Consider the following 72,089-nt stretch of genomic DNA (forward strand, 5'->3'; position numbering starts at 1 on the left):
AGACACAAAGTACAAAAGTCTCCAAAAACTACCAATCAGCAAAACATGAAGTTGACTTCAGCGATCATCAAATGTTACAGTGAGCGTACCTGATCAGATATGCAGAAACTATGAACACATGCTCAAGCATAGCTTACACAAAGATTCAAATTTAAACCTTGTCCATTTCCACATAATTTGAAAATGAAGTAAATAAATCAATTACACAAAATTATAAAAAAATACACTCCTCTGTGTTATATACTTGTTCAATGCTTGAGAAGATACCAGTCCACTTGTAGTACTACTACCTTCCAGATTCTTTATATTACTCTGTTGCACCCAGCACACAGTCTGTGTGTTCAGTTATCTCTGCAAAAACATATGGTTGACTTTTAGTCACTATTTACCACCTGACATACACAACATAGTGTACTAGGAACCAGAACAGGAAACAGTTACATACAGTTGATGCTCGAATACCCAGATACACAATGTGATCAAAAATATCCAGACACCTGGCTGAAAATGACTTACAAGTTTGTGGTGCCCTCCATCGGTAATGCTGGAATTCATTATGGTGTTGATAACAGCTTCCACTCTCATAGGCATACATTCAATCAGGTGCTGGAAGGTTTCTTGAGAAACAGCAGCCCATTCTTCATGGAGTGCTGTACTGAGGAGAGGTATCGATGTCGGTCGATGAGGCCTGGTATGAAGTTGGCATTCGAAAAAAAACCTAAAGGTGTTCTATAGGATTCAGGTCAGGACTCTGTGCAGGCCAGTCCATTACAGGGATGTTATTGTCGTGTGACCACTCTGCCACAGGCCGTGCATTATGAACAGGCGCTCGTTCGTGCTGAAAGATACCTTAATTGCTCTTCAACAGTGGGAAGCAAGAATGTACTTAAAACTTCATTGTAGGCCTGTGCTGTGAGAGTGCCATGCAAAAGAACAAGGGGTACAAACCCCTCCATGAAAACACGACCACACCATGACACCACCGCCTCCAAATTTTACTGTTGGCAGATAATGTTCACCAGGCATTAGCCATACCCACACCCTGTCATCGGATCGCGACATTGTGTATTGTGATTTGTCACTCCACAAAACTTTTTTCCACTGTTCAATTGTGCAATGTTTACACTCCTTACACCATGTGAGACGTTTGGCATTTACCGATGTGGTGTGTGGCTTATGAGCAGCTGCTCGACCATGGAATCCAAGTTTTCTCACCTCCTGCCTAATTGTCATAGTACTTGCAGTGGATCCTGAAGCAGTTTGGAATTCCTGTGTGATGGTCTGGATAGATGTCTGCCTATTACACATTATGACCCTCTTCAACTGTCGGTGGTCTCTGTCAGTCAACAGATGAGGTCGGCCAGTACACTTTCATGCTGTACATGTCCTTCCATGTTTCCACTTCACTGTCACATCAGAAACAGTGGACCTAGGGATGTTTAGGAGTGTGGAAATCTTGCATACAGAAGTATGACACAAGTGACACCCAACCACCTGACCACGTTCGAAGTCTGAGTTCTGCGGAAGGCCCATCTGCTCTCTCACAATGTCTAATGACTACTGTGGTTGCTGATATGGAGTACCTGGAAGTAGGTGGCAGCACAATACACCTAATATGAAAAACGTATGTTTTTGGGGGTGTCCAGATACTTTTGATCACATAGTCTATAGCGATTACATTCAATAGTCTCAAATTTGATTATTATTACACAAATGTGGTTTTGTAGATGGTAGCTTTCTAGCTAGATAAGTTTTGGTCAATTTTATCAATACAGGTGCCTGTGTGGTAACATGACAATTCTTAAATATCATCTCCAAGACAGAATGAAAGTTAGAATAGTTTGTAGACAGCACAATAGTTTGTGCTTTCATTGACATAAGTAATTTTCAGTTTCTTTTCATGTTTGCATATTCATTTTGACATAACACTTACTATCTCTGCTAAGCTGTCCGTAACTCACAAAACATCAAAATATTAAGTAATAAAATTTTTTGTTCAGAAGGAGGAAATGCAGTGCAAGCATATGCTTTTGGGCTAGTGTCCCCCGTATGTCAGGAAGTGTGTTTTCATAAAGTAATGAATTAACAATTAATAAATTCCTTCCTTCAGCTTCTCAGTACTGATCACCTAAGGTACGGAATACTGCATAGACACATGCCTTCGTGCAAGTATTCCCTACACTGATATGTGATAAAACTTCATATAATGAAAAATCAATATGTTCTGTGTGCAAATTATGTAAATGACAGTTATTAATCCATTCAGATGTGTCTCTAGAAGTGATAGCTTATATGCAAATTCTTTTCAGTCAACTCCTTTTCCGATCTAAGAATGTTATGTTACAGTAGCTCAACAACTATCATTTACCAAACTAATGCTCCTCTCAAATTCCATAAATGTACTGTGTAAATAGCATTCATAGTGTCTTCAGTACAAATAGTCCTTCGACATAACATGCATAAAATGTACTCATCATGTCTCATTAGCAGACTTGCATTTCAACAGCTCTGTGATCTCCCATAAATTATTCACATAAGGTTTGCAATTAAAAACCTCTCAAAACGCAACAAAAGTGAAACGTTTGTGTGCAAATGCATTTCTCGACAAGTATAAGTTTACACTGAGGCTATGTGTCTTTACAACAGCAAAATGTGAAATACCGGTGTAGTAAAGTACCATAAAACACAACAAAACTCTCCAATCATCCTGGTCCCTGACCATTAATCTTACAATATGTGAACAACACATTTATACAACAAGAAAGTAGGAATGAACATATCTGACAAGAACATTGACAAAATGACTTCACAAACTGCAGTGACTCACATCACTCAGACAATCTGTCCTGTGTGCCAGGTGGTTATAATTAAACTTTCCCTATTTCACACATTATAACACAGAAACTAATTACCATGTGAGGTCCAAACTTGGTAGCATTAATGTCCTTGAGGACATGGGGATGAGAAATAATGTAGAATCAGTTCAGTTGAAACACTTTAAATGTGCCGCTACAGTACATCATACCATTACATACTGGTACGATTAATGCTACAAAATGGGCTCAACATGGTGCCCATCAGTGCCCGGAATAGTCTGAAAGCACAGAATTGAATTCTGCACAGCAGAACAAAGCTTGTCCGTAGGTATGATGGCTACCTCTCTAGATATGCTGCACTTTAGATCGCACAATCAGCTGATAATTCGATCATTTCGAAATGTGTTTCAGAGAAGCTGGTGAACTTCATGAGTGGTGTGTGGTAGGATCTCATCTTGCATGAACACTGTTGAGTTCAATGCATCTCTTTCCTGTAGGGTGGTATGACATGCTGGTGAAGCATATCACAGTAACGCTGGCCAATCATACTGCATTTTTCTGGTCCTTGAGCGTCAACCTATTCAACAAAGAATGGGCCAATGTTGAATGTTGCTGTGAAGCCACACCATATGGTGACACGTTCACCATACAGAGGAACCTCATGCACAGTGACTGGATGAGAAGATCACCTCACCCATCAGAGAAAAATGAGCTTTGTCTGTCCATATGATGGCCCAGGGCCAGCCCTCATCAACTTCAATCCTTGCGAGAAAGTGGAGAGCGAAGTCAACATGTCATTGTGTGTCCTGTGATGGAAGCTGCTGTGCTATATGGATCTTGTATGGATATCATTTGAGAATGGTTTGAAGGACATTCCGTAAAGTGGACCACAGGATCTTCCAGCTGTCGTGGCACAGCGAGCACAATGCCTGACGATCGGGAATTGTGCACAGTGTTGTCTGCCATAGCAACAGTGATTTCATCAACCAAGTATGGTGCAACTGGTCATCAGTTCTTCCCGAAGTGACGCCCAGTTCTCCAGTTGATTTGCACTTCTTCAGATGGAGAAAGAGGACCATTCCATAATCCTTTCAGCTGGTCATATTCTCGAAGTGCAGCTGCAGCACTACTGTTGTTTTCATAATAGAGCTTCACCAATAATGCCCTGCTCCTTTTGTCCAAGCTCATGTTGACACGTCAATAAGTGCACTGCGACTGGTCAGCTGTGTGAAACTATGAATCATGATGACTGATCAGGGTACCTGGTGGCCATAGTTGGAACTGGATGGTGGTGCTGTGACGCATGGAAATTGTGCAACCCAATGTGCTACCAAGTTTGGTACTTGTACAGTAATTAACTTTCTGTGTTATAATGTGTTAAATAGGAAAAGTTTAATTATAGCCATCCATTATTACTCAATATGTCATGATTGGCTCTTCAACCTAGAATACTGCACAATTTGTGGCAAAAGTAATGAATTCATACCTCAATAAAAGAAAGCAAACACACTTTAGTATCAACATGGTGTGCCAGAGGGATCAAAATTAGGACCTCTTCTATTCCTGGTACAATTAAATGCCTTACCGGATGATACAAATGTAAAGACATATGTATGCAGATAATACTATGTATTTGAAGACCTTGTCAAAAGAATGAATTTGGTGAAAGAAAGGGTAGCATCCTGGTTCAATGCCAACGGTTTACTATTAAATATAAATAAGACACAGAATATGTGGTTCAGTCTATCAAATACTGCAAAAATAGAAAAACAAAGTGCAAAATTTTTCAGCACTTCACTTGACAATAAACTAACATGGAGCACTCATGCAGAACAAGTAACAGTTACGTTGCCAGGAAGAATTTACTTTCTGAAGAGATTGATGCCATGTGTTACTTTTAAATATGTAAATACAGTGTATTTTGCCTTTTTTAATCTATTTTAAAATACAGATTAATGCTCTGGGGAGATAGCTAAAAAATAAGTGAAATTCTTGCAATAATGGTAATAGCAGATAGCAGACTCATTGCAAGCCTTAGTTCACTAAGTCTAATATTTTAAATGTAATTGATTTATTTATTCGAGAAACTGTTGATTACATACTCAACCAACTACCAGATTTAAATGTAACAAATCAAAAGCCATGATTATAATTCAAGAACGAGTACTACTCTGCTTTTACCACAAAACAGACAAGCAAAAACAAACAATAGTTACACCTACATGACAATCAAAATATATAACAAGCTGTGTAAACATGTCACAAACATGGCAGTCAAATCATTTAAGGAAAAACTGCACAGCTTCTTACTAACAAACATGTTTTATTCTTTAGAAGAATTTTTTGAAATGCCAAATACAACAATATAAACATGTAATTTTTAATATTAATAAGTAAATGTACTGAAGAAGTCTACTGCATTTACAAATGCTAAATAACTTATAAAGAATCTGAATTTGTATCAATTCTGTATGTGTACCATAAAACAAAGATAATTCATATTTTGCTAACATTCATTATCAGAAACTGGTTGCAAAGCTCCTACAGGCATATTGGGTTTCTCTAAATTACCCTTATGTCTCTTTCCACCACATTGATGTAGTTTATTGCAAATCTCCTCTACTTTCTCAACAACATTAACATTATTATCCATATTTCTGTAATGATTGCAAACAACTTTTAAAAACTCATCATCAAAGAAAGTCAACCTTTCCTCACCTTTACTCTCCGTGGTCTCTGCTTTACTAACATCCACCTGTATTATCTGATCATCTTGTTCCACCATATCTATTATATTCACCCCCCCCCCCCCCCCCCCAATGAATCATCATCCATATTTGCATCATCCATTCCCTTTAAAATATAATTTTTAATTTCCACATAAATCATCCCATCTAACTCACAATTAGAAGTAATCTCACTTCATCATCAGTGCCATCTACATAATATTCACTTACAACATCAAAATCTCTCTCAGTATTATTCTTACAAATCACAGAAACATCACCAATCTCCTCAGTCTCAAATATCATAGAATCATTACCAATGTCCTCAGCCTCACCACTACAATTAACCCTCTCTGCTTCCCCTTTTGGCACGAGATTACCAGACTCACTAGTTTCAACATCAGAATGAATACATTCACTCACACTTCCATAGTTTCATTACTTATAAGGTTCTTTATACCATGAAGATCAAAGTTGCCATGATCATTAACACTTTCACCCCTCACATTTTTACTATTCTCTTGACTATATAAATTATTAAAAGTCACCCAGTTTACATTGATATCTTTGCCTAGTTTCTAAATTTCTTCTATTGTATTCATCAAACTTCAATGCCTCCAGAATTTTCTATCGAAACATAATCTGCCCACCTGCCGAGTCCCCCTACTATTGAATCTGTGGGGCCTCATATCGCTTTCTCTGGTCCTCTTGTGTTTTGCTGATCCAATGATATTCCCTTGCCCCAAACTGTCACGCATTTGTTGAGACTATCTTCAGTCACCCTGACCATTGCCTCTGCTGTTTTGTCCCAAGTTATGACATTTCCTATTCTCTCTCTCCCATGGTATAATGCCCTTATCTATTTCTCTGTTTCTATTCCTATCTCTATCACTCCACTGATTTCATCTCCCATGATAAACATTTCTGAAGTTATTTCCATCTGCAAGTCCCCACTGCACTCTAGCCGGAAGTCTCTTTTTCAATCAATCTGAGTAAGTTCAGCAAATGGTTTGTTTAATTAAATAAATCTCTTAAATTGTTTTTTCAAAAAATGCTTCCATGCATTTCTCCCCATCTCTATAAATTGGCCCAATCAAAAATTCACTCTTTACTCTTGCTACCATTCCCCATCCTAAAACTTCTTTAGAAATTTGATTTTTAGATCAGCAGTCATACTACTTACAATGTTCTCTCTACACTGGTGTAAAAAATCAACATGTTGAATTTTACTGTCACCTGGAAATTGCCTAAGTGAGAAGTTACCTCACAAGCCAGCGCAATTACTGCTAAAGCTTTTACCTCAAGAATTTTCCTGCAGCTGAATAAATTTCTCATTCACGTTTCTAACTACATGCATCTATATTGATAGTTACAGGGATTTTTTTTCCCCCATTGGTGATTTTGGAGTGTAACACTATTGCTCTGTTCTCACAATGGTCTTCTAACCTTTCAAATTTAAAGTCTAGGTCTGACTTCCTGTTATTTACTGCATTTTTTTTGTACATCACAATTATTTATTATGCTTTACTGTACAACTATGAGACTGTGTTTGACATGAGCAATTTCTGCATTGAGTTCTGTTTCAAGAGTAGTTTCCACAGTCTCAACTTTAGCATTAATCTGTTTCCACCCCATTTTTAAGCTTTGCAATCTCCTCTTGTTTGTGATTCTTGTATTCTCTCTCTCTCTCTCTCTCTCTCTCTCTCTCTCTCTCTCTCTCTCACACACACACACACACACACACACTCTTATTTGTATGTACACCCAAACACCCAACTACATTAATACACTATATCAAAGTTTAACCTATCCATTTCCCGTTTTAAATTTTCTAACCTGCCTACCCGATTAAGCGATGTGACATCCCATGCTCCAATCCACAGAATGCCAGTTTTCTTTCTCCTAATAACAACGTCCTCCTGAGTAGTCCCCACCCGGAGATCCAAATGGGGGACTATTTTACCTTCAGAATATTTTACTCAGCAGGATTTAACTACACAGTAGAGCTGCATGCCCTTGGAAAAAATTACGGCTACAGTTTCCCCTTGATGCCAGCCATCGCACTACCAGCACAGCAAGGCTGTTTTGGTGGATGTTGCAAGGTCAAATCAGTCAGTCATCCATATTGTTGTCCCTACAACTACCGAAAAGGCTGCTGCCCCTCTTCAGGAACAGCACTTCTGTCTGACCTGTCAACAGATACGCCCCCATTGTGGTTGCACCCATGGTACAGCTATCTGTATCACTGAGGCACACAAGCCACCTCACCACGGCAAGGTCCATGGTTGGGGGGGGGGGGGGGGGGGGGGGGGAGGCAGTAAAGTATACGGTTGGATATATTGGAAAAATTCAGAAATGCACAATATTTCTAAATAAGTTCACATTACTGATGGAACGAAACATATAAGCAAATAACATACACATTTAAAAATGTATTACTAATGTAACAATACCAGAGAACTACACACTCATTACTAAAGTAAAACAGTAAAGGTGAGACACTTCTGTACTAAAATGCTCAGGTTTACATAAAAAGTATAGAAACATGGATAGGAGAAGTAATGTGGAAATTCAAAAGTACACATAAAAAAAAAACAACACAGAAATAATACAAAAGTATCATTACATTTAAATTCATTAGTAAAGAAAGACATTAAAGGTGACAAGAGGAACATAACTTCTGATTAGGTGAATACAGGGTTATAAATACAAAATCAAATAGGGGTAATGCAGAGATAGGTTTAATAGTGAATAACAAAATAAGAATACAGGTAAGCTACTATAAACAGCATACTGAATGTATTATTGTAGCCAAGATAGACATGAAGTCCACACCAACCACAGCAGTACAAGTTTATATGCCAACTATCTCTGCAGATGAGGAGGAGATTGAGGAAATGTATGATGAGATAATAGAAATTATTCAGATAGTTAAGGAAGGTGAAAATTTAATCGTCATGGAGGACTGGAATTCGACAGTCAGAAAAGGAAGAGAGGAAAAAGTAGTAGGTGAATGTGGACTGGGGGAAAGGAATGAAAGAGGAAGCTGTATTGTAGAATTTTGCACAGAGCATAATTTAATCACAGCTAACACTTTGTTTAAGAATCATGAAAGAAGGTTGTAAACGTGGAAGAGACATGGAGATACCGGAAGGTTTCAGATTAATTCAATAATGGTAAGACAGATTTTGGAACCAGGTTTTAAACTGTGCAACATTTTCAGGGGCAGATGTGGATTCTGACCACAATTTAATGCTTATGATCTGCAGATTAAAGCTGAAGTAATTACGAAATGAAAGGAGTTTAAGGAGATGGGACCTAGATAAACTGAAAGAACCAGAGGTTGTAGAGAGTTTTAGAGGGAGTGTTAGGGAATGACTGACAAACGGAATGGAATACAGTAGAAGAAGAATGGGTAGCTTTGTGAGATAAATGAGTGAAGGTAACAGAGGATCAGTTAGGTAACACAAGAGATATTGAATTTAATCAATGAAAGCAGAAAATATTAAAATGCAGTAAATGAGTCAGGCAAAAGGGAATATAAACGTCTACAAAATGAGATCGACAGGAAGTACAAAATGGCTAAGCAGGAAAGGCCAGAGGGCAAATGTAAGGATGTGGAAGTATAAATCACTAATGATACGATAGATGCTATATATAGGAAAATTAAAGAGACCTTTGGAGAATAGAGAACCATATGTATGAAAATCAAGAGCTCGGACAGAAAACCAGTCCTAAGCAAAGTTGGAAGGAGTATACAGAGCGTCTATACAAGGGACATGTACTTGAGGGCAAGATTATGGAAATGGAAGAGGACATAGAGAAAGATGAGGAGGGAGATATGATACTGAGTGAAGAATTTGACAAAGCATTGAAAGACTTACTTCGAAACAAGGCCCCAGTAGTAGACAACATTCCACTACAGGTACTGAAAGCCTTCTGTAAACCAGACATGACAAAACTCTTCCATTTGGTGAGCAAGATGTATGAGACAGGCGAAATACCTGCAGACTTCAAGAAGCACATAGTAATTCCAATTCCAAAGAAAGAAGGCGCTGACAGGTGTGAAAATTACCAAACTCTCGGTTTAATAAGTCATGGTTGCAAATCGTTTAGAGAGAGAAGAATGGAAAAACTGGTAGAAGCCGACCTCAGAGAAGATCAGTTTGGCTTCTGGAGAAATGTAGGAATGTGTGAGGCAGTACTGAGCCTACGACTTCTCATAGAAGAGGGGTTAAGGAAAGGCAAACCTATGTTTATAGCATTTGTAGATTTAGAGAGAGCTGTTGACGATGTTGACTGGAATACTCTCGTTCTAATTCTAAAGGTGGCAGGTGTAAATTACAGGGAGTGAAAGGCTATTTACAACTGCACAGAAACCAGATGACAATAGTAAGGTTGAGGGATGTGAAATGGAAGCAGTCGTTGAGAAAGGAGTGAGACAGGATTGCAGCCTATCCTCAATTTTATTCAATCTGTATATTGAGCAAGCAGTAAAGGAAACAAAATAAATATTTAGAGTGGGATTAAAGTCCAGCGAGAAAAAATAAAAACCTTGACGATTGCTGATGACATTGTAATTCTGCCAGAGACTGCAAAAGGCCTTGGAAGAGGGGTCGACAGAAGCGTCCGATCCAACGCGTCGGCTTCGACCCGTGACGTATGGGTGTTGTCGTGTGTGACGTCATGACGGCGCGGAGTTTTGGGCTGAGTGTGGCTGTCTCCAGTTCTGTTTTATCTTATTTTATTTACTTTTCTGATCTGTTCGTTCTATCTCGTGAGATTTTTTAAAAATTTAAAAACACTTATTACTTATTTTAATTGTCTGTTTCCCCGAATTTCTGTTTTAGTTTATTATATTTATCTTTCAGATCTGTTCGTTCTATCCCGTGAGATTTTTTTTTTTTTTTTTTTTTTTTTTTTTTTTTAACAAGACAAAAAACACTGATCAGCTACTGAAGCATCTTTATCTTCTATGGGTTGCAGGGGTTACGACCCCTGGGGAGGTGGGTGGGTATTCATGCATGGCTGTCTTCACTTACACGTTGTAGCTACGCAAGGCGTCTAAATTTGTTTATATTTAGTTTGCCCCCCACCCAAAACACCCCATTTCCCGCGCTTGTCCCGTTAGTGTGGAAAGTGTGTGTGTTTGTTTTTGTTTCCGCCATATTTGTGACTTCATGGGTCAAAGCAGACGGGTGGGATCGGACGCTTCCGTATTTCCATTGTACGGAATGGACAGTGTTTTGAAAGGAGGATATAAGATGAGCGTCGACAAAAGCAAAACAAGGGTAACGGAATGTACTCGAATTAAATCAGGTGATGCTGAGTGAATTACGAGGGTGGTTTGAAAAGTTCTCGAAACGTAATAGAAAAAGTACATACATCACTGAAACTTATTTTATTTTTCATTGTAGTCTCCTTGTATATTAATGCACTTGATACAACGATGTTCCAGTGCCTTGATCCCATCTCGACAATGAGTTTTCTCTGGGCCTGCAAAATAATAGTTCTTCGTTTGAAATGAATCTTCGTCCACCAAGAAAAATTTCCAGTTTTGGGAAGATATGGAAGTCTGACGGAGCCATATCAGGTGAATAAGGCAGGTGTGGCAACAATTCATACCTCATTCGTGTAATTTTGCCTTGGCGACAGCACATGTTCTTGATCCAGCGTCAAGAGTCGCGGCACTCATCTTCCTGATAATTTTTTCATTTCTAATTCTTCAGTTAAAATGTGATATACCCTTTCAGATGATATCTGGCAAGTGTGAGCAATTTCACGCACTTCCAATTGGCGATCCTCCATGACCATTTTGTGCACTTTTGCAACGATTTCTGGAGTAGTGACACATCTTGGCTGACCACTGTGTGGATCATCATCTACACTCTCCCGACCAAACGTAAACTCATTTGTCCTCTTGGCAACAGTGTATTCTGGAAATTGGCATGAATGTCCTTTGCTTTTACACTTTTCTTTACGAAACACTTAATCACTGTTCGAATCTCGATTTTTCCTATCTTCGCAAATCACTACATGGGAACAACAACAGAACCGAATCACCGCCACAGCTCTCTTCCAACAGCACTGACGTGTCATTTGTTTACCTGCAATAGTCGAATGAATATCACGTGAACACCTCGTTGCGCTAGCGCTGACCTGTCGTGGTGATTCCGAGAACTTTCAAACGACCCTCGTGGATTAGGAAATGAGATGCTTAAAGTATTTGATGAGTTTTGCCATTTGTGCAAAAGTAGGAGGATATAAAATGTAGACTGGCAAAGGCAAGAAAAGAGTTTCTGAAGAAGAGCAATTTGTTAACATCGAGCATCGATTTAAGTGTCAGGAAGTCCTTTCTGAAAGTATATGTATGGAGTGCAGCCATGTATGGAAGTGAAACGAGGCCGATAAATAGTTCAGACAAGAAGAGAATAGAGGCTTTCGAAATGTGGTACTACAGAAGAATGCTGAAGATTAGATGGATAGATCATGTGACTAATAAGGAGGTACTGAATAGAATTAGGAAGAAGAGGAATTTGTGGCACAACTTGACCAGAAGAAGGGATCGGTTGCTGGTGGGACATGTTTTGAGGCATCAAGGGATCATCAGTTTAGTACTGAGGGAAGTGTGGAGGGTAAATATCGTAGAGGGAGACCAAGAGATGAATACAGTATCAAAATTTTGAATGATGTAGGTTGTGGTAGTTACTCGGAGATGAAGAGGCTTGCAGAGGATGGAGCAGCATGGACAAACAAGACCACAACAATCATTTTAGCAATGTATCATCTCATCTCCATTTTTGACTTGCCCAGCATCATCAAGTGCTTCTCTACACACAACATATTATCTACAGGGTAAATAAAGCAACAGAAATTCTACAACTATCCTGTTTGAATCTGTAACTTCAGTTTCGTTAAAACCAAGGAAAGTTGAACAAGCACTTACATTAACACTTCCTACTGCCTCGGTGTCACGAATCTGATTCTGTGTTGCCTCACTGTTTACGTCGATTTCACTTTCATTATCGCCGATGTTGTTTAAATTCGCAACATTGTTGCTGTTCCTGATTTTCTACTGGCACACTGTCTTGGTTAGTATTGTTCGCCATATCTTTAAACAAACACAGTTCTAAGCACTTGGAATGAAAATTTCAGTCCTCACACTAAAATTCTAGTCTTTACACGTAATTTTTAGCAGACAGAAAAATACTGAACAGCCAAAGTACTTATCGCAATTATCCGCGACGATGTAGTTCCATACTACAAACGTCATTTCCTTCATTGTGTCCACTTTTTAACTGTCGCCTCTATAATCTGATTTATTCTAAATTAATATATATGGCCCATTTCAGATCTCCACCCCAGGGCTTTCTTTTAAATTGTCCATTGCATCAGCGTTCATTATTGCAAGAATCAACCTGGAACTCAAAATTCTGTTAGCAAACCTCATTAGCAGCGCAGCTCCCAGCCCCACCTCCATCTCAATGGTAACATACTAGTGGCAGGGCGTAACAGTTCATCACCAAGTACTCATCTTCGCTTGTCCGCGATCTCCAGTGCTGCAGTAACTACAAAAGAATTTGCGAGTATCTGCTCAACCAAAACGTGCTGCAACTTCCTAAGGTCTTGGCAGTGTAACTAATGATTTGGTAGCGCCAAGAGAAATTTCAAGACGTTCTGGTCGATACGATGTCTTTCTTTCATAATTACGTATTTATTACGTGAAACTGACAAAACTGGTTCAGAAAAATCTGTCAGAAAGCTGAGACCCTGCCAGCTCATTCGCCACTGTTCATATATATACATCCAAAAATCACTGCTTACGTCATGTATTAATAGAAACAGAAAATTTATGGATTACAAGAAAGAACTTGATGGTATATACCGACTGGCCTCATCCAGCTGCACATTAATTTGTTCAAAATGGCTCTAAGCAATATGGGACTTCACATCTGTGGTCATCAGTCCCCTAGACTTAGAACTAGTTAAACCTGACTAACCTAAGGACATCACACACATCCATGCCCGAGGCAGGATTCCAACCTGCGACCATAGCACCAGCGTGGTTCCGGACTGAGGCGCCGAGAACCGCTCGGTCACAGCGGCCGGCCATTAATTTGTTCTTCTCACATAGTAACATACAGTTTTACACTGCTTTTGGCTTTTAGAATTGAAATTCATAAAATATGTTCGATAACAATGCTTTTTCAGGTCATCATGGTCATCGAGGTCATTAATTGGAAAATGTTCCTAAATTTGCAAATGAAAACGTAACTTCACTTCTCCAAGAAAATATTCTGTATTTACAAAATCAGAATTATGTATGTTTTACGTTGATGAATCGATTAGTCATGCAGCAGAGATGTATGTATACTTGCTAAAAGACCTGTAGAAAAACGTCTGCATTCGGTACTCAGTAACGAATGTTTTGGCTGACTCGAAGTTCCGAATCGTTACTCATAAATTTGCTTCGTTACTCGCAGCTATCGATACGATCTCTGTAGCGGAAACCAACAAAGAACATGCGTATATTGGAATGCGACAACACGAATGCGATACGAAACGTACGGCGTTGCCACTATATTCAGCATGCGGGATGGAACTCGTTACCATAATTTGCGTCCGTGTCGGCTTGCTTGGTTGTAGTCTGCCGTTTTCGGAAGATTTAACGATGCACGCGCATTGGCAGTTTAGAGAATATGATTTGAGTTGTACAAGCTTTGCTGTCGTGTATATTTAGTTTCATTTAAAATATTCTTTTTGGAATTTCAATATTCTGTGTCATTATTTATGGTGAAGTGTAGATCTATGATTGAGATGGTTGTCATTAGTTATAACATATTTTAGATCTTACTTCATCCGTGTTTGCAGATTAATCTCCGATGCTCTCCAGGCGGCTTTAAACGCAAACACAGCGTTCTTAAATTTTTTACCTGCAGATGTTTCAGTTTAGTGGTTATTATTTGTGTTTTGATCTCGTCTAGTATAAAAAAGTTGTGGTCTTCAAATGCTATACTTTTTCGCTCATGTCGATATTATTTTAATTGCTAATGCCACAAAACACCGCTCAATAGTCCTGCTATGATCGATCACACTGGCGGCAATGGAAAATAGGCGACAGTCGTCACAAAATTCCATTTGTTCCAGGAGTGAACTTCGGGCCAAGCTTCCAAGACAGAGTGCAGAAGCAATACTTAGCATTCTTGACCCTTTTGTCGACCTATGACCATTGTGTCAATCATGACGATTGTTTAATAGTTCTGTATTGCTGTTTTGAAGTGCAAAAAGTGGAACTTTTTTTTTTACCGAGGTTACCGATGGCTTGGCAAAGTTTGATCGTTGCCATGCCTTATATTAAGTGAAAGGTGATTCTATATCAAATGTGAAAAAATATCTTATAAAAAATATCGATCATCATACGAGACTGTACTTACAATTTCACCAGATCCACTAGGGCCCACCAGATTCCAAGATTTTCGCGAATTTTCTTCTGAAATGCCAATTTCGTCTACATAAAAATCTCAAGTTTCTTCATTAAAACCTCAGCCTCAACAACAACAAAACCATTGCCACATTTATCATTTGTTTATTATGTTGATTATTTGCAAAAACACTTCCCAACAGAAGAAAAATTCGTGTACACGTAACTTGCCAGACCGGAATCGATATGTACCGCTTTGAGCACCTTCTTCCAAGTTACTGAAGTCTGGTTTAAAATATGTTCATAGATATAATTAAAATATTTTTGATATAATAGTGATCCTGCTTTGAAATGAAGCACATTTGTCTTTGTGACTGTAGGCTTTCCCGGCGTATACTGCTGATGAAGGTTTCTCGGGTCTCCAGCCGGGTGGTAGAGTTGATATATTAACGCTACCACCTGGCTGGAGACTCCAGAAACCTTCAACTATTTTTTTGTTTTTAGCTTACATAGTTGATTGAAGAACTGAGAACATTAATCTCATTTCGCTTATCTGTTATTTAAAATACACATGTAGCATTTTGCATTTGTAATAATTTGTGTTTAACTTCCGCATTAAATGATTAAAACTGACTGTTTTTTTGTTTTTATTTCATTACTAAACCCACTTCAAACTGATTCATGTATAAAAAATACATTAAAGTACTACGATATAATCGTATGAATGCGATTGGTTCCACAGGAGTTTCACGGTATTATCGGTAACGTAAGTAACGAGTACTGTTGCTTTTAGTAGCGGATCAATACGGATAGACTTTTCTTCGTTACTTTCACAGCTCTGCTTGCTGAAGTCGGAACGAAGTCAATGACAGAATATGATTCAGTATAATAAATTGGGTTGTTATAGACCAGATACACGAAATAAGATTGTTACAAAATTTATATAAGCCTATAACTGTGGCAGCCTGATACGTGAGGTCAACGCTTCATGTCATACTTATCCTAACGATCATATACTGATATGTTTCAATTATCACTCCTTCTCCCTTTATTATCACTCCTCCTCCCTTATAGAAGGCCTTGAAATGTCGACAATTCCTGTCTGACGAGAATTTGCAGCAGGCAGTTAAAGGACTTCTTCATACGGCTGGAGACGGTATTATACGAAACGGGTATCTTCAACCTGATGTCTGATTGGCATACCGATTAAGGACTGATCGGTCTTCGAATGGAAACCTTTTGATCGCCGTTAATACAGAATGATTGAAAACTCCTGTCACATGCTTCTAGGAGTTGTGGGGAGGGGGGCAGGGGACTTAGCACATGAAGTTTTGCTAAGGAACCGATGTCTCGAAATGTAAAATCAGTTTGAGGATCGGATCGCTTTCATACAGCGCGCTTCACGATACTCATACAGCGGATACAAGGAGCTGTGACCTGTCTGCTAGAGGAGTAGATGGCATGGGCAATATTTCGAGTGCTTGTCCTTGGGTTCTTTTTTAAGCGATGAAGGCTGTCCTCTTCAATGTAGAGATTGCAGCAAGTCCGTGGAGCACCACAGCAACCCTCCTAGTTTCGAATGTATCAATTTGTAGCAGCAGTTGTTGTAGCTGGATGAAAGGGTTTTGTGAGCTCATAATTACGACAGGGACTGACGATCCCCCCCCCCCCCCCTCCCACCCTTTTGAGCTTGTGTGCATATCATGTCAGATCACCGAAGTTAAGCGCTGTCGCCATGGTCTAGCACTTGGATGGGTGACAATCCGGTCTGCCGAGCGCTGTTGGCAAGTGGGGTGCACTCAGCCCCCCTTGTGAGGCAAACTGAGAATCTACTTGACTGAGAAGTAGCGGCTCCGATCTCGTAAACTGACATACGGCCGGGAGAGCGGTGTGCTGACCACGTACCCCTTCCTATCGGCATCCTGCAACGCCTGTGGGCTGAGGATAACAAGGCGCAAGGTGGCCGGTCGGTACCTTTGGGCCTTCATGGCCTGCTCGGGAGGAGTTGCTGTTCTTTTTTTCTTTCTTTTTCTTTTTTTCTTTTTTTTAGCATCTCATGAAATGAGAGATTTGAAAGTGACTCGATCTTCAAGCTTATTTTGTACCCTAACGGTACATTTCCGGACATGGGTTTCTTATCAGAACTTAAACTTCCAAGTCCTTTTACAAGCCATAGAAACTAGCAATAGGAATTTAGAATCACCCTGTATACCATGATGGCTTTATACACGTAGGAGTTCCTCCTCATTTCAGTGTTAATGTTCGTAGGCATCTAAATAATGGATTCCGTGACACATGTATAGGTAGCAGTGGACCAAAAACCCACAAAAACGACCTAGACTTCTTTTGTGGGGTAATTTTTAAGCTCTTGTATACAGAACACCAGTACGAGACGTACAGAGCCTGTGTGGTGATTGTGGAAGACTGTGAAACAATATACAATTCTCTAAGAAAACATCAGCACATCAGGTATTAAATGCGACGTCGGGTTGATGCATGTACCGGGTGATCAAAAAGTCAGTATAAATTTGAAAACTTAATAAACCACGGAATAATGTAGGTAGAGAGGTAAAAATTGACACACATGCTTAGAATGACATGAGGTTTTATTAGAACAAAAAAAAAGTATTGCTAGACGCGTGAAAGATCTCTTGCGCGCGTCGTTTGGTGATGATCGTGTGCTCAGCCACCACTTTCGTCATGCTTGGCCTCCCAGGTCCCCAGACCTCAGTCCGTGCGATTATTGGCTTTGGGGTTACCTGAAGTCGCAAGTGTATCGTGATCGACCGACATCTCTAGGGATGCTGAAAGACAACATCCGACGTCAATGCCTCACCATACCTCCGGACATGCTTTACAGTGCTGTTCACAACATTATTCCTCGACTACAGCTATTGTTGAGGAATGATGTTGGACATATTGAGCATTTCCTGTAAAGAACATCATCTTTGCTTTGTCTTACTTTGTTACGCTAATTATTGCTATTCTGATCAGATGAAGCGCCATCTGTCGGACATTTTTTGAACGCTTGTATGTTTTTGGTTCTAATAGAACCCCATGTCATTTCAAGCATGTGTTTCAATTTGTACCTCTCTACCTACATTTTTGCGTGATTTATTGAGTTTTCAAATTTATACTGACTTTTTGATCACCCGGTATATTTGCTAACGGAGTGCGTTTTGAACATTTCACACTGTGCTGATACGTTTTTTTCCCTGTGTGTTTCCGATGGTTAATGTGTTCGAGTGTTGTATAAACTTAGCTACAACATGGGAATAAAGCATTTCTGGAGCCATATCCATAGTGATACTTTCGCCGGTGGCCACTTTCGCCAACTTCCAACACCTGCAGCCGAGGACGAGGGAACAGTCGCACCTCACTCAGCGGCCGGGAGAGACGCTTTCAAAAACTGAGAACGTGTCAAAAAAGCATGCACTCCCTACAGTCTCTGCGATGGAGAGCAGACACAAAGCTCCAAGAATTGCACAGGGATGCGCGTGAAACTAAAGAAATGTGGAAGAGGTCAGACTGCTTTTTTTTAAAAAAAAGTATTGTGGACATTAAGGGGGCTGGTTATACGAGGGTAATCCCAAAAGTAAGGTCTCCTATTTTTTATAACTACATAGACGTGTTTATTTCTACAATGGTTTACATCATTTTATTGCTTGAACATTTAGCTATTTTTCGACATAATCAGCATTTCTGTAGATGCATTTTTGTAGACGCTGTGGCAGTTTTTGTATGCCCATGTCATACCAGCTCGCCGCCATGCTGTTTCGAAAGATATAAACCTCTTCTTTCACCTCGTCGTCAGAGCTGAATCACTGGGACCACAATTAACGCTGACAGGTACTGTGAGGCTCTTGAAAAAACTCAAATGGGCAATTCAGAACCGGAGAAGAGGAATGTCGAGCAAGGGCGTACACATTCTTCATTACAATGCTCGCCCACACATCGCTCGGCAAACCGTTGCTCTCCTGCAAACAGTTTCAGTGGAACATAATCACCCACACACCTTATAGCCCTGACTTGGCGCCCAGTGACTATCACCTGTCCCCTAGGTTAAAAGAACATTTGGCCGGAAAGCGATTCAGCTCCGAAGACGATGTGAAAGAAGAGGTTCATAACTTTCTGAACAGCATGGTGGCGAGTTGGTATGACATGGGCATACAAAAATGCATCGACAGAAATGGTGATTATGTCGAAAAATAGCCAAATGTTCAAACTGTAAACTGATGTAAACCATTGTAGAAATAAACAGGTCTATGTACTAATAAAAAATGGGAGACCTTACTTTTGGGATTACCCTCGTAAGTCCCGAAAGTCAGCATATTTTTAGACGAAGCACAAATATGAGACTGTCCAGGCCTCACACAGAGATAGCCGTTACAAAGTAGTGTTGTGTGGCTGCTTTTCACAGCCACTAAGAAATGCAGAAAAATCATCGGAACAATGTGCGACCAGTGCTGGAACCTCGTGACAGTAGAAACGTGAGAAAGACGCAAATTCTCCAATGACACACCAACCCAAGCAAGAAACAAAGGTTCCACCCTGCACTAGGTGGCGCAGTCGTAAAAAGACGACAAGCCATTGGGCGGCATTGCGAGTTTAGTCCACCAATGACATGGCCGTGAAGCGAAAAAATTCTTTAGCAGAGTAATGGAAATGAGGTGACAGTTGTTGAGGCAGTGCAGAAGCAAGACATGGAGACTCTTGCATCCATCAGCTACTTTGAATCTGATTCTTACTGCCACCCTAATGTTCATCGTTACTTTGAGACTCTTCTCGAGTTCCATGTTAAGTGGACGAAACAGAATTTCCTTGCCCGACATCCGCCTCCCGAGACCGCGATAAAGCTGCTGCGACCACGAAACCCCAGGCGACCTGTCAACGTGGAGAGCGGTGCAGGCCCTCGCTACACGGTGGGTGCCGCACCGTACAGACCCGGCGCCTGTCGTCGACATCAGCACAAGACGAACGACTCGGAGAATGGTGAGGTGATTGATTCCCCCTTCCCATTAACAACTGAGTCGTATCCACGCCCAGTCAAATCGGCCTTGAGATTTGTAATTTTATGTGGAAAAAATACTGTAATAAAAGCTTATATTTCATATTTTAATCATCTAAGCAATCTGTTCCATTCGCCTATCAATTCCTTAATCTCATAACCTCCTGCTGCTTGATTTCACTTCGTTATTGATGTAAATTATTGGCTCCCAACGTGGCGCAATCTCATTAGGAATTTGCGTACTGTGTCATATCACAGGATTTAGAATGGATTAAGTACGAGTTTGACACCCAGCGTGGAGCAATATAATTACAAGAATAAAAATGGCTTTAAAAAGGCTGGCAGCAGCGTAATAGGCCGCTCTACTCCTACAGAATAGTTAAAAAACAGAATGAAAATATAACATACAATAAAAACAGGCGATAAAACAGTAACTTAAAAAAACTGTAAAATGGCGGAAAGTTGTGGGAGTTAAAATATAAAAACACGGGGTTGATGATGTGAATGAAGACACACAGTAAGTAGACAAGCACAATTAAAAATCATAGCGACAGTCTAGTCTCTGTTCGCAAGAGTTAGAAAACACACCTAGTGACAGTAAGATGTCTGTTTGCAACACTGAAAGGGGATGCACAACACTGAATACTCACTTAAAACTGCGCTAAAGAGGAGACACGACGGCAGATGGGGAGGGGGGGGGGGGGAGAGGACCTGGACTGATGAGGGGGAGAAAGGGGGGAGGAGAGCAAAATAAAAGAGGGGGAAGTCGATGCAGGGAGAGGACACATAAAAGGGGGGGGGGGCAGGCCAGACACAGGAAGGTGTGGGGAAGGCAAGAGGAGGGGAAAGCAAAAGGACTCGGGGGAGAGAATGGAGTCAAAGAGAAGGTAGGTGGGGAAAAACAGGATAGAAGGGGGGAGGGAGGGAGCCAGGGAAAAGGACAAGGGGAGGGAGGGGAAGGTGAGTATCAGAGTTGATAAGAGGGATAAATGGAGGGAGAGAGGGCGTCATCTGGGGGGGGGGGTATCTTGCAATTTATTTTTCTTTATTGTAATTTCATTCGCCTAAGGCGCAGTCCACTGCTCTTCAGCCAATTTGCTTTATAAAAATACAGAAGGGTGATTACATAAAAAGGGGGATAAAAAGAGGCACACAAAAAAACATGGTAAGTGGAGATGATGGGAGTTAAAATTTACACTAAGATGGGATCATGCACTAGGGGATAGTTAAAAAGTCGACATAAAGTTAAAAGAAACAGCTGGCAAATCAAAGTGCACTTTAAAAAAACTGGAGGCAAACACGAGTTATAAGTCGGTCACAGGATAAAAATCACACAGAGCACGGCGCTTAAAAAAAACCACTGGAAACGATGGAGCACTCATGAAGAATTAAAACCGCTGGTAGGGACCTGCGGAGGGACTGGAGGCTGGAGAGGAGGGAAAAAGAGGGGAGAAAGGTGCAGTGGGGGGCTGGGGGGGGGGGGGGAAGAGGAAAAAATGGGGGTAGGAGGCACACCAAGAGGCAGGAGATGGGCAGGGTGGGAGATGAAGAAGGAAGACAAGGCAGGGGGGAGTGCAGAGACCCTGAAGGGGAGCACAGGAGAGGGAGGGAGTGTAGGAGGGGGGAAGCCGCTCAGGAGGTGGGAGGGGGAGGAGAGGGAGCCCTGAGGAGGAGGGTGAAGTTCATCATCCAGGAGGGGTGGGTGCTGGAAGTTGCGTTGTGAAAGGAGATGGAGGATGTGGAGATGGGGAGAGGGTGGGATATTTTGCAAAATTACACAGTGTATAAATGAAGCCCCTATACTGAACCACCATATGACAACAAAACCTTTAAGACGTAATAGATACCCCTTGATACAAGACGAACATACAATTTTGACAAGGTTGTCAAGTAACGTCAAAAGGACATAGGTTTTATAATACCGCACAGCAAAATAAGCTTTCACCTAAACATGTGTGCTACTAACAGCTGAGTGAAGTGGCTGGTGGCCGTTCTCACTTAAGAGAACTAGTTGGCGCTAGGTAGTGTACGCTTTGTGGCGCTGCCGTCATGGCTGATATGTCATTGCAAATAGCAATAATATGATCAATTGCAGAATTTATACCTTTTTTTGAAAACAGTAAATTTTGTTGAAGACTCAAGGCCGCTTGAATAGAAGGCACAATGAGAACAGAGACAACTTTGAGGTAACATGCTTTTTCATTAATCATTTTTATTTAAAACGTGAGACTAAGACCTGTGTCATGATTCTTCTCCAACCGAGAGCTGAATTTAGGTACCAAGCTCTGGCTGTATCACTCTGTTGTCCTACCCTCAGTAACATATGGTTCCCCTGCGTGGGCCACGATCAGTAAATCCCGGATGCTGACGCTCCAGCGCCTACAGAATATAGTTCTTGGGTGGAGTCTTCCCCTCCGCTCACCAGGATAGTCACTCGGCATGAGGAGACACATACGGCCCTTCTCAAGGCGACCATTCGCCGTAAGGCTTGCCAACTATACAGCAAAGTGGACGCCCTCCGTGAGACGGTCGCTGGACTACAAAAATCGGCACCTGGGCGCTGGCACCGACACCCCGTCTCGCTCACCATCCTGGAGGACTCGGGTTCGGGCTATGACTGGAGGAGAATATTAGTGTTTAACGTCCCGTCGACAACGAGGTCATTAGAGACGGAGCGCAAGCTCGGGTGAGGGAAGGATGGGGAAGGAAATCGGCCGTGCCCTTTCAAAGGAACCATCCCGGCATTTGCCAGAAGCGATTTAGGGAAATCACGGAAAACCTAAATCAGGATGGCCGGAGACGGGATTGAACCGTCGTCCTCCCGAATGCGAGTCCAGTGTGCTAACCACGGCTATGACTGACGATAGGCCCAATGCGACCAGGTTTTTCTGTCCGTTTCGTACACTCACTAGCAGTGGCCTGTTCTCGTCTAGCCACTTTTTTCCTCCACCTTCGAGTTGGCGCATTACTTCACCCCTGCTCTGTTCTTCGACCGTCGGAGGGTGGCACGGAACTTAAAGTTCCACGGCCACACCTTAAAAATGCTCGGATGTTATTCAGCCGTTGCTTCGGGTCTCCCCTCACTTGTCCACCGAGACAGTTGGACCGGATCTGAACCGGTGACGCTGTGTAATAGTAAACTGCCAAAAAAGAAAACAAAAACCGTGTCTTGAGATAAAAAGTGCGGAATGAACCATAAAGCGTACAACTGTGTCGCTGCCATCATGGATGCTACGTCATTACAAATAGCAATAATATTATCAGTTACAAAATTTATACATTTTTTTGTGAAATAATATATAATTTATTTTTGTTTTATTTTTTAGATTTATGGCCACGTGAATTAATGACAGCACGAGAGCATAGAAAACTTTAACGTGACATGCTTTTTCATTACTCATGTTTATGTAAAACGTCAGACTAAAACCTGTATCATCAGATAAAAAATACAGAATGAACCGTAAAGCGTACAGATGTGGCTCTGCCGTCATGGCTGATATGTCATTATAAACAGCAACAATATCATCAATCAAAAACTTTGTACAATTTTTCGTGAACAGTAAATCATTTTTTTTAATAAGAGATGAGGCCTGCTTGAATTAATGGTACCGTGAGAACAGAGACAACTTTGAAGTGACATGATTTTTGATTCAGCACATTTATGCGAAAATGAAACTAAAACCTGTATTATGAGATAAACAATACAAAATGAGCCATAAAACGTACAGATGACCAGTAACTAACCGAAAGATGAATGAAAATGCCAGATTTTTGTACGTAATGTCCATGTCATCCACGGAGAAGGACATAAGGAGGCTGGACACACTGACGTAAACACGTCGGCTCGGATTTCATGGAACGCACGGAGAAAGCTGGCTGCAGCCTCCACGGATCAGATGTCCAGCGCCCAGTTTGCAGGGGCTGGGAAGAACAAGGGAATGCTCTACCGCTCTGGCCAGAAACGCGAGGAGGCTGTGTGCCGGCGCGGAGGACCCGGTGGGGAAGCTAACCAGCTTACCATTTATTCTGAAACTGACAGACTGCGACGTGCATTAAATCGGGTTCAGAGCCAACAGTTTCAGCACGGTGCCAATAAAGAGTGACAGCCAGCAACATTTCGCTCATCGTGATAATCGGACATGACTTATTTCAGTGTTCACGCTAAAGAGTTATCGACACTACATAAGCAAGACTACTTAATAATTTCTAGAAATATACTGTCGTAAAAGCACAATGAAGGACCGATTTGGTTTGATGAGCAGTGTGATAGGGACATCAAATGGATAGCATTGTACGATACGATGCAATGAAAGCGTGCAAAATCAAAAATTCGAGAAACGGGACATGTACTGTACGAGGCCAGTGAAAGGAGACACGGTTATAAACATGAAGGTGATCGGTGATTTGAATGTGTATTTTGCATGTCGGCCTTTGCATTCCTACGGCGCCAGGCTACGCTCGTATAACGAGCGACAGGAGTATTTTGTTGCTTTGATTCACAGGGTCGTGCAGAACGATGGAACAATACCAGCAAAATTGTGCACAGTTGTTAGGCATGCACCTCGTGCATGGAGAAATGCATAGCAATGACCTTGCGAAAGGGCAGCTCACATTGGCGCCCGCAGAAATTTATCCAAAAGCCGACAGAATCCTAAAATTACACTTTTTAAGTAACTGATTCGGGTAATTTGAGACTGTATTGAGTTCTAAGAGCTTAATTTGACAGGATGTACATGAAACGTATTGTATCTCAAGCGCCTGGCAGCTGACTCAATATGTTTTTGAAGATTACTTTTATACCTAAAAGGCAAGCATACTAGTAATCACATGTTTTAAAATGTGATTGAAGCCTACGAGTTACAAAATAAAGCTCGAAAATATTTGCAAAATATTTGTATTCATTCGTGAGTAGTGGCAGACTGATACTGAAAATTAAAAATCAGAATTATATAACAACGTGAGATCCATTGAAGAAATCTCATTGGACATTAACAAAAATAAGCAACAGAAATAGCACCTTTTGATACTTCTTTGACAAGGGGAGGGTTTCAGGCGCGACCAAGCGATTTGGTTCATATGTGGCAGACTTGTTGTGTACAACCTAAAACCGTTGATTCTAAGATATTTTTGCTCAAGAACCCCGCTTCTTTGAGAAAACTACCGCCTTCAACCAAGAATTGACGGGACCGATAGCATTTTTCATTGAGTATTTATCATCAGCTTATAGAGGGCCCGCAAACGCATATTTTTCTAGAAATCAGGAAACAAATTTTGTCTACTGCCGCACATGTATATATTTGTGTTTAACAGGCCATGTCCTGACTAACTCATCATCACAGCCGAAACCGCTAAGGATAGAAACTTGAAATTTGGAGAGATGTTGACCTTATACTGTAGGTGTCGTTTAAGAAGAGATTTTTGGAAACAGAGGATGAAAGGTTTTTTGAAAATATGTCGCTACTTAGGCAATTTTGAAGCTAGACCTACGAAAATTGGTATTTGGTTTTTCGGTCAGAAATAAAGGAATACTTGTTTCAGCATTTTTAAGAAATTTAAGCCCAATGGGCTGAAATAATGGGTGAAAGTCTTTTTGAAAATAAATCATTATTGAAGGACTACTAAAGTATTTTTAAAGCTACATCTATGAAAACTGGCGTTTGAGTTCTCGGTTTTTCCACTATTTTTGATAATTGAATTCCTGTGGGGGTGAAACAGTGGATGATTTTTTTAATGGAAATATTTCATTGTGTAAGCATTTTTGAAACTAAATCTATGAAAATTTGTATTGGGCTTCTCTGCAAGAAATAAAAAAAATACGTTTCACTGTTTTCGGGAATTCAACCCCTAAGTCGGAGAAATAGGGGGTGAAATGTTTCGTGAAAATTTCTCACTATGAAAGCATTTTTAAAGCTAAATCGTTGAAAATTGGTCTTCGGCTTCTCGGTTGGAGATGAAAAAATATCTGTTTGACTGTTCTTAGAAATTCTACACCTGAAATAGGGCCAGACTCATTCACTGACTCATCATGGCCTATCCCAAATTGCCAAGGATACAAACTTGAAATTGAGACGTAGATCTTATACTGTAGATATCGTTTAAAAAAAGAATTGTTCGAAATTCCATTCGTAAGGTGATGAACAGGAAATGAAAGGTTTCTTGAAAAGGAACTGCTGAAGCATTTTTAAAGTTACATCCATGAAAATTGGTATATGACTTCTCGTTTAGAAAAAAAATACGTTTTTCAATGTTTTTGGAAATTCAACCCCCTTAGGGAGTCAAATAGGCGATAAAAAGTTGTATGAAATTATTTAATTAAGAAAGCATTTTCAAATCTAAATCAATGAAAATTTTTTTTTGGTTTCTCTGTCAGAAATAAAAAATGTGTTTCACTGTTTTTGGAAATTCAGCACCTATGAGGGTGAAACAGAGGGTGAGAACTTTCAAGAAAGAAATTTCGTTATATTAAAAAAATTTACAGAACTAAATCTATGAAAATTAGCATTTTACTTCTCGGTTAGATACAAAGAAATATGTGTTAGGGAATGAAAGTTTCTATGGACATATCACCACAAGAACACAAAGTCATGATTAACAAACACCTTGGACTTCAGCTACCAGAATCGTCTTTTGGTTGGAAGTACATCCGGAAAAGATCATGACTCTGTGGCCTTAATTAGAGTGAAAAATTTAGAAAGAACAACATAAAATTTTTGATTAAAGAAAACCAGAAACACACTGTGCAGACCATACAGTCTAGGCGAGCGAAGCAGCTGGCGCTAAGCTAATGCGCCCGTAACATGAGTTGTTCAACGAAAGCGCCGCTGGTGTAGCGACCTAGGCATCCGGCTGCGAAGCGGAGAAATTGCGCTCGACTTCCAACTGCGTTCTGCAGATTTTTTAAAAAATTCTGTTTTCTCTCGTTTCGAAATTGATGGGCATGGGAGGGTTAATAAAGTAAGTAAAGCAACACAGTAATAACTAGGTATGCCGATAAATTTCTCAAACGACTGTCCTTGTTGCTTTACAGTGACTCTTTCACTCACTCTTGTTACATGTCCTGAGTTTCCTTCGAACAGCTAATTGGATGATACTTGTCATATAAACAATTGAAGTAAATATGTATACTCGCGGTATCAGTAACATTTAAAGAAGGCTGTCCTCGCGCAATTACATTGTTCTTTGTTTACGTTTAAAACTACATCTACATCAGCACAGATACTTTGCAAGCCACCGTACGATGCGTGGCGGAGGGTACCCTGTACCACTACAATTCCTTTCGGAGATTACTTTTGATGCATATCACGCATACGTCAACATTGTCTGAAAAATCGCTGCTGTAAGTTAATCACGAACAGTCCTGTGAATCGTTATTGATTCCGCTCAGTTGGGCAATTCTGGCTTCGTTTCCAGAAATAGACCGTGATTTTGAAGCCTGGAAATAAAGTTTTTAACTTGGCGACAAAACTAATAATTGCCTGGCATAAAGATGCACAGTTTAGTGGTATTTCTTCTTCTGTGCAAGTCGGTTTACCCTCGTCGTCATCGATAATCACGATACCATAAGTGAAGGTCTCAGTTTGTCCATCCCAGGAATCCAATATCAGACAAAACTTGTTACCGGCAACGTTTAGTTTTAAAAGTTTCTCAAATTAATCATTAGTTTCTTATAAGCACAGAAATATTCAAGCAAAAATTTTCCAGACGCTGTGGTGTAACATTGCGCCGTGTGCTAATGATGTTATTTTATGTACTCTACCAACTGTGACAAGGATTAGTTCTGCTGCCCTGTAAGATAACGTTTGCCGAATGCTCGTCTTCACAATAATCTTATTCGTAGTTGTCTTCATAACATGGGGCTTAAAATTTAAATTCTTTGCTAATCCAAGTCGTGTGCGAAATTTACTTGCCTATTTTGTTATAATCCCTTATCGATTTAATTACCTTATTAACCCTCGTAGTCCTACCAGCTTCGATGCGGAAAAAAATACTATTGAAAATAGAAACAACTGCAGAATGCAGCAGGGTATTTAAGTCAGTTTCTCTGCTTCACAGCCACATGCCTTGGTCGCTACGCCAGTGACGCTTTTGTTGAACAACGCATGCCTTAGAAGTTGAAAAAGTTTCTTTCCTCGATTTCCCGGAAAATATGCGTTTGCGGACTCCATTTATGTTGATGGGAAATGCTCCATTTTCAATTATCTATCGACTGCGCGTCTTGAACTTTAGTGGTAGTTTTCTCAAAAACAGGGGGTTTTGAGCCAAAATATCTTAAAGTCTTTTATTGTAAGTTGTGGTCAAGCGACTTCCCAAAATATGAATCGAATCGGTTGGCCGTGTGTGAGGCCTTTCCCTTGTAAGTGGAAGGACAGGAAATAAACACAAAAGAACACTGATTGAATGACTGAACTTGGATATCATAATTTCTTCCTGACAAAACTTTCATCTGATCAAGCAGATGAATTTATTTCGTTTGTTCCATGACTTGTATTTTTTATTTCGTTTGCCACAATAAAAGTTCAACAGGATGTGTTTTGAAAGCTACATATTTTTGGGTTATTTGGGTGAAATGTAACCCAGAGCCAGAATTCGAGAAGACGGACATGACAAATCTTCGAAAATAACTCTCAAATTGACTAGTAGAGCCAACTTAACAACCGAGGCCTGAAGCAATGCAATCTTCGACTACCCAGTTTAATACAAACGTTATCGTGCAGTCATCTCAGATGGACTGCACAGTTGATAACACGGTGACTACATGTTGGTCTGTGTTGAAGAGATTGGGGACTATACAGTATCTCGGCAACGTCCTCTAAAGGTCCGCTTCCGCCGTGACTGAAAAACAGCGCCGAAATCGACGCCGCGCCTAGGAGACGCGCTGACAACTCAGGAAACCCAAGTTACGTAGTGCTTGCTAAAACAATGCTTTCGTTTCACTCGGTATTGCTAAATCTAGGGTTCAGAGACAACCATTTCTAGAAAAAGATGGAACTTCAACAACAAATAAAGAGTCTGTATTCCAGGAGGGGGTAAGTGCCCCCTCTTGCTCCCCTAGTGAAACGAATTCGGGACTCGTAATGTGTGAGTCGCAGCAATAGCTGCCGTCAGCTGTTCGCTGGAAGTGTTTAAAAGTGGTTTCAAGGGATCGGGAGTCAGCGATCATTTTCAGCAATCAGCCAACTTAACACTCGAAATATCAGAGCATTTACCGCAGCTTGGAGAGCGGAAGAACTACAACCTCGTCTCTAGGTGCTGTCCGCAAGCCTATAACGAATGTCTCCGTGTACGCACAGACGTAACGGACAATGAGAGGTGAGTACACACGCTTTGCTGAGGCGACATAGGCGTGGACGTAGCCCGTTTACAAGTACGGAATGCTGATAGTTCATATGACACATCATATGAACTGTCAGACATACGTTTTTTTACACGTAGATTCAAGTGAGATGAACTTATTAGGCACAACAACTAACAACTCCCGTAATACAGGTTGAACATAAAGCACACTGGGCTAAAAATAACTATTAGTGCAGAAGCTCAATAATGATAGGTATACAGACTGAGCATAAAGAAAAATGTCAAATCAAAACACCATCAACCGTGTAAGTTCCAGTTTTATTTTGCTACCAATTTCAGCATTACACTGCGCCATCTCCAGGTCCCTTGACCGACGTATGGGAAGATCCCACCTCTTGTGCAATCGAAATACGGACTGGCATACAGTCACTTGTATCGTAGACTTGTTTTAACAAAACTAACCCTTCCAACATCAGTTGCAAACTCTTCACAACCTACGACTGACTCAATGCAGACCACCTCAGTTTAAAAAATGGCTCTGAGCACTATGGGACTCAACTGCTGAGGTCATTAGTCCCCTAGAACTTAGAACTAGTTAAACCTAACTAACCTAAGGACATCACAAACATCCATGCCCGAGGCAGGATTCGAACCTGCGACCGTAGCGGTCTTGCGGTTCCAGACTGTAGCGCCTTTAACCGCACGGCCACTTCGGCCGGCCACCTCAGTTTAAAACGTTGCTATGCGGTCATCTCAAATGACACGTCAATCAAGAAGCCAGAAGATGGCGTAGTGTAACGTTGAAACCGGTAGCAATATAAAATACAACTGGAATTTTAAATGGCTGAAGGGATTTGACATTTTTTAGTGAACAGCCGAGGTCCCGCAACCGTTCTGTATAAAGATATTCTTCCAAAGACTTGAGCATAAGAACTTTCCCCGATTGCAAATATTTATTTCTAAGAAACTATGCTTCAGTGAAAAACACAAAGGATAATTTTTTCGAAACGTCATAATTGTCTCCCATTATTATGTAGAAGTTTGAAATTTCGCTCAAAGATGACTACAGCCTTCGCGTCGTCACATGCAAAAAAGAGTAAGATTTCACCGGCTCGTGTGAGGTATAAGGTAAGTTAATGAGTGGTATGAGCCAACATCAATTCGGCTTCAGAACTGTATGATCGATAGATGATGCCATCAACCAGGCCCTATACATAGTTAATACTACAACACAGAAATACCCCATGGCAATAATGATTTGACATCGCCGGGACATTCGATAATCTCTGGTGGCCCGCAATGTTTCAGAGGTTAAGACATCTGGAGGTACCGCAGGTACTGTACTACAGTTTCCTAGACTACTGTGAAGACCGAGTAGTCGATTGGCAGATGGACAGCCGGAATGTAATTAAAAGAATTACCAGAGGCTGTCCTCAATGGTCGATCTGCGGCCCCATCTTCTGGGACATAACAATCGAGCCCCTCCTACAACTTGTGGATGAGGATGGCAGGTCAGACGGAATTGACACCTATGCAGATGACCTATTAGTTGTAGTCACTGCAAACAACAGAGACCAGTTAACAGAGAAAGCCAGTGGAATACTACAAACAATTACACAATAAACTCAGGATAGCCGAAAACAAAACAACATACACATTGCTGAAAGGATTACTCCATAGGAATCCTTCTGTTAAAATTGGGGACACAAATATCAAACAGGCACATGTTACGCGCTATCTTCGGGTACACAAAGATGAAAAATTGAATTTCCACGAACACATAAGGCTAACAACAGACAAAGCAGAAGAAATACTACACAAACTGCTGAGGCTAAATTCGAAAGAGTACAGATGACTTCTACCAGTCATACGGACATACCACTGTGCGCTCTTCGAATCGGTACTGAGCTTCGCAGCTAGCACGTGGGCAAAAAGCCTGAACCTGGTCATCAACAAAGCATCGGTCAGACGAGGGCAGAGAAGTGTCCTACTCAGGCTATCTGGAGCCTGCGGCACCATCTCAGTGGATGCACTGTGTGTGGTGCTCGGAGTATGCCCCATAGATATCACGATGAAATACTGAGCTTCAAGGCACTGGTTGAAGGTGGGCAGACTAGATAAGGTACACACAATAACTGGTGTGCCGATAGAGACGACACGTCACGTTAGAAGTTGGCGTTTGGATACATGGCAAGGTAAGTGATGTAAGTGATAAGGGACGTAGACTGCACGACTTCCTCCCTGACATAAGGGAGCGGCTGAGAATGAAAGATATCGATCCCAGCCGCGGTAAGGTACATTTCTTAACCGGACATGGACCTTATCCCGCGCACTTAAACCGCGTAAGTCTGAGGCAGACATCTACATGCGCATAGGGGGAAGAAGGTTCCCCAGAACACACTGTCTTTTTCTGCAGGCAGTACGCCAACAACAGACATACACTACACTTAGACTAGACAGAAACAGACATAGATGTATACACAGCAATAAGAGACAATGGCCACAATTAAACGATTGACAAACAGTATTTGAAAAACAACACATGAAGAGTGCATGCGGACACGATATAACAGAGATGCCTATGTGCAACGTTACAATAATCTGAAGAGGGTGGATAGCGATACACACAGTGAAAGCGAAAACGGTGACAATGAGGAGGAACAGGAGGAGGAAGACGAGATGTGACAGTAAATAAGCATAAGGTGCTGGAGATCAAACCAAGAAAACACCAAATGCTGTACACAGATGGGCACCTAAAGTTAATACATAGGATTAGTAATAAATAGGATTAGCAATATTGTTTCTCTACTAACAACCATTTATGTGTGTGTGTGTGTGTGTGACTGGCGGTCAACGGCTCGAAGAAACCATTCCGAGGTATTCGCCCTCAGTCACATTCGTTGAAGGTACCAACAACTGTCTCCTCTATCCTATCATCTTTTTATATGCTTCTTAAAAGAGAAGGAAGTATATTTATATTTCAACCTTAAGTTATTCATATTTTGAAAAGTATTATTCTTTGTAAGTGTTGTAGATAAAACAGAAGAGAAGAAAACCGCGAAAAGATGAAAAACGAAAATTGTAAGATTTACGACCCGTTTTAAAACACCAGGTCTATAATTTGGCAATAAATAAATATCACTTTGAAACTAAATCCACCAGAATTCTGCCCAACTCCATCATGGACGTTTCGCATTATGGACAGGCCATCACATCCCGTCTTTCCCATACATCACTCCTTCTTTTGACGCCTTTGCGGTGGAGGTCAGAATCACGATGACCAGCGTGGAAATCACACGGTTTTCTTATGGGTCGTCGAGTAAAACATTTCACACTCAACGCCGCTCACAGTCGACAGCAAAAGGTCTTAGGCGCGGCATGAAGGACATTGGGGTACGACCCCTTTCCTTGGGACGTTGATTCCCACATATTTCGCTGTGGAACACGACAGCAACATGAGCAACAGGACGACGTTCTTGACAACATTTGGCGCTGCTAACGCCCGTAGGATTCAGTCCTCTAAGGACATTGTGGACCAGAAACCCCACTGAACGCAGTGTAGCTGCAGATTTTTGCTCTGGTGTTCAGGGTGGAACCAATAGGGACCGTTCAAAAGTATTCGGCGCGGTATTGGACGCGGTCTGAGACAGCGAAGGGTGCCCGTGTTTTTATGCCCTCCTAGTTCGCGCCCTCCTGTGTCGTGATCACGGAGGGCTGCGAATTGATACATGGTAGAATAAAACGACAAAGGGTCCCGCTAAGATTCCCGTCCCCCCCCCCCTCCCCCTCGCCCCACCCCCACAGTTCGGCAACACCCTTGATGCCACCCACCCGCGTTTGTTGAACACTGAGCCGTGGTAAAATTTGCTGTTTTGAAGAGCGCGCCGCAGCGCGTAGTGTGGAGCAGTCGCCCTCAGTATTTGGCGGTGGCCCCGCTGTGGCAATCGCAGCTTTGGTGTCTCCCTCTGGTGGGAAAGGGGGAAGGTTGCCTGTTCACGTGCATTTAAGGGGCGTTATGGGCTCGGCAGGGGGTCAGTCTGTCAAGCGGCGAGTCTGGTCAGCTAGTCAGCCGGGTCAGTGTGGGGCAGAGTGTATGTCTGTCGTCCGGAGTGCTAGTATGTGTTAAGCCGCCAGGCTGCTCGAGTTGTTCAGGCAATGGTCATTGTCGGTTGGATCGATCGGTTGGTCGGTCGCACACTGGGACACAAGATGACTTGTCCGTCTTGAGCGTCGGCGCATGTGAGGTCGCCACGTCAGTCCAGTGGCCCGCGCCGTATAGGGAGGGGTAGTGGCTTCGCGGCCGACACGAGAGCAGCAGGAGTCAACCCACGACATCGGTCTGGCCGGAGCGAGCTGCGACGCCGTGAGACGGGAGATCGGCGCGCCTTCCTGCGTCCGTTGAAGTGGCTGGCAACGGACGGTTCGGGAGAGCATTCTGGGGGTGCTGCGCCAGGTCTTCGCCAGGCATCGCAGTTTATTAGAAGTTAAGTGATTCGTGATATGTTGTTTTATTTACTTGTTAAATTCTACTTGTTTTCTTGGTCAGTCTCTCGTTCCCAGCTTGCTCGTCTGTCTCCCATCCGCATTTGTTAGGCAGTTAGTGTCTGTCTGTCTGTCTGTGGGTCTGCCGTACGTTAATAGTCCGTCGGATTCGGTGTTAACGAATTTATTGCTTAAGGTGTACAGGTCAAATTCCTAAAATATGTTTTTATCTCGCCTATCATCTTGAGAGGTGGCATACGTGTAATGTAGAGCATGTTTGTACATTTTATGTAGGACTGCATTTCATGGGTTTTTATTTAAATGGTCATTTTAGTATATAAAGTTGCCACCCTTCCAGCGTAAGAGTTTTCTTTTAAGAACAAGTTGCCCTTTCGGAGGCAAATAATTTTTAATGTGATGTTTTGTACCATTTCCATCCCTCCTACGGGGTGCATAGTTTATGTGTTTGTGTGAGTTGTTAAAATGTTTGGTTTAAAGTAATCTGGTGTGTTGCAGATTTGCACCAGTGTACTCTTTCAGAGGTCGTTGTGAGCGGTCGTGACTACGGCCTTGTTAAAAGGGAGCGGCAAGGTTCTCAGCCCGAAAGCTCATATTGTCAAAAAAGGAAAATTGTTATTTCTGCCTCTGAATAAATAATTGTAACTTGATATTTAAAGGATGCTTTCTGATTACAATTTTTAAATCTGTTTACAAAAATAGAAAGGCTTTTTATTAATAAAATATCCATTTGTTGAAATTTAATTTGTTTCCATCAGTTACTCCTCGGCAACTTGTTCCACGCTCACATAGTGTGATTAATTGTGTCATTGTTCTTGATGAATCGCTAGTAAAGAAAGTAAATTCTTTAACCCTTCCGTGAGCCGTGGGAAACGTGCTTCCCACTACAATGAACTCGCTCCTAGCCCCGTGGGATTCACAGTTCCCACTTCTGTACGGTGCTACCACCTAGTGAACAGTATAGGGTACTACTTCCAATTGGAAGTTCCCGCCGTTTTTGCTGTAACTTCGCGCAGAGGCATTGTATAGCTGACTTGTGAGTGTTGCTCTGTAGAGGAGCCTTTCAGTGCTGTTTGCGTGACATTTTGTGATTTTTTCCTCAAAGCTATAGTATAAGGTAAATACTTTTGATTTACCCAAATTTATGAAGGAAAAAGTAAAATTGGAACGAGGAGAATTCCAGTTTGAAACAAAAGGAGCCATTTCTGCAGTAAAATGGATGGATAACCGTCCAGTCACTTTCCTATCCTCAATTCATGACCCATGAGAAACAGTGAAAAGGAAAAATAAGGATGGTACTAGTACAGAGACGTCTTGTCCTGAAGTTGTGGCAGAATACAACAAAATAATGGGTGGTGTCGTAAAGTTTGATCAATTACGAGAAAGGTACGCTATTGGCAGACATTCTGTAAAATGGGGGCACAGAATATTTGGTTTCCTGATGGACGTTGCTGCAGTGAACAGTTTTATCCTGTGGAAAATAAGTAAAAGAGAAAGTGGACATCACGATCAGCTCACATACAGGATCACTATAGCCAGACAATTGATCGCTGGCTTCTCATCCCAAAAAAGGAATGGACAAAAACCTGTCCTTCTGGCAAAAAGGGGTAAAGTACCTGAAGATTTTCGTCATGTGGCTGTAGGGGAGCATCAACCCATTTTAGGAGAACCCTACTGGACGTGCCGTCATTGTAGTACCAATGCTGCGGAAAAGAGCACTCGCTGTGTTTGTACATATTGTCAAATACCACTCTGCATGTTTCAGAAAATTTCATGGCAAGTAATTGTGAACAATCATTGTAACAAGAGAAGTAAATTTATCAAATAAATATGACATATATTGAAAAAGTTATTTTTGTCATTTAACTCCAAGGAAGGGCAGTGGGAAGAATACTTCCCACCTTGTTGTGTGACCTCACTTTCACAGCTGGAGCAAATTTGATATTCTGTATGACAAATATACCTATCTGTTAACTACTATCTGCTCTCCATTCATTAAAAAAACTGCTCAATAATTTTGCCCACGAAAGGGTTAAGAAAAGATTTTGAAAGTAAATTCACGGTTCAAGCACCTTAAAAAGTACCTACACAGAGAGAGACTGCAATGGAGTCGTAGGTGCTTTCAGACAGGCAACTCTTTGACACCCCTCCGATTCTGCGTGCCTACTAGTGGGCGCCAGACCAGCAGGACTCTTGTTACAGTTTGCCTCTGTACAGGCACATTTTCAAAGTACTCAACCAAAGTGAGTGGATGGCATCGCGGGCGTTGCCAACTGGGGGGGTCTTAGAGGGGCCCTTTGTTGTTATACTCACGGATGTGTGAATATGGCGCCCCTCTCTGATCACGTCACAGGAGTGTGTGAAACAGGAGCGCTGAATAAGCATAAGCACACTTCACTGCTTCAGATCACGTTCAGATTTCGTAGAACCGTTTTGAACTGTCCCTATTGGATGCACCGTGCTTATCACGGAAAAAAAACTGTGGTCCCACAGCACTCCAAAGGGTTGGCTGGCCCACGACGTCCTTAGAGAATCATTGAATCGTCCGTGGGGAGTCGTCAGTGCCATAGGCTGTCTAGGACGTCGTCCTGACGCTCATCACACTGCGGACTGCCGTGTTTGACCGCGAAATGAGTGGGAATAGATGCCCCAATTAAAGAAGTGGTTCCACTGACGCCCATTATGCCATTCACCGAGGCCTTTCCACGTCGACTGTAGCGGCTGTGGGTCTGAAATGTTTTCCTCGGCCACCCACAACAAAACTGAGTGATTTTTATGCTAGGCATCGTGGTTATGAAATCCATAGCAGAGAAGTCAAAAGAAGGGGTTAATTGTGGGTAACAGGGGGTGTGCCGACCTTCACATCGTGTGACGTATCCACGGAGGCGTTGGGCAGAATGGCGGTGAAATTTAGTGCCCATGTGACGTCATTAACCTACATTACACCTCACATGAAATTTTGAGATCTGGCCTTTTTTTCACGTGTGTCGACACCTTCCTGTTTGAAGCATCACCAAGTCTGAAACTGACCTGGTAGGGATCCACGCCTTTGCACAGTTACAATGTATGTCTGTAATCACCTTTTTGGCAAATTTTAAACTTCTTCATGAGGCTGGGAGATAATTACGGCGTTTCGAATAAGTGAACTTTAATTGTGTTCCGCGGTGTGGATTCAGCTATGCGGTTTTATTTGCAAATGGTAGCTTTACTCATGAATTTTTTATGGAAACACTTTCACACGTCAATACTGTTTTCTGCAAATGGTACCTTAACTTCTGAAGTTTTACGGATGCACTTCTACTTGCTCTCTGACAGCATCTGACTCTTCTCTCTCTTCCTTGTTACAGAGTAATTAAGAGTACTGAAATCACGATGGCGTCTACGCAGTAGAAAGCGGAATTTATTTCGTTTCATGGTTCCGACAGAGACATTCAAACATTCACCACACGTAATTCTGCTTGACATTTTTGTGGAGTTACGCTAAGGATAAGGTGTTCAGTTCACCAATTCATGACGTACAAACACTTATGGCACGAATACGAGATGCTGTAGATGTGGTGATGGAAGACATGTCGGTAAGGACGTTCTATCGGCAACTAACGGCACACATGTGGAAATGTATCTATAAAAAGTTTTATCAGTTAAGCTACCATTTGCATCAAACCTCATAGCTGTAGGTATGATAGTTCATTAGACACAAATTATTGCAATCAGGGAAGGACTTCACGCTAACCATATATTATTAATCAGCAATAGGACATTTCTTCTTGAATTCTTTTTAGTTTACACAGAATTCGTTCTAACAGAACTTGGGAGCAGCAAAAGAAGTAGCTGAAGGGACAGGTAGAACTTAAGTTACTCTCCCCTCCAAACTTACCACCTTTTTTGGCTTGATATCTCCACCGTTGCTTCTCGATAGAGTTCTCAGGTGGCAGATACCGGTAAAAATCAGAACCATACTTGCTTGGGAACCCTCTCCGTGATCGTAGACAGCCTAAAGTTCCAGCAATAGCGAAGGAACAGCAACAACTCCACTGAGTAAGATGAGGTAGCTGTTTAAGCGTCTACAACCTAGATTTTTTCCGGTCTGTTTCAGTGCCCCACCTGTGCCTGCTCTCTCGGCAGAGGCCTACACTCAGTCGCAAAAGTATTCGGACATCACGTAACGGCGCATAATTTTGCAGTTTGTCGATCAACAAATACAGATTTTGCACTTTTTAATGTATTTGGGACTCTGGGTACGATGTCGCAACATGAAACACGCGTCAAATACGAAGAATTGTTGTTGGACATGTGTCTGTTACGTAATATTTCCTGAAAACGGCATGGGAAGGTGCAACAAAAGTATTCGGACAAAGGCGGACAACGTGAGAGAATAGTTCATTCCGAGACGCACAGAGGGTGAAGCGACTGCAGTGTGTCCGACATTTCCCCGAGACGATAGCGATGATTAGTAAACACGTATCGCGAGCCTGTGCAGGTCGACGATGGGACGCAGAGGGAAGTGTTCTACGTTCGAGCAAAGGCAACTTGTCGTTTATCATCACGCGAATGGGAAAACCTGCAAGGAAATTGCCGCAATAGTGAACATGAGGAAAAGTACAAGTTCACGACATTATTAAATGGTTCGAGAAAGAAGACCTATTGGAATTCCGTTGCAGTACAGGACGGCAACGGACATTTTCACAGAGAGATGAACGTGTGATTGTGCGAAAGGTACAACAGAATCCGAAAATATCTGCCACACGAATTGCAAGTGAGGTGGAGGGAGACCTTGGTATAAAAGTTCATCCAGAAACCGTGCGGAGAGTACTACGACGATCGCAGTACCATGGTCGAGTGGCACGGCAAAAGCCATTCATAAATCCAGTGAACCAGAAGAAACGTATGCAGTTTGCGAGGGAATACGCTGAATACGATCAGGCTTGGTGGAATCGGGTGATATTTTGCGACGAGGTGGGAGCGTCATGGTGTGGGGATGCATGTCCGGCAATGGTGTGGGTGATTTAGTGTTCATTGAGGATACGATGAACAAGGAAGCGTATTTGAATATACTGCGAGGACATTTGAAGCAGAGTGCACGACGTCTAGGTATTGCGAAGAACTTTCATTTTTATCAGGATAATGATCCCAACCATACCGCGCATATTGTACAAGTGTGGTTGCTGTTCAATTGCTCTAAAGTATTGCACCCCCCTCCCCAATCACCAGACCTTAACCCAATCGAACATTTGTGGGATAAATTGTAACGGACCCTCCGCGCGGACAACATATACACGAAGGAGACCATGAAAGAGAAACTGCGCCAAGAATGGGCAAATATAGGCCCATATTTCACGAACAAACTCGTGGAAAGTGTGCCTAGTAGATTGGAGGAGGTATTGAAAATGAAAGGTGGACCCACAAGGTATTGACATTTTCGTCGTACAACTTATGAACATTTATTGGGCAGTGTCCGAATACTTTTGTAGCAGCAGGGTGTGCAGGATGTTTCATTTTTGTTGTTAATTTTTCTGTTATTTACATTTTGGAAACGAAATAATACAATAATTCTTTTGTAATTAATGTTGTTACGCATATATATTGCTGATAAATATGTTTGGGTTTCATAGTCAGTGTTTCTCGAGTACTCACTGTGAAACTTACCACTGTCCGAATACTTTTGCGACCGAGTGTATCTCGCCACCACCTCGGCTTGGCCCTGCAACTACGGATATAAATAGAAATTCGCGAAAGGAGGAAAAGCTGCTTCTCATATGGAAGTACCACGAAGTTAAGAAACTTCAGAGGCAATGAATTTTCGGCACAGTAATTGTTCTGTACATCTGAATGTTCACTCCATAGATCAGGCCACGGTCAATTGGAGCATGTAGTAGTGCTTGCGGCTCCGAGCAGTACCGCTGCTTTTCCCCCTCCCCCCTCCCACCTTTCCGCCATTGTAGTGGCTGTAGCAGCACGTGTGTGACGCTGAAGTATCCGTTCAGAATTTTATGAAATGGGACACTGTTAATCTGTCTTGCGAGTTTTCAGCATGAGCAGAAATGGCTCAATGGGAAGATTGGTATTTGTTGGTAAAGCGTGATGGGAAAGCACTGTGCTTAATACGCCACTCTACTGTAAGTATCAAAGCATCGACAGTGCGCCGTCACTACGAAAATAAACATTCGCCAACACACAAGGGTATTAATGAATCGGGCAGAATCGAACTGATTACTAAATTAAACTCAGAATTGCCACATTCTGAACAGATAAACCTTGTTTGTACTGTTCACTCTAAAAGAAGAACAAAAATATATCCTTTTGTAATTGAACTCATATCTGTAGAATCCTGGGCTAATTTCTCTTTAGGTATCGTTGTTAAACTAAATTATGAGACTGTGTGGTGAGATATTAAAGTTAATTGTTGCTGTTGTTGTTGTCCCATAGACATCTGAGCTCAACTGCACATCGGAAAGCGCAGTTCCAGCAAGCTACATTGTTGCACTGAAAACCACAAAAATTGGAAGACCTTTTACAGAGGGACAGTTTGTAAAAGAGTGCTTTGTGGAGTGTTCGGAGGTAACATGCCCGTCTGTAGTGGCCCAGTTTCAGGCGTTAAGCTTGTCTGAACATACAATTTCTCGAAGAGTGCATGAAATTGGTGCGGAATTGAAGGAGGAGATCCGCAATAAATGACATAAATTGGTACAGTACTCGATTGCCCTCGATGAGAGCAATGAGAATCGCAGCATAGCTCAACTTGCAATTTGGTAAGGGGTGTCGAAAAAGATTTCAATGTTACCGAGGAACTGTTGGATGTTATTTCTTTCAAAAGTACGACAACTGGGGAAGATACACTACGTTATCAAAAGTATCCGGAGACCTGGCTGAAAATGACTTACAAGTTCGTGGCGCCTTCCATCGGTAATGCTGGAATTCAATATGGTGTTGGCCCACCCTTAGCCTTGATGACAGCTTCCATTCTCGCAGGCATACGTTGAATCAGGTGCTGGAATGTTTCTTGGGGAATGGCAGCCCATTCTTCACAGAGTGCTGTACTGAGGAGAGATATCGATGTCGGCTAGAAGGTGCCTGAAACATCAATGCAGGCCTGTGCTACAATAGTGCCACGCAAAACAACACGGGGTGCAAACCCCCTCCATGAAAAACTCGACCACACCATAATACCACCGTCTCCGAATTTTACTGTTGGCACGACACACGCTCGTATATGACGTTCACTGGGCATCGGATCGCCACATTGGGTACCTGATTCGCCACACAACGGTTTTTCCCTATTCAATCGTCCAGCGTTTACGTTCCATACACCAAGCAAGGCGTCGTTTGGCATTTAATGGCGTGATGTGTGGATTATGGGCAGCTGCTTGACCATGAAATCCAAGTTTTCTCGCCTTCTGCCTAACTGTCATAGTACTTGCAGTGGATCCTGAAGCAGTTTGGAATTCCTGTGTGATGGTCTGGATAGATGTCTGCCTATTACACATTATGACCCTCTTAAAATGTGGGTGGTCTCTGTCAGTCAACAGACGAGGTCGGCCTGTACGCTTTTGTGTTGTACGTGTCCCTTCACGTTTCCACTTCACTACAACATCGGAAACAGTGGGCCTAGGGATGTTTAGGAGTGTGGAAATGTCGTGTACAGACGTATGACACAAGTGACACCCAATCACTTGATCACGTTCGAAGTCCGTGAGTTCCTCGCAGCGTCCCATTTTGCTCTCTCACAACGTCTAATGACTACTGACGTCACTGATATGGAATACCTGGTAGTAGGTGACAGCACGGTGCACCTAAAATGAAAAACATATGTTTTTGGGGGTGTTCGGATACTTTTGACCACATAGTGTATTTTCCTGTCTATAGAGGAGGGTTTGAAACATGTACAATTGTTACTCGAGCGCCTGTACAGCATTGCAAACTGATGGGGCCCCTGCAATGTTGTCGGAAGAGGTCGGTAATGTAGGGCGTAAGAAAAAAAACTCTGTGTGACTGCATTGAAAGTTTCAAATAGCAGCTTTTGCTTTTTAGAAGTCAGTTTCACGGAGGAAATTTAGACAATTTTTCCTCTTTGAAGTCGTTGAAATCAGTTACTTATGAACACATCAGTGAGTACACAAATGCGTTACGGCCATTGCACAAAGAGTTTGAAGATAGATTTGAAGAAATAAAACGAGTAAAACCTGCACTCAAAGTTTTTATGACGCCTCTTTCAGTGCACCCAGAGGATGGCCCATCAAGTCTGCAAGTTGAGTTGATAAAACTACAGTGCCATTCAATTTTAACAGACCGCTATTACCATTACAATGGGTGATTTGATTTCATTTTGTAAAGGTGTTGATCAACAAGAAATCGCGAGGATTCATGCCCTTGTCCTGAAATATGTTTGGAACAACATTCGTTTGCGAACAAATGTTTTCAGCTACGAATAAGAAACAGGGTCAAGTTTGATGCTTCGTTGAAAGTTACACTTGGAATTGCAACTGCCAACACGCTCGTTCCAAATATCGGAAAATTAGTGGCTTCAGCGCAATGCCAAAGATAAACAAATAATGTTGTAAATTAGTGCAAAATAAGGAGCGCAATAAAATTATTCTGTCTGTACAAACACTTGCCATTATTATTATTGTTATTATTATTATTCGTTTTAATACCTGTACTCTGCCAGACGTGCACTGATTTGCGATGTCCCATTCACCAAACAACGAGACGACTCTCGCCTCCCTAAGAGCTGCCACAGCACGTTCCTCTCCTAGCACTGCCACAACAGTGCTACCTCTGCCTCCCTCGCTTTCCTCCACCCCACCGGCGTTAAGGCAGAGCACCGGTGCTTCTGCTGGTGGCGGCGGGTGCTCGAGAAGCGCCTGAGTTGTCGTCGTTTTATATCAGTAAGGCAACGGCCTTGCCGCAGTGGATACACGGGTTCCCGTGAGATCGCCGAAGTTAAGCGCTGTCGGGCGTGATCGGCACATGGATGGGTGACCAATCAGGCCGCCATGCGCTGTTGTCATTTTTCGGGGTACACTCAGCCTCGTGATGCCAATTGAGGAGCTACTCGACCGATTAGTAGCGGCTTCGGCCAAGAATACCATCATAACGACCGGGACCGGGAGAGCGGTGTACTGACCACACGCCCCTCCTATCCGCATCCTCAGCTGAGGATGACGCGGCGGTCGGATGGTCCCAGTAGGCCACTCGTGGCCCGAAAACTGAATGATTTCTTAGTATTAGTTATTCCTATCACTGAATCACCTGCACAATGGCGACACTGCAAAATGGAGGCCTTTAACGTATATTGGAAACAACAAAGGACGGGACGTAGAACCTTGTGACACACTTTGTCTGACTGCTTTACATTCAAAGTGTCTGCAGTTATGTGAATGTGACACACACAGCTTCTGCACTGCTGGTACCCAGGCTTTGAGCAAAGTGTATGTCTTTAGGAAAAGCAGTGAGAATCTGTGTGGAAGCAGTCGTGAGCTCAAGAGCGGACTGTGCCTGCTGGTAGCACTCGGGGCCTTGACAGGACTTTGTGCCACAGCCCAGCCCTGTCGACGCGCCGTCCGAGCCTTCTACCGCCAACGCTGAATTGGTGGTGGGACTTGGCGCCACTGCACACTCCGCCGTCTGACTCCCGCCACAGGGCAGCGTGTCATACCCCGCTCGCATCCACTTTCACGTGCCGCCGCAGTGATGCGGGTGGAACGAGGGGCTGTGCGGACTCCATGTCGCCGAGGAAAGTAGAGCGCTGCTGACATCAATGGCTGAGACCTCTGACGGCTGCCGGCCTACCACGGGCCTGCTGTCGGCATTGCAGGACACCATCTCACCAGCCAGGGCGGAAGCTGCCGCCCATACGTCAGCGGCGGCCAGGAACAACAGAGAGATTTGTGGACAACATGGTTGTGGAGATGAAGCAGCGATTAGTAGGATTAATCAATTATTCAAAAACAGTCTTCATCGCATTTATTATTATTACAGCGCCAGCCGGTATCAACCCAACGTAGGGGTCATCTTCTGGGCGTTTACACCATTGGTCGACTGCTGGTGGTGTCATTTCTACTATAGTTTCCTGCCGTTATGTAGACAGGAGTGACACCACCAGCAGTCGACCAATGGTGTCTACATAACTGCAGGAAACTATAGTAGACAGGAATGACACCACCAGCAGTCGACCAATGGTGTAAACGCCCAGAAGATGACTCCTAAGTCGGGTTGAAACCGGTTGGCGGTATAATAATAATAAATGCGATTAAGACTGTATTTGAATAATTGACAACAGAGAGAGGTGTGGTTCTCTCACTACTTCATGTATCGAAGTCAATGAAAGTCATCCTCAACCGTCAACCATGTCTTCACCGGGGCCACCAGCCCACACCACTCACCACCGCAGCCGTGCCAGCATCGCCACGATCAGCAGGGGAGGGTGTGCTACCTCCGACGTCTCAGTCGCAGACTACGGTGCCATCATTTGGAGTTGAGTTGATAAAACTACAGTGCGATTCAATTTTAAAAGACCGCTATTATCATTTTTGTTGTTGCACGGTGGTAGTCAGTGTGTCGACATTTAGAGGGCGTGATTGCATGAGGGTTACGTTTATAAAACCTGAGGAAACTGTGGGCTTATCTCATACTAAGGGGAGTGGTTAGCACCTGTGCGTCGTACAGAGGCAATTCCCTTCGGCATTCTGCCCCTTGCGCTGAGTCTGTAGCAGTTGTTTACTTAACGTGTAATGGTTCTTGGCACATGGCCAAGCAATGTAGAGAATCCAGATGGCTCAAGATTAAGGCAGAAGAAGTAGGTTGGTAGAGCGCTCCGTGACTACCTGTTCTATCTGGGTTATTAGTACTCTGTTTTGAACTATTGACTCTCAGTCGTAAAAATAAGTAAGGAGGAGGCAGTGGCAAAATCAGAGATACATAGTGTCACCAGTGAGGATGTTATATACACTATTGGCCATTAAAATTGCTACACCACGAAGATGACGTGCTTCAGACGCTAAATTTAACCGACAGGAAGAAGAGGCTGTGATATACAAATGATTAGTTTTTCAGGGCATTCACACAAGGTTGGCGCCGGTGGCGACACCTACAACACCTGACATGAGGAAAGTTTCCAACCCATTTCTCATACACAAACAGCAGTTGACCGGCGTTGCCTGGTGAAACGTTGTTGTGATGCCTCGTGTAAGGAGGAGAAATCCGTACCATCACGTTTCCGATTTTGATAAACGTCGGATTGTAGCCTATCGCGATTGCAGTTTATCGTATCGCGACATTGCTGCTCGCGTTGGTCGAGATCCAATCACCGTTAGCAGAATATGGAATCGGTGGGTTCAGGAGGGTAATACGGAACGCCGTGCAGGATCCCAACGGCCTTGTATCACTAGCAGTCGAGATGACAGGCATCTTATCCACATGGCTGTAACGGATCGTGCAGCCACGTCTCGATCCCGAGTCAACAGATGGGGACGTTTGCAGGACCAAAACCATCTGCACGAACAGTTCGACGATGTTTGCAGCAGCATGGACTATCAGCTCGGAGACCATAGCTGCGGTTACCCTTGCCGCTGCATCACAGACAGGAGCGCCTGCGATGGTGTACTCAACGACGAACCTGGGTGCACGAATGCCAAAGCGTCATATTTTCGGATGAATACAGGTTCTGTTTACAGCATCACGATGGTCGTATCCATGTTTGGCGACATCGCGGTGAACGCACGTTGGAAGCGTGTATTCATCATCGCCATACTGGCGTATCATCCGGCGTGATTGTGTGGGGTGCCATTGGTTACACGTCTCGGTCACCTCTTCTTCGTATTGACGGCACTTTGAACAGTGGACGTTACATTTCAGATGTGTTACGACCCGTGGCTCTACCCTTCATTCGATCCCTGCGAAACCCTACATTTCAGCAGGATAATGCACGACCGAATGTTGCAGGTCCTGTACGGGCCTTTCTGGATAGAGAAAATGTTCGACTGCTGCCCTGGCCAGCACATTCTCCAGATCTGTCACCAATTGACAACGTCTGCTCAATGGCGGCCGAGCAACTGGCTCGTCACAATACGCCAGTGACTACTCTTGACGAACTGTGGTACCGTGTTGAAGCTGCGTGGGCAGCTGTCCCTGTACACGCCATCCAAGCTCTGACTCAATTCCCAGGCGTATCAAGGTCGCTATTACGGCCAGAGGTGGTTGTTCTGGGTACTGTTTTCTCAGGACCTATGCACCCAAATTGCGTGAAAATATGATCACATGTCAGTTCTAGTATAATATATTTGTCCAATGAATACCCGTTTATCATCTGCATTTCTTCTTGGTGTAACAATTTTAATGGCCAGTACTGTCGCAGTTGGCCAATGAGGTGACTCAATTAAGGGTGGATAAAATGGCCGCAGACAATAAACTGTCGGTGAACTACCGTACTTAACGGGCTGTACGACGCTCTTTTTCATTCGAAAAACTGCCTCCAAAATTCAGTTGCGTCTTATAATTGAACATAATAGAGAAAGGTCCACTGTTTGATGTAAAATTTCCACAAGTCTGAAAAATTGCCATATTCGATGCTGCGGGAAACCTGTCTCTATTTCGCAACATTGGAGTTAACCGGCAGCAGCAGTGCACCGATGCGACGAACTCGAGCTATGGGGATTCACACTGTATCGCTCCCGCCCCTGCATTACAATTCCAGAACACTGTCTAGATTATGATGCGTCACTGCAGTCTACGCTGCTAATGAGGTTGAATTGAAAGTGATATATGTTGTCGGTAACAATATGGTACTTTTGTTAGTAGCTAGTTTCGTAATAGGAAAAAATAAAAGGTATTCATATGGTCCGCGCTATAAATTGAAAGTAATAGCATTTGCAAAAGAACATGGAAACAGAGCATCTGAGCGGCATTTCAGTCCTCCACACACACACACACACACACACACACACACACACACACACACACACACACACAAAAAAAAAAAAAAAAAAAAAAAAAAAAAAAATCGTGATTAGCGGGCTAGTAAAGAAGAAATGAGAAAAATGAGGAAGGCTAAATGTACAAATAGAATATTGACTGCAAAATGGCCAAAGGTAGAAAATGACGCTTTGAAATGGATTGAAGGGCACCGTGAAAATGACACTGGAATTAGTACAAAATTAATGATTGAAATACATACTCAGAAGCAAGCGCTACTGTGGAGTTTGAGGGCGGAGTTGGTCGGTGCTACATGTTTATGAAGCGTCATTGATTTAGCATGCGAACCAAAACTAAAATATCTCAGAAAATGCCACAAGAGTATGAAGAGAAAATATTATCCTTCCATCGCTTTATAATTCGCCATCGAAAGAAAACAAGTGTGGAACTAAGCCAAAAAGCGAATATAGACGAAATTCCTCTGACATTTGATGTGCCGGTAACAGAACCGTTGCCAGGAAAGGTGATAAAACAGTAACCACAAAAAAACAGGTGGACAAGAAAAAAATGCACTACATTTTTGTTCTTTAACGTTGTCCTGGGGGTACTAAACTTAATCCAATGATCATTTGCAAGCGCTAAACAATGCCGAAACCTTCTGAAATACCGCCAGATGTTGTTGTGCACGTACATGATAAGGGTTAGATGGACGAGGCCCGTATGAAATTATGGACTACAGAGCGTACAAGAGAAGAAAAGGTGCTTTATTGATCAAGAGTTGCTTCTTGTGCTAGATCAGTTACTTCACAATTCTAACTTCTTGATGCCTCGGCAAATAAACCATTTAAAGTGTGTATGGGAGAGGAATGGAACAAATGGATGATGGATGAAACCCAACATGAATTCACACAGAAGGGAGATTTAAAACGACCTACAATCAAACAAGTGCGTCAGCGGATAAAACAGTCGTGGTCTAGAATGGAAGAAGATATTATAGTTAAATGTTTCAAGAAGTGTGGCATAAGCAACGCTCTCGATTACAGTGAAGCCCATCGTATATATGAAGAGCACAATGATGACGACGAAGTTGAAGAAGAAGAAAAAGTAGAAGAAAGCTCAGATGACGATTTTCAGGGATTTTAAGGGTCAGTTCGGTTTTATAAACTAAAAATTGCTTTTACTCTGGCTTTGCAATCTAATAATAAAAATGGTGAAAACGTTTCTTTTTAAAAAGATGCTTAAATATTAAGGTGCGTTTTGTAGTCCGTAGCATCTTATAGTTCGTAAAATACAGGATCAGGAAATAGTGGTGTTAAGGTCACAGACTCTACGAGTGGATTCAGCGGTTGCTAACTCTGTTTCTCCCTTCTCTGGCAGGGCGTCTGGCGATGTTTTGGCATTTACGAAGGCTATCAGGTCACTGGGAAACGTAAGGGGTTAGTCTGATGTACATTGTTACAGATAGCAAGACTATAGTTAACAGGGAAAGCAAAGTCGTTTGTGAGCTGCACAGAGGAGTTATTCTCATTGTCAGACATTTGACCGGCGTAGACAAGGGCTAGAACAAAGGTATAGGAAGTAGAACAGTACACAGTTTTTCTGTGAGCAGTTGAGCATTGTTTCAAAGAGGCATAATGTGCTGTTGAGTATTTCACAGATAGGTTTAGAAAACTATATGTACAGACTTATGACTTAATGCAGAGCAAGAAGGTGAAGAAAGTATTATTACAAGAGGCTGAGCAACGTGGGTTTGATACTTTTCTGGCATTAGAGACGTCTAGAATGGCGCACGCCCTCATGGGCTCAGCATTCGTTTGCTGAGTACTGGTGTGGTGACCCCAGGGTTCCTGAGCTGGGGACTGGCGACTGCCGCCAGACCCCTGTCACCGTAAGCTCTGGGCACGCTTCAGCGACCACTGTGCGGCACGGTAGTGGACTGGACGTTGTGGGTCACAGCGAATGGGGATTTTGGCTTGACTGCCGGATAGCGAGGATGGTAAAAACCTCCATAAAAAAAACCCTAAGCCAGTCCCCCAGACTCAAGGGTTACACAGAATTTGCTGCTGATCAGAATGTGTTTATGATTGTGAAACGAAATGAGGGCAGGTATGAAAAGCGCTTTTTTATATTCAGAAAGGTTTGGAGGGCATCATAAGTGCATTGAAACCCATCAAGCGGTTGCGTACTGACATACTGTTGGTTGAAAATACTATTTCAAAACAAGTGACAAACCTCTGGAAATTTAAATTCCTTGGAGAATACGCCATCGAAGTGGAGCTCCACAACACCTTGAACTACAGCAAAGGTATTGTGTGTTGTAGAGATCTGGCAGACATTTCCAAGTGGTAAAGATGAGTGGGCTCAAGAAGGGATCGTTGATGTGCAGATTATATTGAAAAGGATCGATGGGGATGTGGTAAAATCTGACTCCTTCAGTAGCACAAAACACCTGGAGCATATCAAGGCAGCTTTCCTGCGCCTAAGTGTACAGTACTACGTCACTAGCTCAATGCGCTGTTTTAAATGCCAGCGCTTTGGGACACCACCTTAGGACGTAATGGTGAAGCTACTTGTGACAAATGTGGCAAGGCTAGCCATGACGGAATTGGTTGCTCCTCGCCTCTGAAGTGTGTAGACTGACCTGGGGATCGCGTTGTCTGAAGTAGGGACTGCAGTGTCTTTCTTGAAGAAAGAAAGATATGGGAAATTAAAACATCAAAACGCATCCTGTATGGTGAGGCAGCCTTCCACATTCACTACATCTTTTGCTTCGGCCCTTAACAAGCGTAGTCCGACAGCCACTGCTTCTACACAAATTGAGATTGCTAGCGTCAGCACTAGCACCTTCGACTGCCAGTGAACTTGTAAAGCTGCAGTTTTTTCAGAGCCCACAGCCTCTCCGAGAACATTAGAGAAAGCCGCAGCTACCACCATTGCTGGGCCCCTAGTACCTCCAGAGGCAGAGTCTTGTGAAAAATCCAGCCCTGCTTCTGCCACTGCTGCTATACGACTCTGTTTACCAGAAATCCTCCGGATGGCTTTCCACACTTTTGTAGAACAAGTGGAATGGTTGATGGAGTGCCGGAACGTTTGAATGTTTCCCATGACCTTTTCTTGTTCTCCTTAATTATCCATCCCGATGTGGTGTTTCACAAGTCTAATCAGGAAACATCGCGTTTCTTTACCTCTTGAGCGACGCCAGGTAAGAAATGTTAATATATATATTTATTTATTTGTAGTATGTTAAATGGAGACTTGTTATTTAAAAAGATTTTGTTTCTTTTCTTTCATGTCGAGCTGGCAGCAAGATGATCCAGTGGGGACTCCAGACGCGGCGGACGACGAGAGCTAACCACATTGCAGCGTAGTCGACGGCCGGCGGCTGGAACAACCGTTGAAACACCATGCTGACCATTATTAAAATATGTTTTGTGTTCAGTGTTGAATGGGGAGTGATAAAGTTTGTAATTGGATGTCAACTGATTATCAACTGCTAAATAACCTTCGAGTTGGAAGTTAGTCAGTTGACTCTGTTGTTTCGACATACATCGTAAATATTACTTATGTGTGAAATTTGCAAATTTTATTAAAATTCTGACTTATTGAAGAGATTCTGGCAGAATTTTATCAGGAGTGTCGACGACCTTCAATAATTAACTAGTTTAAAGTTTTATTAATGAGAAGTCGACACGTATTGACATTTTGAAAATAATAGATACTGTGAAGTGTATTAAAATTCTGTTTTAAAACTTTATCTGCGATTGTGGTCAAGAAGATCGGTTTGAAAGTGGAATATTTCGTTAAGTGAGAACAAGATTGATTCCTTAGTGACATTAATTAATTATTTAAGGAAAAATTAGGAACATTTTAATTTATTCTGGCAAAGATATCAAGGAGTGTCAGACCGCACAACGAACATATAGAAACTCTGTGACTTTGTCGAACTGTCAAAAAATTTTTACGATAAAACTTTTCTACAACAGGGACTGGCGAATTTTGCTGCGTGTATCCTTATCTTCTTGGTTGAATCTGCTACAGCTTAATGTTTTTCTTCATGGAAGTAACTGGGAGAAGAACTTATAATTTGATCTGCGGCGAACCGTCGATATTGGGTACACGGTTAGGCTGTAGTGAAGCCTGTTGGTTTGCAGATTGCCTTTCTTTCCCCTGCTGCAGACATCGTTGCTGAGTTGCTGCGACAGGATCGCCGGTTCAGCGCACCGACTCGAAAGGCTGTGAGGATGTATGCTGTCTGGTGGCATTTAAACTGTCGAAGAGCCGCACGCCTGTCCTTCATTGCTGAACGGCACTCAACTGTTCACCAAGGTACAGATCGCCTCCTAAGACGATCTGAAGATGTTGGGATGGATGCGTCACTGGCATGACAGATCACATATGTGATGTGGTCCACACGTGGCTGGACACTGTCATGGTGTTCAAACACAGCCACCTGGCTGAACAGCGCCCAGATAGCCCTACCGATCACCTATTTCGGCCGCTTCTGTTCAAGCAATCCTCCATACAGCAAGTGGATCCACAGTGGAAAGTGGTCTCAGGGATGAAGGTCATCAGCTGCTTCCCAGTGTGCTGAGTCTTCAAGGGCTGGAGAGAAGAAAGAGAGGTCAAGGGTAACCCAGTAGAAGCCAAGAAATGAGTGGTACTGCCTGTATTGAGAAGACACAGCTCCTGAGACATAATAAAGTTTTCCAACACTCGATCCCTGGGGCAAGTATAGTCTGCACCCCATAGAACATTATGAGCACTGAAATCAGTTAGTAAGAGAAACAGCCAGGAAGTCATTCAATAAGGCCTGCAAGAGTCTCAGTGTCTATTGCATCTGTGGAGCAAAGTACAGGGAGCAGATACTGATCTTCTGACTTGTGTGAACTACTATGGCTACTGCTTGAAGGTCAGTAAACAAGGGGAGGCCAGAGGAGTGGTGTGTGTTATTGACACACACAGGAACACCTCCCTTGGCTTTTTCCCCATCAGGTCATCCTTATGGTGAAAGATACACCCTGGTAGCACAGGGGCATCAGTGGCTTTTAAATGTATTCCTGTAAACACAGTCCTGAACACATTCATGTTCCACCATAGCACGGGAGCCGTTTACCGTAGGGGTTACATCTTCACTTTGTCTTTCTGCTGGGGTGGGGAGCCCACAATGGGGGGAGGGTCAACCTTGGGGGAAGATGGTAGCCATGGGCTGACTTCGAATTCCATGGGCTCTTAAGCAGAACCAGCAGAACCGTCGCACAGGTCACATGCAAGGACAATGCTACCAGCTACAGAGGGGTAAAAGAGACAGTGTCGACTACAGATGGTTTAATGTAACTAATAGGAAATTTCAAAATCAAAATGAAACGTCTCCAAAATATCACGAAAATATGACCTGAGAAAGCTGAAAGATGCTACCTTACAGCAGACAGTGAAGACAGCCCTAAACAAGAAATGGAGAGACAGTGGGGATGGCATCAATGAAAAACTCACACACTTACAAGAAGCAGTACAAGAAGTCAAAGAAGAGTATTTGAGACCGGCCCTTAGAAAGAAGAAAACTTGGGTGAAATTCTGGACTTCATGGAAGAACGGAGGAAGAAAAAAAGTAATTTTGTGGAATACAAAGCGATACAGAATACTATCAGAAAGAAATTCAGATAAGCCACAGAGAAGGAAAAAACTGAGTTATGCGCAGGAATTGAGCTTTATCAGGGTAGGTATGATGATTTTGTGTGCATTGGTGTGTCGGAGAGGCAACAGGAATATATCGCAAATCAAACAGTGGGAAGGTAGTAGATGACAGTGGCAACCTCATAATCAATAAGGAAGAAAAAGAGAGAGAGTGGGAGGAATATCTAGAGCAATTATTCAAAGATGACCAGAGAATGCAAGAGCCAGAGATATTAGACACAGAGGGATCAGATATCCTAGTAAGTGAAGTGGAAGCGGCCATACATAAAATGAAGGAAGGGAAAACAGCTGGGCCAGATGGCATACAGGCCGAAATCCTCAAGCGACTCAATAAAGAAAAAATAAAAATGATCACAGAAATATTCAACCACATTTACTCATCGGGCAAAATCCTTCCAAAACGGCTTACATCAGAATTCATTACTCTACCTAAGAAACCGAATGCCAAAACATGTGGAGACTACCGTACCATCAGTTTAATGAGCCAACTGCTAAAACTGTTCTTAAAGTGACCCATAAGCGGATATACAATATTTGTGAAGACAAAGTAGCGCCCAACCAGTTCGGGTTTCTACATGCAGTTGGCACAAGAGAAGCAGTATTTAGTGTACAAATATTGTTCCAAAGATTTAGGGACAGCAATTGTGGTGTATTTTCTTGCTCGTTCATTATCAGAAGGTATTTGATCGTGTGAAGCATGAACAAATGACAGAAGTACTAAAGGAAACAGGAATTGATGGGAAAGATGTAAGAATAATAGGCAATTTATACTGGAACCAATCTGCAGTCATGAGAATAGATTAAGATCAATCAAAACAAGTGAGAATACGACGTGGCGTCAGGCAAGGCTGTATAATATCACAGACGCTCTTTAACCTGTTTTCAGAACACATATTCAAAGAAGCTTCACTTGACGCGAAAGAAGGAATCTCAGTGAATGGTGTCACACTCAACCATTTTCGTTATGGTGTTTGCGGATATAATGGGAGGGCTGCAGAAGCTGATAACAAATTTTCTGAGACAAGCAAGAAGTACGACTTGGAGATCAACATAAAGGAAACATAATTTATGATCATCAGCAGGAAGAACATTCGAGGTGTGAATCTGTACATCAATGGCACAAGCATAGAGCGAGTTTCACAGTCCCTGTAGCTGGGCACCATAATTAACGAAGCCTGGTACAACTCGCAGGAGATAAAGTGTGGCATCGGAAAGGCGAGGAGTGTTTTCAACTCGATGGGCTCAGCCTTCAAGAGTCTCGATCTTGCCATGAACACAAAACTGCGGCTGCTCAGGTGCTGTGTGTTCTCACTTCTCTTATACAGTGTGGAAACATGGACCCTTACAAAGGTAATCACTGCCAGACTCCAAGCCTTTGAACTCTGGCTATACAGAAGAATGTTGAGAATATCATGGACTCAAAAAGTGACAAACGCCGAGGTTCTACGTAGAGTTAACAAAAGCCCAGAGGTGATCACCATCATCAAGTGTCGCAAACTACAATACCTTGCCCACCTAATGAGGAATGAAAAAAGATATGAGCTGCTTCAAAGTATCCTACAAGAAAAAATCAAGGGAAAGAGACCTCCGGGACGAGGAAGAATTTCCTGGCTCGACAACCTTAGGTCTTGGTTTAATATTAGCTCTGAAGAACAGTTTCGCATTGAAACTGATAAAGACAGAGTAGCCATGTTGATCGCCAACGTCCGAAGGGGACAGGTGCGGTAAGAAGAAGAAGAATAGTACGGATGGTGTGGACGAATGGCAGTGATATAGGGGAAATGCGAGAGGTGATAAGCGGTATCCGCTAAACTCAAGAGGGAATCCCAAAGCTTCCATTGGGAGTTTGTAGTAAAGATGAATGCAGTAAAAGCGAATGCATAGACGGAATGTGCTCTAGTGGGTGTGGTAGATGGTAGGGAACATAAACTTTTGGTAGGCAGAGTGGCACATGTGTCAGTGGGCTCAAGAGAGCCACAATTTGTGTGGAGTAGGGGTAGTGATATATAATCACTAGGGTCAGTGGTAATGACATACTCAGAAAACACACATACGCAGACATAACACTGGACAACTCATGATGCCATCCCACCACAAAGAAACATGCTGCATTGAGGTCCATGCTACACAGAGTACACTCTCTTGATCTAGAAGGAAACACCCTCAAAAATGAGATAGATACAATAAAGAGCATTGTGGTAAGCAATGACTACACAACCAAAACAGTTGTCTGTGTATGCCAATTGTTTCCTGCATATGTCAGATTTTGCAAACCATAGCTATTTCAGTAATTTTAAAGATCTGTTCTAAAGATATTTCCTGCATATATCAGTTGTTTCCTGCATATGTCAATTGTTTAATAATTATATCTTTAACACCATGAAAAATTCATCTTTGACCACACAATATACAAAAACATCTGTGAAGTTTTTACAAACATGTGCTTACGAATGTGCCTCTTGAATGAAGTGATATGCTTGAAAACGATGGAGGAAAAAAACTTATACTATTACTAAAACGTTAAAAACGCTTTTCTGGGATTATTTGGTAAGTTTACACTATTTGTCTTTTCCACTGTTTCACACATATTTTCCGCGTCTGACTTGCGAAGTTCGTAACCTAACATCAGACCTTTTCGTGACAGGAATATGCATTTCATCTCATTCAACAGAACAAATAAATCATGTATTAAGACGAATTACACCTGAAGATGGACCCACAGGGTCCAAAATGCATCGTGTACTAAATAATTGTGACTGAAGACGTTTCGTTTTATTCATACCTCGAGTATATTGAGCACAGTCACGTTTGAAACGGTAAAATATGGATAAAATTAGAATGAATTTTTCGTTTGAGAGAACCAGCTTATGGAGATATTGTCTCTTGTAAGCGACTGCTATAGCATGATCTTAGGGCAAGACTTTCGGCACAACATAACCCTGACTCTTAAGATTAGGCGAGTAGAGGCCCATGCATCAGGAAACTCTTCAAGGATAAAATGGAGGGAAGACCTTGCCAGAAGGAGGTGATGAAACAGAACCATAATTTCAGCGAGTGAGTGTGCACGGGATACACTCAGTATACAAGGACGAGGTAATCGTTGCTAGTTGCTATAAGCAAGCAAAGACACAGTCAAAAAGGGGGGGGGGGGGACTGGGGGAAGGGGTGTCTGGACTACCTGCTATCAGCTAAATGAAATTACACACAACCTAGTCGGTCGCTGTTTAGTGAGATTGAAAAGTATTTTGATTTACAATCAGACGTCGAAAAAGGGTTACACATTAGCGACAGTTATCAAGGCCTTCGATAGATTTAAACTCTTCAAGACCAACTACTGTACATTCTTGGCCTTATTTGAGATCAGTTGTTGGTTTGAACTTTGATGAGGTATACTGAAACTTAGTGGGAAGACATTCCAGCTAGGGGAAACTGTTGTCAGTGTTGATCTGCTATGAGGAGTGTCTAGTATACGATATGATCCACTTAAACTACGAGCAATGACATTAAAGTTTGATTCGCAAGATTTTGTGTTGGGAGGCACAGGGAAGTTGCTATGGATGGATATTGAGCATGGCTTACCTGTCGATATGTCATGGGTAGTAGAACCACTGGAAGGTAGTGAAGTATGGGATGCAGAGTGTTGCTGTATGAAATACAGTATTGTATACATACACGAGAGAGATACAAATAAAGTAGTACCTACCAACGTGGACTATTTTGGCGCTGAGGGGGTTAAGTTATTGAATGGAACATTATTGACTACACTGGAGAGTCCAGATGAGAAAGATTGCCACACAGACAGTGTAGGCTGTAATGGGGCATAGGATGCTGCTAGGACTGCATTTCATGAGAAATTGCAGGGTGGAAAAGACACAGGTGGAGGATCTGTTTCTAGAATTTTAGGACCAATGTTTTCTACAAGAGCCATTGCCTGCTCCACCAGTAACGCAGTGTGAATCAGAGCCTGCACAGAACACCACAGGCGCTGCTACCTGTTCTGGCAGACTATAAATCAACATTTAGATGATGGAATAACAGAAGAGGGAATAGCCCCCCGGCGGGGGGGGGGGGGGGGGGATGCGGGGGGGGAGAAGGGTATTGTAACCATGCCGAAGAAGTCCATAGATGGCTCAGAGAAATATCACTTGTATTGTGATTATCGCCACTTGAATAATAAGACTGCAATAGATGCCTACCCAGTTCTGAACACCACACAGACGACAGAAAATCATGTAGGGCAAAAGCAGTACTTCTCAACAATGGATTTAAGGAGTGGGTACCATTAGTTAGAAGTGGCTCTAGTATATCTTGATGACATAATCGTCTTTTCAACGTCCGAGGGAGCATCCCATTTAACATTCAACGCAGGAAATGACGCGTTGTACTGGAGGAAGTTAACTATTTGTGCCACATCAGTAGTTAAGATGGTGTAGGAACTGATACTAGGTTAGTTCAAGCAGTGCAAGGTTTTTTGGTACCAGGCACAACCAAGGAATGGCAATCTTTTCTGGGCCTCACAAATTATAAGAAGTTGGTGAAGGGGTCTGCAGTTAGTGCAAAGCCACTTGCGCAAATGTTGCAAAAGGGAGTTAAGTCTGAATGGTCGGAGGAATATCGGTGAACAGGTGTTGAATTAAAAAAGGTGTTAATGTCAAGTTGGGTGTCAGTGTTTCAAAAGGAGTTCATATTATCATGTGATGCGGCAAATCGTGCCATTGCACATGTTTTAAGTCAGGAAGTAGGTGGTCAGGAACAGCTGCTGCCTTTACGTCAAGACATGTGAACAGAGCAGAGAAGAATTACTCCACAAAGGAGAAAGAGATTTTTAACTTCATATACAGATTAACATACTCCTAGTGTTACCTGTATGGCAGAAAATTCAAAGTAGTGGCAGACCATGTTACTGTGAAGTGGTTACTCAGTTTCAAGGACACACCCCATACATTGACGAGGTGGGCACTGAAACTCAGTGAATTTGAATGTTAAGTAATCTACATACCAGTGGAAAGACACAGTAATGTGGTCGGGTTGAATAGGAAGGTAGCAGTAGTACAAGCGCTGGGTCAGGACCTTGAGAAATGGAAAGGAGCACAGAGCGCCGAAGAAGAGTGTAGACAGAATAGCAAGGAAAGGGGTTTTAGCATGCATGACAGATTATTATGTAGATAAAGTAATATGTTTGTATTGCTGTAGGTTTTATCATTAGTGTTTTGAGATGAGCTGTTAGGGGAGAGGAAGCTTTTGAGGGGGAGGTAGGTGACCCTGATCCCTGTCCCAAGGTTGCTGTACAGGAGAAGGCTTGGAAAAGAAGAATGATGGTTTCTGCTGAGCTGTACCTCTTCACCGGGGGTGGAGTGGGGGTGCTGGAAGATCATCACTTGGTGTTATCCAGTCACAGGTGGTCACTGGGTTTAGTGCTTAATGTGCGGGAGTTGCAGAACGATATTAGGCGGCTGGAGGATGTGGTTCCAGGGATAAAACAGTTAGCAGTTAGTAGTGGGAGGCTGGGAGAGGTCTCAAAGGAGCACAGCAAATTGCTTGGTGAATATTCACGACTAAGGGAGTAGATACAGGAAATGATCGGGTTGGTATCGGACGAATCCAGATGAGTGAAGAGGGTGTGGGCAGACGCTGATGGTAGGACCTTGAAAACCATATTCTGGACAGCAGGTGCAAGCAATGTAACCAAATGAATGAAATGGCAGAAGTCACAAGATGGTTAGCGGAGGCAAATAAAGTAACTATGGGGCGGCATTCTACACAGACTGCGAACCTGGAGAAGAGCATGTTAAATAACATTCACATGCGTCAGCAATTGACTGAAGAGTCATGATCACGTCAGGGCCTCAGCTAGCACTCTGAACTCACATCTGGACATCTGGAAGTAGCAACAGTTGGGAAGTTTGTGAAGCTGTGAGAGGAAGACGGGGTGCTACTCTTAGTGGAAGACGCAGATTGGCATGTGGTGATGATCGAGGATGAGCTCCAGCAATATCAGAGTGGGATAGTCACCATAAGCCTGACTTGCATGATTACAGCGAGTAGAAGCACATGCCTCATAAAACTCTTCAAGGATAAAATGGAGAGACGGCATTGCCAGAAGGAAGTAATGAAACAGAACCATACTTTCAGGGAGTGGGTGTACATGGGATATACTCAGTGTACAACGACGAGGTGGTGGTTGTTAGGTACTATAAGCAAGCAAGGACACAGCCAAAAGGGGGTGGGGGAGGATCGGGGGGAGGGGGTTGTCTGGGCTACCTGTTATCACTTAAATGAAATTACACACAACCTAATCGCCATTCAGTGAGACTGAAAAATATTTTGATTTACAGTCAGGCGACGGAAAAGGGTTATACACTAGCGAAAGTTATCAAGGCCTTCGATAGATTTAAACTATTCAAGACCAACTACTGTACATTTTTGGCCTTGTTTGAGCTCAGTTGTTGGTTTGTTAATCAGTTCCATTCTCACTTGCTGTCATGTAATCTGGAAGCTATAGTAGCAGATATCGCCAGGTATGGAGATGAGTGTGGTACAACAGTTTATCAGATGTTTATTAACAAACATACCTGTAGTTATAATGTTGAAGTAACAGATACTGGCTTCTCAGACCACATGGCAATTAAGCTTCAAATAAAAAACACGATTAGAAATAAACTCACCAGTGTAGAATATATAGAAACAAGATCTGTTAAAGACAATAACCTTATGATTTTAAATAACCTCTTACAGAGGGTTAAATGGAACATAGAACCAAACTAAACTGTAGATACTATATTTGATTCATTTTTCACAGAATATAAATACTGCTTTGGTGCTGCCTTCCCCCTAGAAAAATAAAAATTACTCCAAATCTAAGAAACAGACAACTGCAGGAATTAAGAAAATACAGGCACTCATGTTTTTCATTTATTCTGAAAACACAGAAATCTCAGCAGGCTTACAAACCGAAATGCTGCACTAAAGCCACATTTTAGGTGCTACAGAAATATATATAGAAAGCTTACATATGCAGCAAAAAAGCTGAACGATGACTTAATTATCAGAAAAGACAGCAATAAAACCAAATCCACAAGGAAGGACATCAGTTATACCATAGGTAAATCCAAAGTGACAAACAAAACTCCCACTATAAAAAAGAAATGAAAAGTTGGTGAGCTCCTCAAAACATTGCTAATATATTTAAGGACTACTATATAAACATTGCTCAAAATCTTACCAAGAACTTGAGAAACTTAAAAATAACAAACATAAAAGTTCCCATAAATGAAAGAACAATCTTTTTGTTACACATTCATTGATAAGAAACACAGCTAATAAGCTGAAAAATAAGATGTGTTATGGATGTGGTGGCATTCCCAATAGGTCATAAAACATAGGTTCAGTCAAAATAATAACTGAACTGACAGATATTATTAATATCTCCTTTAAAATTGTTATTCCTGAATCGTTATGCTGCGTCATTTGTTGTTGCAATTATTTTTTCTTGTATGTCAGCTGCACCTTGTCCTTTGATAAAGAGAATTATATCATCTACAGAAAGTACTGATCCAGCTCTTGTTAGACGGTTTGGAAAGTCATTAATAAAACCAAGAGAGCAGGGGCCTAAAACAGAACTTTGTGGTACACCACAGTTAATTTTCTTACATGTTGAGCAATATTTTCTACCATTATGGTTTATTTCAACACTTTGATACATGTCACACAGATATGATTTAAACCAACTGTACAGTTAATGAGGTCAAATGCGTTGGATAAATCTAAAAATATTCCACAGTTTAATTCATCATTATCTACTGCAGTTAAAACCTGTTCTAGGAAGTGATACACAACTGTGTCAGTAGACCTGTTCTTCCTGAAACCATTCTGTGCAATGGCAAGAATTTTACATTTGTTCAGGAAACTCAAGAGTCTCTCACACATTATCCTCTCAATAACTTTAGCAAAACCCGATAGTCGTGACAACGCTCTGCAATTTTGTACGTTATGGGTATAGTATTTTTTATAAAGTGGCTTTGTTATTGATCTCTGCAGGCTTACAAACCGAAATGCAACACTAAAGACACATTTGAGATGCTACAGAACAGGGTGTTCTCTGTAGAGAGTCATGTAAAAAACACTTCAAGGAATGAAAAATTTTGACCCTCCCTGGTTTATTCAGTTATGAATCTATATATTTTCTTAACTCACATCAAGAATTCTCTCCTCTAAACGGTGATGTACATAACTGTAAAACCAGAAACAGGCAGGATTTTCATAGAGACATTGATTCAAAAGCCCTGTATCAAAATAGTGTGAGGTACCTTCCAAGAATAATATTCAGTGCATTGCCTAATAAATAAAAAGCTACAAAACTTACACAAAAATTTAAAAAAGATGTAATAAACTATTGTTAAGTTATTATAATGTTGATGACTTTCTTTGTCATCAAAGCAGATAGGTCTTATCATTTGATGTGTTCCTATGAACTATTATTGTTTAACCTTATAAACAAATTTCTCCAAATCTGTAAAGTGTAATTTAAAAAAAAAATGTTATTTCATTTAATTCCTAGAAATATAAATTGGTCTCCCTCTCTTTCTATACGACAATTCCTATATCATACGTATGATAAAATGGATGATAATAAATTGAATTCCAAAACTGTAGCTCATAATATTTGTGTATCTCATATTGTTTTATAAATAAAACTGGTTGTTATAGTTTCAAGTTGACTGTTGAAATAATAATTCAGAAAGAAGTTCTTGATTGCTTAAGGAAATTGAAGAATTTTCATGTGATGTTTAACACCAAATTAAGAAACCTGGAAAGTTTTCATGTGCTGAAGGAATTCTGACATGATTTCAGATAAGCAGAAAATAATAAATACAAGATTGTAGTAGGGGAAAGATAGTTATTGCCAAAAGAGGGTTGAAATATTTTAAATTTATGTTATACAGTCCAACATTAAAAATCTTGTGCTCTCCGATAGTGAACCTTATATTAGAATTTTAATTCGTTTGGCGATAAAGTGAAGTTATTAAACTGTCAAATAAAGAGATATTTAATTGAGCATTTAGTTAATTATAGTTGAGAATATATGCTACACTTTTTTTAAAGAAAAGCTTCTCATGCTGACTTTTATAGGCCAAATACTATTGATATAAAGGCCTACAAAGCAAATTATGTACATAAAATTAAAAAGAATAAGTGAAACATGTAAGCCTTTTTAAGGTCCTCTTTGAGAAATTGGAGCAACCCCCCCCCCCCCTCCCCCCCGCTTTTGACCCTTTGACAATATTCTGACTACATCCTTGCACCAAGGGAAATTCATGGGATCAAGCCATTTAGAATTGTGGGGTAGTGGACTGTTAATCTATGGGACTATGTGTGACATTATGGGAACCACGTTTCTCTTCCCAGCTAGTATGACAGGAGTTTTTTGTTCAGTACAACACAGCCTCATCTGTAATGGCCAGAGAAGCTGTAGAGATGATGCCAAAACAAAACCTTACTTTCCTTAACGACGACTGGGAACCGAACCTGGATCGTTCATTAAGTCAGGTGATAGCAACATAGGAGCGGCGAATCACTGCAGAGCAATTATTGCAGCGTTTGGAACAGTACTGAAGTGGTAGGCGTCAGGTGACCGTGGCTTTGAGTGCCGCTGTTCTTCGCGCCTTGACGACTGATTTTGCTCTGCCTAGCTGTTATGTGTTTGAAACGATCAGCCACGTAAGAACCCCATCCAAGGGAAATTCAATTTCCCATAGTCTGGATCCCCTGAGCTAGGAATGAAAGACAGATCAGTTTTTTTACTTCCGTGTATAATCACAAAATGTTATGTCTTCAGACTACCGGTTTCGGTAAGCAATGACCATTTTCAGATCTCCAGCAAAACATGGAAAAGAGCGGAAGTACAACTGGTGGTTTGTGTATAGCTTAAAACAATAAAACAGACCACAGTGACAAGTATTACTGACATACATGTGAGAATTATGCGCTTTAGATATGACGAGGCATACCTGTTTTAAAATGATGTCCTAATACAATGGAGCCATAGTGGCATCGCCAAAAGATAAACACAGAATCAGCTCAGCATCGTCACACATGAATGGAGTATCCCATATACTAGAGTAATTTTGTTAGTAGCGCTACTGTCCAAAACAAGCTGCCCTGTAGTAGCCACAAAATATCTGTCTCTTCAGCCAGATGTAGCCGCTATATATATAGCCTTTGTCTTTACTTAGTATACATATTTACTTCGTTTACTAACGCTGAAGGAATTACTTTCGTGTTTTCTTGTCCTTTCTGTGTTTGTTGTTGTTGTTGTGGTCTTCAGTCCTGAGACTGGTTTGATGCAGCTCTCCATGCTACTCTATCCTGTGCAAGCTTCTTCATCTCCCAGTACCTACTGCAACCTATATCCTTCTGAATCTGTTTAGTGTATTCATCTGTTGGTCTCCCTCTACGATTTTTACCCTCCACGCTGCCCTCAAATACTAAATTGGTGATCCCTCGATGTCTCAGAACATGTCCTACCAACCGATCCCTTCTTCTAGTCAAGTTGTACCACAAGCTCCTCTTCTCCCCAATTCAATTCAATACCTCATCATTAATTATGTGATCAACCCATCTAATCTTCAGCATTCTTCTGTAGCAGCACATTTCGAAAGCGTCTATTCTCATCTTGTCTAAGCTATTTATCGCCCACGTTTCACTTCCATACATGGCTACAATCCATACAAATACTTTGAGAAACGACTTCCTGACACTTAAATCAATACTCGATATTAACAAATTTCTCTTCTTAAGAAACGCTTTCCTTGCCATTGCCAGTCCACATTTTATATCCTCTCTACTTCGATCATAATCAGTTATTTTGCTCCCCAAATATCAAAACTCCTTTAGTACTTTAAGTGTGTCATTGCCTAATCTAATTCCATCAGCATCACCCGACTTAATTCGACTACATTCCATTATATTCGTTTCGCTTTTATTGATGTTCATCTTATACCCTCCTTTCAAGACACTGTCCATTCCGTTCAACTGCTCTTCCAAATCCTTTGCTGTCTCTGACAGAATTACAATGTCATCGGCGAACGTCAAAGTTTTTATTTCTTCTCCATGGATTTTAATACCTACTCTGAACTTTTCTTTTGTTTCCTTTATTGCTTGCTCAATATACAGATTGAATAACGTCGGGGATAGGCTACAACCCTGTCTCACTCCCTTCCCAACCACTGCTTCCCTTTCATACCCCTCGACTCTTATAACTGCCATCTGCTTTCCGTACAAATTGTAAATAGCCTTTCGCTCCCTGTATTTTACCCCTACCACCTTCAGAATTTGAAAGAGAGTATTCCAATCAACATTGTCAAAAGCTTTCTCTAAGTCTACAAATGCTAGAAATGTAGGTTTGCCTTTCCTAAATCTTTCTTCTAAGATAAGTCTAAGATAAGATAAACTGATAGTTCGGCAATTTTCACATCCCTCTACACCTGCTTTCTTTGGGATTGGGATTATTATATTCTTCTTGAAGTCTGAGGGTATTTCGCCTATCTCATGCATCTTGCTCACCAGATGGTAGAGTTTTGTCAGGACTGGCTCTCCCAAGGTTGTCAGTAGTTCCAATGGAATGTTGTCTACTCCCGGGGCCTTGTTTCGACTCAGGTCTTTCAGTGCTCTGTCAAACTCTTCATGCAGTATCTTATCTCCCATTTCATCTTCATCTACATCCTCTTCCATTTCCATAATATTGTCCTCAAATACATCGCCCTTGTATAAACCCTCTATATACTCCTTCCACCTTTCTGCCTTCCCTTCTTTGCTTAGAACTGGGTTGCCATCTAAGCTCTTGATATTCATACAAGTGGTTCTCTTCTCTCCAAAGGTCTCTTTAATTTTCCTGTAGGCAGTATCTATCTTACCCCTAGTGAGACAAGGCTCTACATCCTTACATTTGTCCTCTAGCCATCCCTGCTTAGGCCATTTTGCACTTCCTGTCGATCTCATTTTTGAGACGCTTGTATTCCTTTTTGCCTGCTTCATTTACTGCATTTTTATATTTTCTCCTTTCATCAATTAAATTCAATATTTCTTCTGTTACCCAAGGGTTTCTACTAGCCCTCGTCCTTTTACCTATTTGATCCTCTGCTGCCTTCACTATTTCATCCCTCAAAGCTACCCATTCTTCTTCTACTGTATTTCTTTCCCCCGTTCCTGTCAATTGTTCCCTTATGCTCTCCCTGAAACTCTGTACAATCTCTGGTTCTTTCAGTTTATCCAGGTCCCATCTCCTTAAATTCCCACCTTTTTGCAGTTTCTTCAGTTTTAATCTACAGTTCATAACCAATAGATTGTGGTCAGAGTCCACATCTGCCCCTGGAAATGTCTTACAATTTAAAACCTGTTTCCTTAATCTCTGTCTTACCATTATATAATCTATCTGAAACCTTCTAGTATCTCCAGGGTTCTTCCATGTATACAACCTTCTTTTATGATTCTTAAACCAAGTATTAGGTATGATTAAGTTATGCTCTGTGTAAAATTCTACCAGGCGGCTTCCTCTCATTTCTTAGCCCCAATCCATATTCACCTTCTATGTTTCCTTCTCTCTCTTTTCCTACTGATGAATTCCAGTCACCCATGACTATTAAATTTACGTCTCCCTTCACTACCTGAATAATTTCTTTTATCTCATCATACATTTCCTCAATTTCTTCGTCATCTGCAGAGCTAGTTGGCATATAAACTTGTACTACTGTAGTAGGTGTGGGCTTCGTGTCTATCTTGGTCACAATAATGCGTTCACTATGCTGTTTGTTGTTGCTTAGCTGTACACCTATTTTTTTATTCATTATTAAACCCACTCCTGCATTACGCCTATTTGATTTTGTATTTATAACCCTGTATTCACCTGTCCAGAAGTCTTGTTCCTCCTGCCACCGAACTTCACTAATTCCCACTATATCTAACTTTAACCTATCCATTTCCCTTTTTAAATTTTCTAACCTACCTGCCCGATTAAGGGATCTGACATTCCACGCTCCGATCCGTAGAACGCCAGTTTTCTTTCTCCTGATAACGACGTCCTCTTGAGTAGTCCCCACCCGGAGATCCGAATGGGGGACTATTTTACCTCCGGAATATTTTACCCAAGAGGACGCCATCATCATTTAATCATACAGTATAGCTGCATGACGTCCGGAAAAATTACGGCTGTAGTTTCCCCGTTGCTTTCAGCCGTTCGCAGTACCAGAACAGCAAGGCCATTATGGTTAATGTTACAAGGCCAAATCAATCAATCATCCAGACTGTTACCCCTGCAGCTACTGAAAAGACTGCTGCCCCTCTTCAGGAACCACACGTTTGTCTGGCCTCTCAACAGATACCCATCCGTTGTGGTTGCACCTACGGTACGGCTATCTGTATTGTTGAGGCACGCAAGCCTCCCCACCAACGGTAAGGTCCATGGTTCATGGGGGGGTTTCTGTGTTTATTAATTTATTTAATTACTAGATAATCTTGTTGCTTGACTGGTACCGTGTTTTGGTACCAGGGGCCTTCAGGAGGTTGAATTTATCTGACCACTTCTCCCCTATGCTGCATTCTGGCAGTTACGCCAAGAGAGAGCGTTCATTACTTGCTGCAGTTTGTTTTCACTCACTGGCTTCTTTCCGTACTTATCATTTTTATATTGTTCTCTATGTCTGTATGTCGTTACATCTTTATCTACAATTCGCCATAATAGCGTATCAAAATTATTGTGGCTCAACTATTTTATTTTAACAAATTAACTTTGGCAGTGTTTTAATTTATTGAGTTTTATTACTGTAATGATTTAAACACCTGGCAAGCCCACTGAAGAATTTACCGAGTGTATACTTTTTTCAGTATATTGCACAATTATATGATTGTAGAATATGTGTAGGCTACAGTAGCGATATCTGGCGAGCTTGCGACACAAGCATTTTCTGGCTGCTGTGCGGCACTTGGTATTGAACAGTAGTGCTGTTAACAAAATAACTCTGATAGATACGATACTTCATTTGTGTGTGACGATGCTGAGCTGATTTTGTGTTTATCTTGCGACGATTCCACTATGGCTCCATTATATGAGGACATCTTTTTAAGACAGGTATGCCTCGTCGTATCTAAAGCATATCAATTCTTTTGACGATGACCGGTTTCAGTCCGTAATGACCATCCTCAGATCTTTTTTACACCATGTCCTAAAGTGATAAGGCCATAATGGCATCGTCAAAGCATATAAATATAGTCAGCACAGCATCGTCACACAGATCTAAAGTAATGTGTAGAATAGGCCACGTCGTTCACACAGACATTATTGTAACTGGCTCAGCATGTGACGATGCTGTGCTGACTATATTTATATGCTTTGACGATGACATAATGGCCTTATCACTTTAGGACATGGTGTAAAAAAGATCTGAGGATTGTCATTACGGACTGAAACCGGTCATCGTCAAAAGAATTGCTATTGTGATCAAAGATTGGAATAAAAAAACATTTGACAGAATTGGATCACTGTTCATATACGTGACTATGTCGCAGCTGGTGATATAATTTTCACATTTATGTCAGTAATACTTGTGATTGTGGCCTATTTTATTGATTTAAGCTGTAGACAATCCACTAGTTGTATCTGTATTTTTTCCATGTTTTGCTACAAGTCTGAAGATGGTCATTATTGACCGAAACCGGTACTCCAAGGACATTACATTTTGTGATCACATACGGAAATAAAGAAATCTATTCTACACTTCCTGGATCACTGTTCAATTCGGAACCATGTCGCAAATTGTTAAAGATAGATTTACCAAGTTAGAAATTAATAAAGTAATTTATATAGTGATTAGGAGAAACCAATTTAGTACCATGCAATTGTTTTACAGTTAGAATACAGAATTGAGCTGGAGCAATACTCAGCACACAAGGTATTCTCCTTGGAGGGGCAGTGTAGTACCGCTAACCATTCTTTGAGCAAAAATTACAAGTATTTAGCAAAAGCAATGAGAAGTAGTGTGGATGGCACCGTGTAACAATGTGTTAACAGCCGTGAGTCGGTAGCCACCAGTCTGGTGACAGAGTCACAAAATAGACACACAAGGTTATTGCGAAGGCAGGATAGCCGAGCGCAGCAGTAAATTGTACCGCACAGACTGCCAACGGGGCGATGTCACCACTCCAGGGCAAGTCTTTCATTGCGAGCGATGTGACTAGGTGCTGGGTTTTAGTGAAACAATTGTATGCCAGAGGAATATAAATATGCCTGAAATTTGAGGCAGGGAATCAGTTCTCTTTCCAACGGCCTTGCCACAGTGGTAACACCGGTTCCCGTCATATCACCGAAGTTAAGCGCTATCGGGCTGGGCTAGCACTTAGATGGGCGACCATCCGATCTGCCAAGCGCTGTTGGCCAGCGGGGTGCACTCAGCACTTTGAGGCAAACTGAGGAGCTACTTGATTGAGAAGTAGTGCCTCTGGTCTCGGAAAGTGACATGGGGCCGGGAGAGCGGTGTGCTGACCACATGCCCCTCCATATCCGCATCCAGTGACCCCTATGAGCTGAGGATGACTCGGCGGCCGGTCGGTAGCGTTGGGCCTTCATGGCCTGTTCGGGAGGAGTTCAGCTTTTAATCAATCCTCTTCGCCAGAGAGCAGAAGCACCACTACGACACCAGGGCTATGCCAGACAGCGGGACGACTAGGCATTGCCAGCGGGAGCCACGGGTTCGAGACCCGGGCTACGCCTGCTACCGGCACTAAGCCCTTCAGGGATTGTCAATTTGCCGTCCGTGATTCCTGCCACCAACGATGAATTCCTAGTGGGATTAGGCGCCGCCGCACCAGCTGTCGTCCGACTCTTGCCACAGGGCAACCAGTCGTACCCCATGCACAGTCATGTTCGTGTACCGCCGTGGTGGTGTGAGCGGAGCGAGGAGCCGCGCGTGCTCCACAGTGTTGAGGAAAATACTTCGCTGCTGGCATCAACGGCCATGCCTCTAAAGGTTGCTGGCCTACCAAGCACCTGATCAGCAACGCAGGGTGCTGGCTCAGAAACCTGGGTGGAATCCTGCATCGGCCAGGGATAACAAAGATAGTCGGAGTTGCTTCACTGCGTAATGTATTGAATTTAGTAAAAGTAATTATTACCTGTCAACATTGTTTCCGCTGGTCCACCAGCCCACAACACACACACACACACACACACACACACACACACACACACACACACACTGCATCCTGCGATTCCGTTATGTAGATGAAAAAAATTCAATGAATCTACTGTGTCAACCATAGCGATGAAATTCCATATGATAAGTACACGAGATGCTGGGAACACATATACGAGGGGCCACGAAGTCACATACACTCCTGGAAATGGAAAAAAGAACACATTGACACCGGTGTGTCAGACCCACCATACTTGCTCCGGACACTGCGAGAGGGCTGTACAAGCAATGATCACACGCACGGCACAGCGGACACACCAGGAACCGCGGTGTTGGCCGTCGAATGGCGCTAGCTGCGCAGCATTTGTGCACCGCCGCCGTCAGTGTGAGCCAGTTTGCCGTGGCATACGGAGCTCCATCGCAGTCTTTAACACTGGTAGCATGCCGCGACAGCGTGGACGTGAACCGTATGTGCAGTTGACGGACTTTGAGCGAGGGCGTATAGGGGGCATGCGGGAGGCCGGGTGGACGTACCGCCGAATTGCTCAACACGTGGGGCGTGTGGTCTCCACAGTACATCGATGTTGTCGCCAGTGGTCGGCGGAAGGTGCACGTGCCCGTCGACCTGGGACCGGACCGCAGCGACGCACGGATGCACGCCAAGACCGTAGGATCCTACGCAGTGCCGTAGGGGACCGCACCGCCACTTCCCAGCAAATTAGGGACACTGTTGCTCCTGGGGTATCGGCGAGGACGATTCGCAACCGTCTCCATGAAGCTGGGCTACGATCCCGCACACCGTTAGGCCGTCTTCCGCTCACGCCCCAACATCGTGCAGCCCGCCTCCAGTGGTGTCGCGACAGGCGTGAATGGAGGGACGAATGGAGACGTGTCGTCTTCAGCGATGAGAGTCGCTTCTGCCTTGGTGCCAATGATGGTCGTATGCGTGTTTGGCGCCGTGCAGGTGAGCGCCACAATCAGGACTGCATACGACCGAGGCACACAGGGCCAACACCCGGCATCATGGTGTGGGGAGCGATCTCCTACACTGGCCGTACACCACTGGTGATCGTCGAGGGGACACTGAATAGTGCACGGTACATCCAAACGGTCATCGAACCCATCGTTCTACCATTCCTAGACCGGCAAGGGAACTTGCTGTTCCAACAGGACAACGCACGTCCGCATGTATCCCGTGCTACCCAACGTGCTCTAGAAGGTGTAAGTCAACTACCCTGGCCAGCAAGATCTCCGGATCTGTCCCCCATTGAGCATGTTTGGGACTGGATGAAGCGTCGTCTCACGCGGTCTGCACGTCCAGCACGAACGCTGGTCCACTGAGGCGCCAGGTGGAAATGGCATGGCAAGCCGTTCCACAGGACTACATCCAGCATCTCTACGATCGTCTCCATGGGAGAATAGCAGCCTGCATTGCTGCGAAAGGTGCATATACACTGTACTAGTGCCGACATTGTGCATGCTCTGTTGCCTGTGTCTATGTGCCTGTGGTTCTGTCAGTGTGATCATGTGATGTATCTGACCCCAGGAATGTGTCAATAAAGTTTCCCCTTCCTGGGACAATGAATTCACGGTGTTCTTATTTCAATTTCCAGGAGTGTATATCGGCTGTGAATATCAGCCTTCTGTGAGACCAGGGCAATTGTCTGAACTATCAGGATCTCAACTGCAGAAGACATTCGCATCACAGAGCCAACTATATTAACTTCTCGGTAATCCTTATTTCATACATGGTGCATCTGTCCAGATTATGTTTGTTTATAAAGTGCTCTGCATTTCGTGTGACCGTTACTTCATCCTAGTCGGTACACTCTGCAGAACGATCACATCCGCTATTTTTCGTTCTCAGAATAACAGCTGTGCATCAGGAGCAGCTATTAATAAATCGTTGCCGACCAGAGAAGGGTGGCTTCACGAAGTGAATCCTAGGATGTTCGTTTAGCTTTATTTCCTTCTATAAGAATGCTAAAAAGTTGTTAACGGTGAGCTAATTCCAATTCCACCAAAGGAAAATATTTTTACACTGGAGCGCCAAAGAAACTCGTATAGGCATGCGTATTCAAATACACAGATACGTAAACACGCAGAATACGGCGCTGCGGTCGGCAACGCCTATATAAGAGAACAAGTGTCTGGCGCAGTTGTTAGATCGGTTACTGTTGCTACAATGGCAGATTATCTAGATTAAGCGAATTCGAACATGGTGTTATAGTCGGCGCTCGAGCGATGAGACACAGCATCTCCGCGACGTAACGATGAAGTGGGGAGTTTCCCGTGCGACCATTTCACAAGTGTACCGTGAATATCAGGAATCCGGTAAAATATCAAATATCCGACATTGCTGCTACCGGAAAAAAGATCCTGCAAGAACGGGACCAACGGCGACTGAAGAGAATCGTTCAACGTGACAGAAATGCAACCCTTCCACAAATGGCTGCAGATTTCAATGCTGGGCCATCAACAAGTGTCAATGAAACATCATCGACATGGGCTTTCGGAGCCGAAGGCCCACTCGTGTACCTTCGATGAATGCACGACACAAAGCTTTATGCCTCGCCTGGGCCCGTCAACACCGACATTGGACTGTAGATGACTGGAAACATGTTGCATGTTCGGACGAGTCTCGTTTCCAGTTGTATCGAGCGGATGGACGTGTACGGGTATGGAGACAACCTCATGAATCCATGGATCCATGGACCATGCATGTCAGCAGAGGACTGTCGAAGCTGGTGGGAACTCTGTAATTGTTTGGGGCACGTGCAGTTGGACTAATACGGCACCCCTGATACGTCTACATACGACTCTGACAGGTGACACGTTCGTAAGCATCCTTTCTGATAACCTGCATACATTCATGTCCATTGTGCATGGGCAATTCCAACAGGACAATGCGGCACCCCACACGTCCAGAATTGCTACAGAGTAGCTCCAGGAACTGTCTTCTGAGGTTAAATACTTCCGCTGGCCACCAGACTCCGCAGACATGAACATTATTGAGCATAATATTACCAAATATGCAGCAACCAGTCGCAAAATCATGTTTTATTTATTCACTTTTGCAAATCGAATACTGTCTTAACCAGAGGTCAAACATAAAGTTTATGTTTGACCTCTGCTTAAGACAGTATTACTACTCAGGGAACATATTGGTTGAAAGCACCGATGATAGCTGTTAATCAGTTGAAATCGATTTGCAAAAGTGAATGAATGAAACATGATTTTGCGACTGGTTGCTGCATATTTGGAAATTTTATGGTTTACAGTCGCTGCACGACTTGTGAACCACACGGAGCCCACCATTCATTACTGAGCATATCTAGGATGCCTTGCAACGTGCTGTTCAGAAGAGATCTTCACCCCCTCGTACTCTTACGGATTTATGAACAGCCCTGCAGAGTTCATGGTGTCAGTTCCCTCCAGCACTACTTCAGACATCAGTCGAGTCCATGCCACGTTGTGTGCCGGCACTTCTGCGTGCTTCCGGGGGCCCTACACGATATTAGGCAGGTGTACTACTTTCTATGG

The sequence above is a fragment of the Schistocerca americana genome, chromosome 7, assembly GCF_021461395.2.
Source record: "Schistocerca americana isolate TAMUIC-IGC-003095 chromosome 7, iqSchAmer2.1, whole genome shotgun sequence".
Lineage (NCBI taxonomy): Eukaryota > Metazoa > Arthropoda > Insecta > Orthoptera > Acrididae > Schistocerca > Schistocerca americana.